The following is a 60,948-nucleotide window of genomic DNA, read 5'->3' as shown; positions in this document are numbered from 1 at the left end:
TCCTGTCCTCCTATAATTGTCCCTAGCTAAGCTCAAGGGGGTGATGCATCCTATACTGACAGGGTCATTGTTGGCGTCCAGCGACTGCGAGAGACGGCAATCTCAAAGTGTTTTAGACTTCTGATTTCCATTGAGAAATGGCAACTTCCACAAGTTTCAGCTGACATTTAATTTTGATAATCATTTAGATGACAAACTTGTATGAAACTTAAACTCGTATAATTATTTTGATGAATGGAGAATGAAGAAAATGGTTTATTTATTTCTACTTAAAACGGTTCAAATATCAGGCAAATCCTAAAGCCTCAAGTGCAATCCGTAGGATCCTGCAGTTTGTTCTAATCTCAACAGACGAAAGATAGTTAAAACCAAAGAAAAATCCCCATGGGTACTCATTAGCTGGCTGTGTAGAAACCAAAGTTGCAATGAGAATGCTTCTGCAGAGCATATCTGAGCTGTAATTTGGAAGTTATGTGCTCAGCCGTTCTTGCCTGAAACTCTTCTTGTGCAGTCTTATCATCGCAAAAGCCTGTTCTTAGTGTTCATCAATGAAACAATGTAAGTTACTGGCTTAGTGCTTGTAGAATAGTCCTTTCACTTTGGCTAATGAAACAAAGTATCAGAAATAACTTGCTGGGCAAAAGAATCGAACCGCAGTTTGATCTCATATGGAGTTTAACATATGATTCGAAAAGGGTCAGTTGCACTCATTGGATTACGGAAGTGGACGGCATTGTCGAAATATACGGAAACGGTTTGTTCTTATACAATCGGATCGATCACGTAAGCGATGAAGTAAGTCTAACTAATAAGCTATTCATCAACGACGGTATGAGTAGCTTTGGGAGCAGTTCTGGTGCAACTTCGGTAGTCTGTACAGCTATTGGTTTTCTGGTTTGTGTTCCGCGGAACATCCGAATTAGCACACAAAAGAATCAGTAAAACGACCAGCAACAGCAACAACATCAACTAGAGGGACATAATATACACCACTTAGATAATTCCTTTCTATTGGTAGAATGACGAGGAAGGGCGACTAGGACTAGAGATTTCTTTGGGCCAGGTCTGAAATTTCTCCACCCGAGACATGCCGCATCTAGGTAACGCGACTCGAGCCTTCTAGAGGGTCTCTCGCGACATGAATGGAATGCATGAAGAGACAAGCAGCACCTTAATCACTAAGCCAATCATCTTGGTAGGGTTAAACGTCATAATATACTTTGGCATGCTTTAGACTAATCAGCATGGACCACGCCACAACTCAAAAGCATATAATAATAAAATCCATGTAGTTTCGTCTAAATCAAACCGCCTATCTCTTCACCTTTTTTCTTTAACTTGATGAATCATATACGAAAATAGCAATCATCCCATAAAGAAAGTCCATACAGATTTCATTATTATCATGTACAGAATGGGAGGACCAAGTGCTTGGAAGTTTTGTTATATAATATTTGATGGCACCGAGGTACATCAAGCGGATCCGTGGCGCAATGGTAGCGCGTCTGACTCCAGATCAGAAGGTTGCGTGTTCGATTCACGTCGGGTTCAAATCCCCCGAAACCGTTCGCTACCGCGGCGGATCGTTTTTTTTTTTATAATTATTTTTTAACGATTTTCTTTCCAATTTTCGTTCTCCTGAGGTGAAAAATGTGAAACATGGGCCTTCGGCTGAGCCCAGTAGAAGTTGTGTTTTTTTCTCGGCCCACATCTTCGGCCCAGTTCAAGTTATGGGTAGACTTTCCTTTTCGCAAGCGCTATTGGACACATTCTATTTACGCTACCCTTGTCTTGGCGCAATTGTAAAATGATTAAACACGTACGAAAACGGAGTTAGCCAGTCCACCCCAAAAATAAATAAATAGATAAATAAATAACAGAGTTGGCTAGGTCTTGCAAATGCAATCAACTATAGAAAATAAAAAATTGGACTAATGGCGGGATGGTCTCTAGGTCACTCATTTCTGAGACAAAAAGTTTGAAGATATATTTGGGACAAATGTAAAGTTGAAGGTTTTTGGAATGGCCTTCTATTACACTACCCTTGTCTTGGCGCAATTGTAAAATGATTAAACACGTACGAAAACGGAGTTAGCCAGTCCACCCAAAAATAAATAAATAGATAAATAAATAACAGAGTTGGCTAGGTCTTGCAAATGCAATCAACTATAGAAAATAAAAAATTGGACTAATGGCGGGATGGTCTCTAGGTCACTTATTTCTCGAGCGACTTATTTTGATCAAACTCTCATGTGAGATTTTTAAACACATACGGCACTCGTAATGCGCTTCACTTCATGCATTGCTCTGGAACGAGATATTGAACGGGACTCGACGAGGGCAAAGTAGAACTAAACCGAGATCCGATGCTCTCGATTTTCTTTCCTCACTTCAACCTACACGAGAACATGGATCCTAATCATATTAGAGCTGCATCATAGTTAGAATGCGCCGCGAAAAGGGTATTCGTACCCAAAACTGACGCGGGTGACCCGAGTTTCCTTCGGGTCCCGATTCCGATATGACCCCATGCCTCGTCAGCCCATACTGCTCCCGAAAGAATGCTACAATCGTCTTGTAAATCAGACACCATTTGGGGGAAATTCCTGCAGAAATGTTGCTGTCAATCGCAAGAACCTGGAACACATCAAACACGTGAGGGTTGTCCCCATCCTACCTTGATTGTGCTTAAAGGCCAACCCAAAGCTCTTGATGGCCTTCCACGGAAAGCACTGGAGGTTCTCACTTCGTAGTTGCACACGCAGAGTTATGGTGCAGTATGACCCTCTAATTTCACATCAACACTTAGACACATTTGTCCCCTAATCTGACTCAAACCAACCGAAATAACGCCTCTTAACGGTTCTCTTACATCCCTCTCGACATCATGTTATATCTCACGTCCTCTTCGTCACAACTGGACTAGTCTGCCCCATCCCGAGCTGTCTACTTCACTCTCGTCACTGTATATATACATGCAAGCAAGAGCTCTGGTCCCAGATAACGCAGAAACGACGGTGCAAGACATCGCAGAAAAGGCTTCAACTTGGAAGGAGTGTTCTACAGGTTTAGTGTATCTGCAGTTCTTCGATTTTGGTTGGATTGTTTAATCATATGCAGTAGCTCTTCGTTGATTATCATGTCGAGTTTGCTGCGCATTTCCAGATTCTTCTTCTCTGTCCGGCGTCATCCCGATGGAGCTCGTGAATCAGTCTCTGCGACTCGATGCGTCGCGTGGCTCGACGGTGAATATGGACCCATCTTTTCCCTTCACAGTTTCATATCACCTATTCAATGTTTGTAAATGCCGTGCAGACACCGGACATGACCGTATGTTGTTGTTAGGACGATCACGACACACAACATCATATATATTTATGAAAACTTTGTAATATTGTAAAGTTTAACAAGACGATGCACAGAAACTTGGAGCAATATACATTTCTGCGCAAATGTTAGGGAAGTCCAGGAAGAATGCGGGGGGCGTCCGAGTATATATATTTACTAAGTAGATGTTTGCACATTGAACTGCATTTTTGTTTTCTTCAGGTTGATCTCGACCGTGGCCCAAAGAAAGCATCTCTAGGAGCAGGATTATCATTATCGGATGAGGAATCCAGGATTCGCGGTCAACTTGAGCTCGACGTGGAGCGAGATTTGGAGGAGGAAATCAAGGATGGGATATATCGCCTATCTCTGCAACTCCACCGGCTTTACCAACACAAGAAGGAGAGAGTTTCGAGAGCGTCGCAATCCGTACAGAGTGCGACGAAAGATCGACAGCGAGTCGAGGAGAAATTGGTCTCGGAGGTGAATATAAGCATCAAAATGGAAGGAGGGACCAAGGTCGAGATTAGAGAAACCAAGAGAGAGGCCAAGAGAGATAAACCTCGGCCTTGCATGGCCTCGGCAATGCCAAATTCAAACTGTCATGCTAATAATAGTAAGCACGGAACAATTGTTCGGAGAGGGAAGAAGTTCGACTGGGCGACATCTCTTCGATCGGGAGGAGGCGAGAGCGTCGTCGATGAGAAAGGACACGCTGATGATTCAGGGAAACCGAGGATACATCCCCGCGACCGCTGCCTTTCCCGTTCAAACCTCCGAAGCGAGGGTTGCAGAAGCAGCGTCGTCGTCGGGGACTCGGCGAGGCACAAAGTGAATCGGCGCGTTGATCACAAGTTGCTCAACATGGAAATGGGTTGGAAAAGCTGATGGATGGAGCTTTTAGTTTACTCTGGCTGTCTAAATAAGAGGTGGTTTGTGTTAGGTAATGCATGCATGGAATAAATGTTCAACGTTGGTTGCGTACGTTGAATTGCGATTTAACCCACCTGAAGATTGAGATTAAAGTTTAAGAATTACGATGGAATAATAAAATTTTTTATATTTATAACTGTTTTGTACTTATATAGTTGTTATAATGTAATTTTCTAATAAATTTTTTGGTAAATTACTAACCTAATCATCTTATTGCTAATTACTTTGATAAGACTGTCTTGTCACGTAGACGATAAGACACTCCACTCATTGATCGTCACGTGTCCGAATGGGATCTATTTTTCCAATTTTGTCTCTTCATCTCTCTCCCTCTCGCCTCCACCTCCGCCTTCACCCATCCATATCGTCCTTCTTCTCCTTTGCACAGGCAACGTCTTCTTCCATATCGATTACGGCTTCGCCACCTACTCCACCGACACTTTCGATACCACCTGACTGTCCAATCGCTTCTTCACCGGCAGCTCATCCTCCGTCGTCACTTCACTCCTTGATTTTTCGTCCTCGCCCTCGCAAAATCGACGAGGGTGGAGCCTGTTGGCCAAGCCGGTCGCCGAACGGCCGAGTACCAGCCACAGACCAAAGAGAAAGACAGGAAGAAAAGAACAAAAGAAAGAAACAGTGAAGAAGGAGAGAAATTCAAGGAGCAGATGAGAGACAAAAGAGACTGACTAGTGGAGCCCACCTGAACATGTGTCGAGCGTTGAATAGGGTGTCTTACTACTTACTTACGTGGCAAAACCGACCTTTCTAATGTTTTCTCAATTATTTTTAAAGTTATAAATCGCGTCGCCGCCACGTCAGCATCTCTTTGGTGGATGGGCCTAAGCATTTCTTTCGCCGAACAATGAAGGGTTTAAGCATAAGCCTCTTTCCCGGAACACCGTACACCTTTGAAAACCTCCGCCGACTTGACCCCGCGCGCAGCTGAGCTCAGCCGAGAAAATGGATGCGGCGGAGAGCGGCGGCTCTGCGGCGGCGGCGGACGCCGTCGTCGACTCGCTGTCCGACAGCTTCAGACGGGTGCCTCCGGCGGCTGTCCCGCCTCTGCTCGATTGCATCCTGGCGTCGACCGGGACGCCTTCTTCGTCGCTGCTCAACTCGCTTCTCGATTCTTTTGATGATCTCACCAAGGTATCACCAAATCTCTCTATACGGAAATAGACTTCTTAGCGGGGTTCGTGAGGTTTTGTGGGACCAGGGTTTGAATGCGTCTTTGTTAGCGGAGTCGGAAGTTTCTGCTTCGTCTGGCGGAGTAGCTGCAACTGTTTGGTTGCTGATTTTAACTGTCTTCTATGTGCGTTTTTGGTTAAATGCTTGAGCTTTGAGGTGGTTGTTAGCCGTCTCGCGCGAGCTTGGAGTTGCCCGTCTAGCTTGTGTCTTTGCCCGAAACCATTGGAGTAGCTGGTTGATTTTGTTGTCTGTGATTAATTTTGTTAGGATGTTATCAAGGACGGTGAAAATCTGGACTCCGAGGCCCGCAATTATGTTGCGTCTCTGGTGTGTGCACTGTGTCATCTCCTTAAGAAGCGCGGTGAGTTCGGTCCTGACTTCCATTTCCAGATGCTGTATGCATTTGTCCGATGAAGGAAACATTGCGTGATGTTCTCGCTTGTTGTTGGCTCTTTTAATCCTTCGACACCACGTGAATCATTTTGACTTTGTTTAGTGTTCTTGAAGTTGTCATGACATCTGTCAGCGCAAGGCAAATGTCATTCGCTACCTATTAGCGTCTGTTTTTGCATAAATCTTGTTGACGGGGCTGCTACCCGTAACCTTACTTGTATTCGTTCACTTGGAAATGAAGTGGGGCTAGACTTGCTTTCCTGTCAATCTTCTGCATTTCATGCTCCATAATTACAATGGATCCTTGAAATCCTGATGAATTTGCAAAGTGACCTGAATAAGCACTCTTATAATGTTGGCTAGGTGCTGTTACAATCTGTGTAAGTAAAATATATTATTAAAAAATCTGTTCACCTTGCTTCTTCAGCTTCTCTGATATTGTATACCCGGCATATACTGATATACCATTCCATATTATTAATCGGAGCTCCAGTTAGCTCAACATGGCATTGGAAGGCATGTTTAGATCCTTTGTCAATGAGGTGAATTTAGGTTGTGATGGAAAGGATAAGGAATGAGTCAAAATGATGGGCCGCTCAGCATAATGGACTAAGTATTTGCACTCCTCCATTCAACGTCGATGAAGGGATAATGTGGGAAGAAATGTGTCAAAGAATTCCAACCGAGAATTGACCTATTATTTGAGGCAGGTTTATGCATATAAGGTCAAGATAGTATCATAAGCAAGATATGGGGGATAGCTCTAACTCTCTCTCACATGCAGTTTTGATGATGAAAGGCATGTAGAGTTGAAGAACTGGGTAAGATGAACAAGAATCTGCACATAGAATAAAAAATAAATTGAGTATATCAAATTGAATTTTACCTTTGATGCAATGTCAACAATTTGAAATCCAAAATCTTAATATTTTTGGTTGGTATCCTTTAAAAACAAAGTTACAACATGGATTGGCCTTGAACTTTGGATTAAGATGGAAGGGATGTCAAGCAATGAAAAAGTACATTTTGAGCAAAGAATGGAAGGGGGTAAATTAATTTAAACTTTTCACTGAGTGAAGGAAAAGGATGGATGGCCGAGAATGCCACTTGTTCTTCGTCCTTTATAAAAGTCAGGTAAAAGTAATAGATAGGAAGAAAGCGTGAGATTGGCTTGCTGACTTTATTTGTTCTACAGGGGTTACTCATGATGTTCTGCGGTCTTATGTATGGAGAGTTTTCATTCCTCTCATGAAGACGGTGCACGCTTTCGACTGTGAAATTCAGAATCAGGTAGGAACAGTACATACTAGTCTTGATTTTACTCTCTTCTCTAGTGTATCTCTTCATTTGACTGAGTGGTGCTATTTTGTTTGCTTTGCATACTGTCATAAAGATTGGGGATTCGTTCTTTGAAGTTGTGACCGAGACAAACGCATGGAGAGTTGTTGAGGTCACGTTGGTACCTTTTCTTCTAAGATCCATTGGCCTCTCCATAGGGATGTCTCAGAAACCCGGGTCACATGGTGTTGAATGGAGAACCTGCTCAATCCATGATGATTACAATGTAACAAACTCAGTAATTGAGGATGAAAAGAAGCTTTCCTGCTTTGGGTCTCTTACGTTAACCTTATCGTGTCACATTCTTGCTCAACTATTGAATGCTGCTCTACAAAATGAACAAGCATCTGTAAAGTCAGAAATGAAGTTGGAAAACGAGTATTATGAAGAGAAGTTTACTGGTGCTTTGCTTTACGATCTTTGCAATGTGGCTGAGCAATTGCTTCTGCTAAGCTCAGAACATCGGTCTTGTGCGATTCTACTCTTGCTCCCCATAATTTTCAAAGCATTTTTGACTTGCAGCTGCTTGAAGATCACAGTTCATGGGGATATATGTGTACTTTCCAGGTGCTGATGTCTTACTGCTTTATCTTATTGCATGATTTTGCAATATGATTTTTCTGCACTCGCTTTTCATTTCCAGTTTTAACATTTTGGTTGTTCGTCATCCAGGAGGCTTTTCTCTGAAAAAATTTGGAAGTGTTGCAGAACACTGTTTTTTCTTGGATATTTAGAGAGAAGAGATGCCTACCGTGTTCTCTCTCTTTATGTGTCTTTTTCTGCATGTACAGAGAAAAGTGGTCATGGTGACACCAAACATGGAGACAAAGAATTTGATATCAGGGGTGAAAAAGAATTTTGGGATGAAATGAAAAGAGGCTTGGTACTAGCTATACTTTTGTTCCATTTCTGAACATGTTTATGGTGCAGTAGCATCATTCTTTTCCCTATCGTTCTCATTTACTTTTGTTCTGGTTAGGTTGATAAGGAAGGTTTTCTGAGGAAACAGTCATTACATATATTGAAGATTGCTCTAGGCACGAATAAGGAGGACCGGAATTGCTTTGGTGGTTTAGATAAAAAATCATGTGATAAGCAGTCCGATACACGATCTCTGACAAAGCGGGAGCAATGGGCTGTTAAGGAAGCCAGGTCACTAGGCGTAGGGAAAGAGTGCAATTTGTCTGAATCCCTACCTGACAGTAGGTGGAAGTGGGAGGCATTCTTGCTGCTTTATGAGATGCTCGAAGAATACGGCACTCACTTGGTTGAAGCAGCTTGGAATCACCAGGTCAGTTGGTTCTTAATGCTTTCTACTTGGATACAGTTCTACAATTGGTGGTTCTATCTCTCTACACCTTCTATCAAGACTCTGTCTGTCTCTGGTGTATCCCCCATTTATTGGGTGACACCACTTTGTTTTAGTAATTCTCAAGAATTATGCACATAACTGACCTAACAAGCGAAGCCATTGACTTTTATCGTCCTTTTTGCTGTTACCTCCTCTCCTGGTTTCCTTAATATATCTATCCCAGTAAATTTGTCTTCCTCTGGTGATTGAATTTCCAGTGAAGTTGCTCTTTCATGTCTGCAATAAACTTGACTTTGCCTATGCTAATTTTATACCTTTGTTGCTGTTTTCTATCACTTTTGGCTTGCATCAGACTAGTTTGCTGTTTGGTAATCAGTGCTGATTTATAGGTTTTTTGCAGGTATCCTCGTTGCTTCATTTTTGTGGCTCACATTACAATTCTGGAAACTCTGGCAATGAAGCTACTGGTTGTAATGTTGTTTCCGGCGAATTTTCTAACTGGTTGTCAGTCTTGTGGGAAAGGGGTTTCTCTCATGATAATCCTCAAGGTAGTAGCTTTATGTGATATGCAGGTTTAGTGAATGTAATAGATGAAGTTGTTTGCTAATTATCTGTCAGAATATCATGTGTGGTGATGATTTATTTAATGAAGTGGATTATTTTTATTTCCAGTTAGAGTACAGCTTATTAATAATTAGTGTGCAGTGGCTTATCTCTTTTCCCCGTGTCTTCGATGGTTTGACAGTTAGATGCCTGATAATGGAGTCATTTCTGGGCATCGAATGGGAGAACTACGGAAGCTGTGCTAAAGCTCTACCTGAGTCTTTTGTTCTTGGTCCATTTATGCAAGGGTTGAATGACCCTGTGCACCACAAGAATTTTGGTTAGTGTTTTTTTTACTGCACTTGAGGGCTTTGCTTTTGGGAAAACACATTTCTCTCACTTACTTATTATCGGGAAGAGAAGGGAAAGAGAGAGAGAAGGGGGGGGGGGGGGGGTTTGCAGGTGTGTGCATGTGCTTTGGTGCACCAGTGTTAGTGTAAATGGCATACGCCTGCTATCGCATGTGCGAGTTGGTTCCCACGTGCTTATGCGTGCATATTTGCTCATTTTGCTAGCAACCTTACATGTGAATATACACTGTTAAAGCTAAGTGAAACCTTTTTCTTTCTCCCTAATTATAGGCTTAAAAGGAGCTTATTCTTCAGTTGCAATCGAAGGTGCTGCAAAGTTTCTATACCAATATACTGGTCACCTGAATGTAAGGTATGTTATACTGGAAAGGTGCTTTTTCATAAAGATATTTTATTTCATTTATTTTTTGGCCAGCCAGAAATTATTTTATCTGGAAATGAGTAACCACAGTTGTTTGGGAGTTTTTTAAACCTTGCAACTTTAACCATTTTCTGACTTTACGTGTGATAAATTTCTGATACACATGGCCTATGTAGCACCGACACCGAAACGCGACACGTCATTTCTCAAAAAATAGAGAATTCCGACACGTTGTATATTAAATATATATTTTTATCTATACATGATAAATTATTATTTTTAAATTTGATTTAAATCCACAAATAAAATAAATAATAAAGAGCCTAGAATTTACTTCGTGTCTTAGAAAAATAAATAATAAAAAAAATGGTGCGCGCTGGGAGGGAGAGGAGGTGGAGCCGTTTGCTGGAGGAGTTCTTGGTCCACGAAACGGAGGAGGGTGGTAATGGGTTCAGGGTCTGAGGGTGGGGATTCGGGGGTTTGGAGCTTGGAGGATGCGAAGGAAGTATATGAGAAATGGTGAGGAAATAGACGCAATCGGTGTTCCTCTTCAAGGCCTCCTCCTCGGCGGACGTCGTTGGTTCGAGCAAAGAAGAGAAATCGCGAATCGAGAGGAGGGAGTACAAAGCACGAGTGAAGGCACGGTGAAGATGAGAACAGAAGACTAGGGTTTTCTTTCACCCTTTTCTTTCTTTTTCTTTTTTTTATAAATTTACATTTTGACCCCTAATTTTTTGAAAATTTATAAAATTGACCCCGTGCGTGTCGGAATCGCGTGTCAGGATTCCAGACTCGTGTATCGGCAGCGTGTCCGGCGCGTTGACCGCGTGTCGGAACATGTCGGAGCGTGTCGGACACTGACACGTTGGCCTCCTGAACGTGTCCGTGCTACATAGCATATGGAAGGACACTGACATTATGCTAGGTAAATAAATTTGAAATAATAAATTATAAGGTTTCCTCAATAGTTCATCAACATATATAGTATTTAGTTAATATGCAACCCAACCTTACAATTTGTTAGAAAGTCCAGCCCAAAAGCTTAAGCCATTAGCTAGAGGGAACTGCGTATCAGGCTTATGTGAACTCCATAAGCAAGCAATGTGAGATACTTTAAGACCCTCTTTCACGTGCAAATTGAACAGAATATGATACGTGGAATAGGTATCTCACTCCTGAAATAAAGCTCGGGTGGAATGTGGCTCTAACCCAAAAGCTTAAGCTATTAGGTGGAAGAAGACATGCATATAAGACTTATATAAACCTATAAACAAGCAATGTGGGATATTTTAAGATTGCTTTTACCATGTTTGCCTTGTTATGTGTAACTGTTCGTAACAGCATGCTTTTGGCTGGACACCACACAGGATACTAACAAATGAAATTGGACAAAATGATGTCTAAGGTTTTCTTTGTAGTTTTTTTGCGTACATTGTATTTTGGGTTAGTTTGATGTAAATTCAAGGTGTTTTCCTTGTACGGATAGGACATTTGAATTGATCATTTTGTATTATGGCGTTAACCCTAAAAATAGCTCTAGAAAATTTAGCAGTTTCGCTAAATGATTGTTTTTCATGTGCTCATGCATTTATGTACTCACTTACCCAAACAAAAAATAGTATATGAAGCTGCACTGCCCGATGATCATGACTTTGCTATTTCTCGCTTTCAAAGTTCTACAAGTGAGGAAGTATGATTTGACTTCTACCTCTATTTTCAAGAATGCTTTTGAACTTAGTTGGTATTTTTCGGTTACTTGAGTTTAGCTTCGGGAACTAGAAGTAGTTCAAATGCTTAACTCATCCATAAGGCGGTTGCAGGACACAGGTGGAATTTCTGAGGAATGTATCTTCTCTTGCTAAGCAACAATCTTTTGGTAGAGCTGGATTGATGGCCCTTTCTGAATGCATTGCTTCAGTGGCTCGTAGAATTGTGGTGGGTGATAGGTGCAAGTCAGAGTGTCCTGAAAATGGTTCCCTTGACAAGTATCAAGCGGAACACTCTGAAGAGGATTTGCCTCATTCCGATGGAGCAGACATTCTGGATGTTCTGAAATATGTTGTTGAAAGCTGCAAACAACATTTTAATCCAAATTATCGTCTTCAAGGTCCGTATTTGTTCAAAGTAATTATAGTATGTTGAATAGTTTTTTCAACTATAGTACTCTAATGAAGTAAGTTTTGTTAACTCAGTTTGTGGGAAGATACTCGAAGCTGCTGCCTCAGTGGTGTGTTCTGGTGCTGTGCCTCTTGAGATGCTTCTGCACTTTGTTTCTACGTTGCCTCGGGAATTCATTGATATTGGTGGTAAGTTGTATTGCACAAGCTATATTCTTCCCTTACTACACGTTGCTTTAGTCTAATGTTTCCACCAGTGGCTGGAACACATCAATGTTTGGTTTGATCTGAAAATAGTATTTATATATATAGCGTTGTTAGATACTTTGTCGTCATCAAGTTGCCTTATCCAATGAGTTGGATATAAATCAGTGGCAAATGGCTCTCCAGACAAAAACTGGGATATAAATATATAGTAAATGGCTCCGGGGTAGTGAACATTGAAACAATAATAATTACTTTTAGTGTGGATAATTTAGTAGCTTTAGAGAGCATATTGAGACAATAAGACATGGCCTTCTGAGAAAGAAATTATAAGTAGTTAGTTGATGATCCATGCGGAATTAACAGTTATTTTATTTTCTGCAAGTGAATTGTCTAAGAAACAGAAGTAGAGATACGAGTTGTTTGCGTATAATGCATACATGTAGATGCGTATATTGTGTAGATACATGTTCAAATTATGCGGGAAGTACTAAGTAGTTTTTCGTAATATTCAATCATTCATGCCCAACATAGATGTGCATAACTCTCTCTCTCTCTCTCTCTCTCAGGTCCCTTGCACATGAAAATAAAAGAATGGCTATTGGGTTCTCCTAGGACGGAGATTTTAGATATTCTTCTAGACTTCCCTAGAAGATTCATAAATTCTTGTCATCCTCTTGGTACTATGTTTACTTGTGATGATGAGGAACTCGCTGCCTGGGAATATGAAGCAAGACGGTGGGCTATGGTGCTTTTTCTTGTTGCAAATGATGAAAATCAGTTAGAGCCAGTATTGATGGTATGCCATATATTGCTGCTACTATTGGATTCTAATGCTCTTTTTTGGTAATTTTTATCATTACCCATGCGATTGCAATATGTCACTTTTGCTAGCTACTATCACATTCTTATCGACTCAGTCCCTGATTGAATGGTGTCCGCCATATGTTATCTTCTGCAGAATAGATGGGTTTTCACTGAGATGCGCTTGTGAGCTGATTGTTTAAATTATTTTGTAGATATACTCAAAGACAATATTCAGACGAGGCTTTACATTTATACGTAATGATATTGTAGTTTCGATATATATTATAAACTATTCTAATGCCAGTCTGTTTACTGTTTTTGATCATTTTGCAAAACAAGCTCCTAATATTTGCTTTCTTTTGGTTTTGCAGTTCATCAAAACTCATGGCATTGACATATGTAACCAAAGCAATAATTCCAACTGGCTAGCTCTGAAGTATCTCATCCTTCTATTAAGCTTGGTTCTGGAGCTTCAGGAGTTGCTGGGAAAAACTGATGAATTTTGCAGCAATTTTGGAAAAAAATCTACACCTGTCCCTCTTGATACAGTGGGTGTATTGAATAATAGATACACTTTTGAGGAAAATAGAAAGTTTCTCTGCCTTTTCCTTTCTATTCTGGTACTATTTCTGATTAAGATTTGATAAATGTTAGTTGATTAAATAACTCATTATAGTTCTATGATTCAAAGTATCAGTTTCTATTTGATCCCTCTAAATTCCATATTTGAAGTTGCGATGGGATTTATTTATTAAAAAGAATCGATTCCATACATTTCTTATGTACCCATAGGTGCTATAGTGGATTTGAATAAGATTTTGGATTCATCTATATTGATTAACTGCGTCCATTATGTTGTTACTGGCAAATACCACTATTTGTGGTTTTGGATCTTTCAAATAGGAGATTCGGACCCATTTTGGTCTGATCCGTCGATAAAAAGATTCATTCTCTTAATAAAAAAGGGGAGGTAGAAGCAACAAAGATTTTTTTTTTTTTCGATTCACTCCTAGAGTTAAATACCTCATTCAAGAACTGTTGTTGATTCAATATGTCAGAGTCCATAGAAAAAGTAAATTCCTTATGATACGCCAGATTTGGCTTACTTATTGATAGAGTGAATAGATTGTCATTTCTTGAAATTTCTGTTCTGATTCAAAATCGTGATGTAATGTGTATCCCCCCTGTTCTGGTCTCGTATTATGAGGCAATGGCACAATACTTTTTTTTGTTTCTTCACCTTTGTGATAGATTTATAAATGATGTTGCTATAACTGAGACATTTTCTTTTTGTCTTGCAGGAGGATTTGGTTGCATATGCTAAGATGTCTTGTTCAATATTCTGGTCTAGCTGTGAGGTAGCGGACATGGACCTGCCTGGTTCTGTGCGGGGAAAGCTCGGAGGCCCTAGTCAGCGCCGCTTGTCGTCTTCCATCACTACTTTAGTGCTGCAGGCTGTAAAATCCTTTGCTCTCTTGAGTAACATTTGTTCTACAGCCAAACTAACGCTAGTAATCCATGCGCTATTACTTATATACGTGGAGAATTAACTCTTCAATGAGATCTAACTATGACTGTTATGGTACATGAGAACATTTCCATAGTTTTAACTTCAAAACTGGTGTACCTTTTTACTAAAAAAGCACTCTTTGTCCTAATAGTTTGAGAGTTTTAAGAACGTGCCTTTCTTACATTTTCTGTTTTGTGTCTTTTCTTGTTTCACAGATAACATCTGTCAAGGCTGTTGCTTCTATCTCTTTGTGGTGTGCACAGATGAGGACTGAAGCTTCACTGAATATTTGTTTTGACTTTCTGTGGGATTTTTTGCGGAAAACTTTATCAGCTTCAGCTTGTAATTCAAAGGTATTAATTAAATTACTTGGTTTCTTTTGCTTTTTAAGTGTGCTATCCACAATAATCTACTTCTATATCTGTCTGTACCCGCTTCAACTTTACTTATACCATTGCCCCAGAATAGACTGGGGCAGAACTCTATATTGCAGCTTGTGAAGCCTTATCTTCTGCCCTCAGAACATTGGTGTCGGCTTTCTCTCCCCTTATTCTGAATATAATCTGGAGAAAGGATTTAACTCATGCACCGCTTTCTGAAGAGGAACAGCTTTTAGATTCCTTGGTTATTACTTTTCTACACAAGATAAATACTGTTCTTGCTCTGGGATTTCTGACACGAACACGACGGGCAGTTTTGATTAATTGGAAGGTGAAGTTTTATCATCAATGAAGTGTCATTTTCTTGTTAGCATTTAGAGTTTATTTCTAAAGATGGACAAAAAGATGTAGATTGCACGTAAGAGTAGCTTAAAATGGCCACACCATGCCTTTTTTTTTTTTGCAGACTTGCACATAATATTACATCCAAGTGAAAATGGTGATAAGTAGTGAAACATTTTAATATTTGTTTCTCGCCTTATTAGTCTATGTAGTCAGACAGCTCTTTGCTGATGCATTTCCTTAATTTTGGTTCTACTGCTACATTTTTAGGATTTTACATGATCCCAAGGGTTAACAAGCATTTGATGTTCTGTAATTGCTGACAATTTCAAAGTGAAAGTTTAATACGTCTACCAAAAAAAGAGTTTAATACTGATGGATTTCTAACTGATTTAGTGGCGATGCCTAGAATCTACGTTGTCAATGCCTTATCATGCTTGTAAGGATGGAGTTCAAGTAAGAGGACATGAATTTTTCTTCTCAGATGATGCACTCGGCCAGATTCTTGTTGACCTTGTTGAAAGGTAACTATCCAGAGTTTCTTGGCTATTGCTATAATGAGCTTTAAGCATAGGTATATGTGTTGCTTTGATTCTGTGAACACACATATCATAAGAAAATTGAAGTAGACTGGGCATATCTGAAGCTAATTCTGATATGGTAAATTGAGAAAGGGAAAAGGAAATGAAATTTTTCATGGTTTAATTGGTTCCTCTCTTTATCCTCCTATGTTTTCCCAGACATCCTGGCCTTGGACTAGGCAGGCTTGGAGGAAAGTCTTACGATTTACATTTTCTTTCCCTAAAATTTCACGTTTTTCTTTCTATTATCCCACTGTTAACATATAATATCAACACATGTTAATGCCAAAGCAAGTTGTTGGTTGAGAATTTCTTTATAGTGGAGCGTGATCCACAGCTCCTCACCAGTAAGACCTTTTGATTGATTGACATGAACCCAGACCTGTGGATACTGGCTATTGCAACTCAAAATGAGATGGTTATGTCCCTTTTTCCATTGTTTGTAACTCCAAGACAGAAATTATATAATGAATCTTTTCTGAATTTTATTTTTCCTTTTCATTTGTTGAACCCTCTAAATGATCTTGCAGTCTTGAAAATGCTGCTGAAGATTCTGTTCTACCTATGCTAAGGTCACTCAGATTGGTTTTGGGGTTGTGTGCTTCCAGTAGATTGGATTCAGTTTTTTCCCCATCTGTTGGTGTGGATACCCAGGTTCCAGTTCCTTAACTTTTGCAGTGAGTTTTGGCGTTGTTATCTAGCTACAGTTATATTTTTGGTTTGAGTTATCGTGTTTGGTCATTTAGAGTTATTTTCCCTAATTTACACGAAAGTTTTTCTTAAGTCCTATTGTGTTGTTGAAGTAGAACTACTTTTGGCCTTTTTTTTCTCAACTGAAAAACACATTACCTGCTGTTATGCCTTCTGTTAGATCAAAACTGGAGAAACCCAAACTCTCATGAGCAATTTTTCTAGTATTAATATTATTTTATTTTGGTGATTGCTGAGTGTAAGCAATTGCAGTTAATGGTCAAATCGCAACAGATAGTAACGATCTTTGAGTTCTAGAAGGAATAAGAAAAGATGAAACTGAAATCTATTCTATCTAGAGACCTTTTTGTTTGCAAGCAGTTTATTGTTCATACTGATGGGCAGATTAAACTGGGGAGCTCTTAGCCTACTACCATACTTTGGGTTTGCCTGAGTGCACAGTCTCTCTCTCTCTCTCTCTCTCTGCGCGTGTGACTCTGTGTGTGTGTGTTGGAGAGAGGAAGGGAAAGAGGGTGGGAGGGAGGGGGGGGGGGGGGGTGGATCAAGCATCAATGAATATTCCTGATTTATTCATTCATTCACGTCCCTCTCTTATTGTGCAGATGATGTGGCAGTTGGTTCGTTCTTCATGGTTGTTGCATGTCAGCTGCAACAAGAGAAGGGTTGCAGCTATTTCTGCACTTTTATCATCTGTTCTGCATCCTTCTTTGTTCAACGATGAGAGCATGCATGTGACGGAGAGTGGATGCGGGCCTCTCAAATGGGTCTGCTCTCGGTCTCTCTCTCTCCCGCACGGTGTGCTTTTCTTGCTGCCGATTAATGGTTTGCTACTATCCTTTCATTTTACCAGTTTGTGGAAATGGTTCTTGAGGAAGGCACGAAAAGTCCGCGGACAATTCGTCTAGCAGCATTGCATTTAACAGGAGTTTGGCTTTCAAATCCTACAACCTTAAAGTATTACATGAAGGAACTGAAGCTTCTATCGCTCCATGGTTCTGGTTTGTTAATCTCTCATGAAGTCTAAGTCCTTTTTTTCTTGGGACGCATTCATGAATTATAAATCTGCTAAAAGTAGCCCTTTGTTTGTTTGTATGTGGGGCCAGATATCCTTTTTGACATATGGTTCGTTTTCTTTTTCCCCAGTCGCATTTGATGAGGATTTTGAATCTGAAATGACTGACAATAATGATGCCAAGCTTGAAGTGTCCTTGTTGGCAAAGAGTCCTGACGCTGAGTTGACTGAAGTAAGTTATACACTTTTTGGTGCGGATGAAGAGAGGAGTTAGACCCCTGTTTCTTCCATTTCATTCAAAAATCTAGCAAAGGGACAAGCCGATTTTTGGTCCTCTAACTTATAGTGTTTGTGTTTTTGGTCCTACAACCTCTCCTTTTGCAATCAAGTCCTTAATTTGCAGGATTTTTACAATAAAGTCCTTCCACTACGGATGCTGTTAATATGCTACAGTGGCTGGCTGGCTGCTAGCATGATAATTTTGTTGAAAGAAACTAGAATTTGATTGGCTAGGTGGCTGCTAACATGAAGATTTATCAAAAGAAATTACGTTTGACTTCAAAATCTGGTTATGCTTTAAGTGGTCGAATTGTATAAAATTGGCAATCCAAACTCCAGAAAGTATAATGGAATGGATGGTGAAGGCGTCATTCGTTTTCCTTGCCATGCCAGGTATGAACACTTATCTGGCAAATATGGTTGTCTTTTTAGGCTTTTATAAATACAGAATTGTATGCTCGTGTTTCTGTTGCTGTCCTCTTCTGCAAACTCGCTGACTTGGCCGAAAAGGTTGGATCTACTGAGGAGAATGCCGATTGTCATGCTGCTCTTGATGCTGGCAAATTATTTCTGCTAGAGCTCCTTGATGCAGTGGTATTAGTTACTTTTTAAGCCTCCTAAATTGTTGCTTTGCGTGTGTTATATTTTATCGGACAGCATGTGCCCGGATTGGTTCTCAATAAAGTTTGAACTGTAGCTTTTTCAACCATTTCATCCCCATCAGTTATTATTTCCATTGGCTGGTGGATTCATAATTTCACGATGACTGTTCAACTTGGCAATGCAATATCTCACACTTCATTTAAGCAATCCATTGTTCTTTTCCAATTCTGCTATTTACTGCCAGTAGGTTACAGGTCGTGGATCTTTAGTCATTTTACTTTGGTTCCGTTGGTAGAAAATGTCTAGCTCATGTAAGCTCTTTTAATAGTTTTTTTCTTTACCAAGATATGATACTTCTTATCTCTATCAAACAGTAATACCGGTGTTCCCTTTCTCTTTAAACTTGTCAGAGTAGCATGTACATCGAATACTCCTGGTACATGGTGTGCGTGTCTGCATGGGTGATGAGTGCACACACTAGTGGATGTGTGTACATGTGCGTCTAGATATAGATACCCGCAGGTCTATATATACAGTTCTCTACTATTATGCTCATGTGGTGTAGAAATTAGCTCTAGATTGATAAATTTAGGTTTAGATAGATTGAGACGTAGATATCACTACTGTGCACACTCTCTATAGAGATAGACAGTTTGTTGGATGGATAGATGGAAATACAAACACATATAAAATAAAACATGTACATGTACATGTGAGAATTCGGCTAGTACCTTGGTTAGGTGCTTATTAACGCAGAGATCACTTTCCAATCCCATAACAATTTAATTCTCAGATCAGTGTACTGTTCTTCCCATTCAGGATTTATGTGGTAGCTGCAACTATGGAATCATAGTAATCGTGGGAAATTCTCTTTGGTTTGTTCTCCACAAGCATTTGTAGACTTTGAACTTCATACCGTTCAAGAATACCTGCTTTGGGAAGGAGTATTAACTAAGTATAGCTTATGTATTATTGTGGTCTTTTGGTCCTGACTATCGACAGTAGTCTTTATTCCTCATGCAATTTAGACATTCTTTTACTTATATATTACTTTCCAAAATCTTGCATTCATTTTGCTGCTTTCTGTTATAGGTTAACGAGAAGGATCTTGCAAAGGAGCTGTATAAGAAGTACAGTGCGGTGTGCTTTGCTATCCCTTTCTCTTGTTTCAGAAAAAAACAATAGCTGTGGAAATCTGCAGATTTATGATTCTTAAGTTAATAGCCTTTTAAAATTTTGATTAGAAAATTTGACTTTTTCTACTGGATTACTATTGCTGCTTTCATTGATGAGATACTTATGTTGCAAGTCAGAAACATATTTAAAAGGTTTCCTTTATAATCTTGCTCAACTACCTTTTCATTATTGTCAAGAACTACTTTTGAATAGTTATTCTCCTTTTGCATCTAGTGGCGAATGAAAGACTTGCATACCGTGTGATCTAATGTGTTGATAATTGAATATTCGATGGGGCCAACATTTCATCCTTTTTTCTGCCTTGGATCATGTTGATTAATGAGGATATTTATTTTGTTTTTCCCCTTATTTTGACCCCTGGTTATTTTTTAGCAGATTCATAGGCGCAAAATACGTGCTTGGCAGATGATATGTGTCTTGACTAGATTTGTCAGTCAAGATATAGTGGGGCAAGTTACAGGAAGTTTACACATATGCCTATATGTAAGTTTATGACCATGTAGTGGTCATGTTTGAAAGTCTGATATGCATGTCTCATAGCATTTGGCCCATTTTGTTGACATAAAACCCTTTTTATCATTATTCCCATCCTATGTGTTGGTGCCAGAAAGTAGTGGCAAGCCAAATAGAAGCAACCCAAATCACTATACTCAATCTCTTCATTGGTTTGATTCAAGCATGTGCTTTAACAATACATTTTGTATGCTTATTCACCTGCTCAACTCATCCGCACAAGTTCGGTGTATTAGTTATATCAGTACTTGGGTACTAGTCGATGAATCACTTGACGACTACTGAACTATGGCACCCAAGTCTTCTTCCACAAAATGTATTGGTTAGGTGGTTTTTTCTTTAGTAAAGTGCACTTGCTTCTCTGTTTGAGTGCCAATTAAGCATGCGAAACAGCTTCATTTTCTTGTGTATGGATGGATACTTTCCTTTAAGTGTCCGCTTTGTTTTACTTTCGCACATAAGATAATATTTATTAAAAAGAATCTGTTTTAGTACATTAGTACCAAAATATTAATGAGTCCTCTTTGCTGAACTCTCTGCATATTATCTGTTGGCTAGAACATGAGTAGGTCGACCTGCCTGCCTAATACTTGAGCCAAATACTGCGGCTTGTCTCCTTATTCTTCAGCAGTCAATAACCCTTTAGAAACAGATTTCTTAACTTCCGGGAGGATAAATAAACAGCAACTAATGATCGGACAATTTTGGTGTCCGACTTGTTCAACCTGTCTCTGTCTGATATCAAGTCCATTTCCATCTGCATCTGTACTGTGTCTCTTACACTTATCCTTGTCGATGTTCCAGAGTTCAAGAGTGATCTATTCTTATTTCTTGCAGCGTAACAATCTACCTGCAGTTCGCCAGTACCTAGAAACATTTGCCATTAATGTTTACCTAAAGTTCCCATCCCTGGTGAGGACCTTTTACTGGTTTTAAATAAAATTTATCCATGAATTTCACATGTAAGGTGATATGTCTTTCTGAGTGAAAAACATTTTGTTTCATGATAGTGATATTGGATATTGTTTGCTATATACTTCAGCTCAGATGCTGAAAATTTTTCTTCTCAATTGAATGTCTTTAATAATATAATTTCACCAGGGGGGGTTGTTTGAATTTGAAGACGACCTTGACTTTATTGTTGAGAGAAATATTGTCTAATAACATGACCACCTTGTTATGCTATTTTGGTGTTGCTTGTTGGCCTCTTACTCTTTTTTGCTCCATGTCTTTCCATTAATTATCAAAAAGTAAACCAATGGCCATAGGATTACACATTTATATAGAAATTTCCCAAGACGTGGTACTGTGCTACTGGCTTTGTGTATACCAACTTGTGCATAAAATAAGTGATAAAGAAATTATGTGCTCTGTGAACGTTCAACTGCATTTCATTGAGAAATAAGAGATATGCATGTGTTGAAGATAAATATCTTGGAAAGTCATATGTGCATTTGATCCTCTAGTGGTTCTTTTCTTTCTGTGGGCTTGCTTTTAGGCCAAAGATAAAAAAAAACTCTATTGATAGTGGCATGGGAAGTCAATTAAATGAACCATTAGTTTGTGTTCTGGAGGCGCATTGGAGACTGGTTTGAGCTTTGATGTCAGAAGTTAAAGATTGATGTGGCTATTGATAAGTTGACTGGGAGTATTCCTGTAAATTGATCATTGAATCCTAGTACAAAGTCCAGTTTGCAACATTTTGTATCGCCACAACTTTTCTCTTGCATTTTAGTTTAGGAGCCTCCAGCGGCTACAATGCTCTTTGTTTTTACACACACTAGTCAGTTCTATTAACACAGAGGTATCCTTAAAATTGGTACTTGTACCTAATTACAGGTGAGGGAGCAATTGGTTCCTATTTTACGAGACCACAATGCGAGGCCTCAGGTAAATGATGTGATATGATGTTTTCTAGGGAAAATATGACGACATCAATTGACAAACACACTAGTTTCATTGTCACAGAAGCAACTCACTTATCTTTAACCTTTGGTGGCTTCATATTAAATAAAGTCAGCTGAAATAGTTTCTTTAGAACTTTCTTCTCTCAGCGTATCGCGGTTTTATTAAGTTTGTGTTCTAGTACTTTGTGTTGTATTTACTTATCTATATGTCTGAAAGTGATCCACCCTTCTTAGTAATGCTACATTTTGGTATTTCCTTTTGCTCCCCTCATTGTTTTTATAAAAATAACAAATAGCAATGCATGTTCTGTGGTACATCTTTCATCTAATAACATCCCTTTTATTTCAACCTCATAATCAGAAGAAATCACTGCCACTTGCAGTGAAAATTTTATTGAGATGGATATTTGGATAATATTACTAACATAAGGTTGAGGAAATTGCTTGTTGATATCCATAAAGCTAGCAAAGGTTGCAGATTACTTTTAAGAATATGCAGAAGTCGAGCACTTGATAGAAGATAAAGCTACAGTGGGGCAAAGCAAACGCTGATAGAGTTCTTTTGAGGAAATTAGCTTTTGTCCATAGAATTAGATTATTCAATCTCGGAGTGGAATATCAAATTAACTCCAAGCAACAAGGCTTTAGTACTTTGATACAACAATCAAGTGGCTTATTTGTCAGCACAAGGGAAACTACTGACATAAGCAGAGCATCCATTCACTATCTGGATCAGGCTTTCCTTTAGTGGAATCACTCGAATTTGACCAATGTGTCCCTCTTTCATATGCATATCATAGGATGCATCGGAGCTGTTATTTTCTTTATCAGTAAAAATCTTAATATGTAAAAATCTTTCATATGCATATCATAACCTCCTTTTTGTCTGTAACTATCAAATAGAACCATATCATCAACTAGAACCTCGACTTCTGAGGACAATTGTCCCATTACACAAAAATCTTTGCGGATATCGCCCCAAGGATAAAAAACGGGAAGAAGACGGGAGAAATACTAGGATGATCCCGTGTAGGCTTTTCATGAGGCAGGGGATGCATAGGGTGAAAGATAGCACTTGTTTGATTTCTTTTAGTAGTCAAAAGTAGGCTTTTGATACTTTCATTGCCATAACAGCATGAAATGATTCTTTTCTTTTTCCTGGAAAAGGCTTGGGTCTGTCTGCTTCACGGGAAATGAATGATTTGGAAAATATTTTCCTAAAATAGATTGTTTCTTTTGCTTAGAAAAATTAGTCAATGGAAAATGTTTTCATTATCAACAACAATCTATGCCTAAACATTTTCATCATCAATGAAAATGTTTTGCATTCATTCATTTCTGTAAACAATATAGGTGATATTTGTAGGAAAATGTTTTACAAAGCGGTGATTTTGTGCGAAACAAGTGCACTAAGTTTATGAACCTTTTTCTGTCAAAAAAAAATTTATGAACCTTTTTCACAGCTCTCCATATCAGATGGGATGTGTTTATGGGTACCAATCCTTGCTGCACATCTCTTTGGATATGAACAGGTCCAAGCATACATTAATCAATTAATGCCATCTCCTCTATTGCAGGCACTCTCTTCATATGTATTTATAGCAGCTAATATCCTTCTACACACATCTAATGATGTTCGATTTAGGCATTTGGAAGATTTACTTCCTCTTATAATTCCATTGTTGACCTCACATCATCACAGTTTACGCGGATTTACACAGGTGAAGCAGATAAAGTTTTCTTTTATGTTTACTTCTATTTACATAAAGTGCATGATTGACTTGTTGGAAATCTCACACAGTTGTTGGTGTATAAAGTTCTACAAAAGTTGTTTCCTCCTGCTGGTCATGGAGCCTCTGAGTACGTCCCTCTGGAGAAAAAATGCTTAGAAGATTTGCAAGAGTACCTGACTAACAATCATGATTGTGCACGGTATGACATTGCTTTGTGTTAGTGTATATTTTTTATTTTGAAAATTCAGCAATGAATTTCCTCTTGTGATGTTTCTGAAGTTGACACAAAAATCTGTCAGTATGAGTACATGGATTCCATGCTATGATGAACTCAGTCATATAATATGTTGAGAAGGATAATTTATTTTCAAATGTGTAATATATGTGACAAAAGCTCTCAAATGTAATATTGTATTATTCCTTCTTCAGTTTACGATCATCAATGGAAGGATATCTTGATGCCTATGATCCCAAAGTTTCAGCTACTCCTTCTGGAATTTTCGTCAATCGGGTTGAGGTAAGTCTCTCTTTCTTGAAATTCATCAATAGAAGCTTTCAGAGGGTTTCTGGCATAATTAATTGATTCAAATGTATGATAAATGAGTAAAACTTTGTGGCACGTGTTTAACTGTAAGCCATAAGTGATTTTACGAAAAGTTAAGGTTTATTGCTTTGTTTATTGATATAGTTATGATTGTTGCAGGAACTCGAATTTGAATGTGTTCCTACGTCCCTCATGGAGCAAGTGCTCGGTTTTTTAAATGTACGTGCCTATTTTAGCTTTTCTAAAAGGAAAATCAGGATACTGCTTTACCTGTGTCCCGTCCGGCAACTCTAGTCATGATATATATATATGCAGGACGTCCGGGGAGATCTGAGATGTTCCATGGCAAAAGATTTGGTTGCCATAAAAAACGAGAGCTTACGTATTGATGAAGATAGCAACCATCAGGAAGTTTCATCTAGCACCAACAATGAACTTTTTCTTGGCCAGCCACCTGGAGATGTTTTGACGAACTTCCAGAAAAAATTTACGCTTGCCAAACATGAGAAAGGAGACCCTTTAGTGAGCTCGTTCTTGGGCCTTGATGAGATGAACAAACTTCTTTCAGGTAAAGTCTCGATGTAAAGGGCTGATACTTAAACTCTTGTCATAATGCAACAGTATCAAGATGTTGGTAATATTTAAGATATTGCTCTTTGGCAAATTATCCTGCATTTGAACATGGAGTCCTAAAGTTTCTTGGTTCATTTGTACTTGAGAAGGGGTGTTAAAGTATCCCATTTTACTCACTGATGCAATTTTCTGTGTCTTATATTCATATTACTGCCCTCCATCATATAGGTTAAACTTTTGGCTCGAAATTTCTAACAACGTCGTCATGCTTAATATGCATCAAGTCTTCTAAAAGAGCAAAGGACTTCATATCTTTTGTTATTGTCCTATACTGTGTCTTTTTTGTGTCCCTGTTCCTTTGAACCTGAGTTTCCATTCTATAATCCCTCTTCTCAATGGACCATCCCAAAAAGAATGCGATGAAAAGTACCAATTGGAAAATTGTGGGACCTTCAGTTACTTCCACTTGAAAGTGACACTTATGATGTTACTTTTCTTCTAACCAGCATCATTATTATGTGAGTCTGTTTGTTGCCTTGCTGACAAAACATGTCAACTTTTGCTGTGGATTGTATGGTTCCATTTCGTCTATCGATTATTGGAACTTCAGTAACTTGTTCCGTATCCAGCAGAAATGGAGCAAGAGGATCACCTTGTCAATCATATGTTCCGCACACGCATTGAGACCATGGACAAAATCAGAGCTAGCAGACAAAATATCATCCTTGTAGCATCTTTGCTTGATCGCATACCAAATCTTGCTGGGTTGGCACGGACATGTGAGGTTAGTTATACATGCCGGTGATATAATATCTTCATTATATTGAATACAGAGCATTTCATATGTTGTGGTCATTTTGGAGAAGTTTTTTTTTGGTAAGGGTCATTTTGCAGAAGTTAATTTCTCCTTATTTGATAAATTTTTTTGTTCAGGTGTTTAAGGCTTCTGGATTGGCCATTGCAGATGCTAATATCATACGTGATAAGCAGTTCCAACTCATCAGGTTTTGACTGTAGTTTGCTACTATCTATATCACAATTCCGCGTGGTAGAATTTTAAGTCACGTTTGATTGTTTCTTAACGCCTTTTGATTATTAGACAAAAGTGAAATGGCACTAGCCGTCCTCCACTTTTGCCGAAAGTTCAAAACCATCCCTCTACTTTTTTGGTTTCAGAATGGTCTCTGTACTTTCTAGAATTTGCTACTGTTCGTCCTTGCACCTTTCCGGCGGCATATTTTGCTGATATGCATTAATGCTGTTAAAATTGCTAACATAGACTTTTTATAGGGAAAAAAAAGCTGACCTGGTTTTTATGGTTTTCTAATATTTCTGCATTTTGCAAAATTCTCCCTCTCTCACTCTCTCTAACCTTGCCCACAAAAATATTAAGGAACAGGCGCTGTGTCCTTGCTGACGCCAACAGCGCTGCTGCCATTGGCGTCACCTGCCACCACCGTGATGGAGTTGCCTGAGCACCATCACAGTGGTGGTGCCATATTTTGAGCTCTGCCCTTTGTTTTCTACGTCTTCCTCCAGCCTCAGATTTGACACCACCATTGCTGGTGGCCGCCTCGGCAATGAGATCGATTAGCTCTTTCTCTGTCACAGTGGTCTCAATCGACCACCACGATAGACGCGACCACCACCACGATAGACACGACCACCACCACGACACGTGACCACGATGGTGTTGGTCGTCTGAGTGGGCAGGACCCTAGTGGTCCATCGTGGCGGCGGGGTCCAGCAACTGTCTACTTTTTTTTACTCTTTTATTTTTGTAACACAAACTTTTTTTAATTTTCTTCTTGTTTTCATGACCACATCAGCAACAAAGGTACCGATACCAATAATAATGTTACATGTGTCCTCAGATTGCCACCTTAACTTTCTTGCTGCCAACTCAGCACTCTGACAGCCAAATTTAACCGAAGCACTACCGGTGACACATTTTAAAGAGCACTGGGTCCAATTTGGACAAAAACCTAGATAAACACTCACAATGCATTATGGAAAACCAGCATTCCTAGTTTACACTTGACCCATTAATAAGAGAGCATTTATGTTCACTAAATATAATCAAATCTGTCCCATTTTCTTTTCATTGTTGAGCTTTACACTGAGTATTAGCTCAATGTGCTTGTACATTGTCAGACCTCTAGGATCTCCAAGCTGTAGCATGTTTAACTGGTCCTTTAATAAGCGTAGTTTGCAATGTGGCTTTTGATCAGTGTTAATCTTCTTATTGTCCTCCACCCCTCACCTTTTAGTACGTGTTATGCTACTCAAATTGATAGAACTTTTCTGACCAAAAAAAATAAAATTTTTTGATAGAACTTTTGGCAGAAGAAAAAAAGCTCTGCACTGAATCAGAAATGGGTTCGTATTTTCCCCGAAAGATGCTTATAAATAATGCTATATATACTATGTGCTCCCCAACTTATCTAGTTCCGACTTAAGTCTTTTGTACATCACTAGTCCTAGTGCAGTGCTACCTTTGCCTTTATGTGCCCATAGAGCATAAGAGAAAGGGGTCATCATGCATAGGAAGCCTCAATAGTCATATCAAAATTGGAATGTCACTGTGCCATGAAGAGTTAAATGAACCTGTCCTTTTTCCATCCATGGAAGGTAGTCCTGAGATAAAAGTCCAAGAGACTTATGTGACCATGGTCTAAACTGTGATTTGGATTTTGGTGCTTGACACAGTTATATACAAGCTTGATGTACACGCTTTTGGAGCATCTGTAAAAATGTTTTCTGTAAATCCTTTTCACTATGTGATCATTGTCTTTTCTTTTCAGTGTCACTGCAGAGAAGTGGGTACCTACCATAGAAGTCCCTGTAAGAAGTTTGACAGGTTTCTTGGACAAGAAAAAGCGAGAAGGCTTCTCCATCTTGGGACTAGAACAAACGGCAAATAGTGTCCCTCTCGATCAGTATGCTTTCCCCACAAACACGGTAAGTTGAAACTGAGGGATTCACTTAAAATTTTCTAAGAAACTAAGAAGCTATACAAAGGAAGGAGAAAGCCATTGAATCTTTTTTATTAGAAGTCACGAAACTATATCTCTCTTTAAATCCTGTCACATTGCATACTGAAGAAACTTCTCAGGAAGGGAAAAAAAATAAGAAATGAAGGGAACAAAGATTTGATATTGTCACTTGTAGAAGATAGATGAAGTCTTTTTTCTCAGTGAAATGAAGATTTTTTTTTTCTTTTTTTTTTTACCTTTTGCACTGTTAAGCCAGTTTATGTTCTGTAAAGAGATTTTCAGTTTCGGAATGCTTATTTGATTATTTCCAGGTCCTTGTCCTTGGACGTGAAAAAGAGGGCATACCAGTGGATATTATTCATATTCTGGACGCTTGCATTGAAATTCCCCAGTTGGGAGTCGTTAGATCGCTTAATGTTCACGTCAGTGGTGCCATCGCCCTTTGGGAGTACACTAGACAGCAGAGATCTAAATAGCTCCAACGAATGTATGTGTGTGTGATGTCTCCCACAGTGCACGAAGGTTCTGGACTAGTGCCAGTTCTGGTTCAATGTAATGCATGGAGTTTTGCAAATTAGACAACCCAAATTCGTTGTCGAGATTTTGTTGTAATTCGATTTGATATCCCGCGTACTTTGGGTTAAAAGAGGAGAGTTGAGTCATGTACACCATTCCAGGAATATTGGCAATGTAAAGGATGGAAGAAATGGCCAAAAGGCCAACATTCTTTATGTAGTAACAATTGATTCAAGCCTGGTTGTTTCTTCTGCGTTTAAGAGAGTGATGGAGATTTCTAAAAGGACAAATTTTCTATTTCCTTCCCCTTCAAACATACTTTTGCATGCTCATACAGGGAGGGAGGGAGAATTTCACACGGATTGTTTTTGGTACGGCTTGTGTCTTTGCTTCAGATAGTTCCTTGTCAGGTATCTTATGTTTAACATTCCTATTCAAGTCTATAAGTTCTTTTGTGAGTATCAGTCTCCTGAGTGTTTCAGCATTCTACCTTGTCCCTTTTGGTTATCTTATTTCCCTCATTTTGCACTACGGAACTGCTCATCGTAACCCAAGTAATTCTCGCAACCAACCATAGTATCCCTATTGTTATGTTCCCCGGAAATTGCGTTGTGTAGGGTACCTTTGTGGTCATAAGACACAATCACGGAAATTGCGTTGTGTAGGGTACCTTTGTGGTCATAAGACAATCACGGGCTCGGACGTCTTTAATAGGCTTATACATGGTCGTTGGTTCTCTCGAATAATCCTCACTTCATTTCACAGGTCATCATTCTTCTGCTCCGATTCATAGTAGTGCTACCTGCCGTAGATGCTTGATGCCTTCTGCAGCAGACCAAACTTGTCGAATTGTAAATGAAGTCGATGATCAATAGATGCAAGACTGAGCAATCTATACAAGACAGTTTTTACCACGAGGAAAAGGATATGCTATTTGGTCATGGTGTTTGTGATTTAAAAACAGCTGTCAAAAAAAAAACTAGAAGTTGCAACTAAAGCTTGTCACACTTTCATCCCCTGAAAACTTTTATCAGTTCACAATGTTATACTGCAACATATTCAAACACGCAACAGAAGGTAAAAACATTCTACTGCAAAAATGCTGAGTGATCTTGAAACGCTCTCTTTTGGTAACAACCATGGATTTTTCACTAGCCATTCTTTGAACTGCCAGAGTTATCATCCTGCCATGACGCTTGCCATTGCTTGTCATAGAAGGTCGATTCCTCAATAAGCTTCTTTATGGTCTCGATGTCCTCATTCTTTCTTATTACCAGAACTCCTACTACAGCTACGAACAAGAGCGTCTTACAAAAGAAGTTTCCCATTTGGTCAACAAGACCGACTCCGGTCAAGCTATCCACCAAATAAGCCATAAAGAATCCTATCATTGCTGCCCGACCTGCACAAAGGATTAGCAATGAATGAATGAGCTTGTTTAGCATAAGCAGACGGAATCCATATAGTGCATTTCTTAAGAGATCAGGAACATGCCATTGAGTAGTTCAGCCTCAGGGAGATGGAACCTCTTCATCCAAGCCCACCATGGAATGATAGAGGTGTCGAAAACTACAGGGTCGTCATTATTGGATGATTCGGGGTTGTCTTCAAGCCATTTTCTCCTCCTAACCTCTGAAAGTATACACAACAACCATTCAGAAAATAACTATGAACAACTGGATTAAGTGATATATTCTACAAAGCTTGGTCAGATGGGCACCGAACATCACAGAGTCCTAGCGAATAGAAATGACAAGTACGATGCGTGAAACAGCTTCATCTCCATGGAGCACTGAAGTGCTAGGTCAAAATAACAAGTCTACTGTACTGGGGAATCATACGGAACAAAGCTTGTTTAATAGACAGGAAGCTCTAGCTTGCCTCCATGACCAGTCACCACAAAAAACAGTGCAGACGGTGGTCTCTTTTGGCCTCCATCTTAACCTGAGGGATTACAAAAGAGCTACTACATTAATTGCCGAGGAACAAAGTTTTGTGGTTTAAGGTATTTTTTGGAAGATAATCCTCGTGGATACCACAAGTGTGCGTCCTTGCCAGTAATCTTTGTTCATAATACTGAATAAAACACGCTGGCTAGTTTTTCATAATGAACTGCAGTTGGAACAAGTTTGTTCTCTCTTTGACATGAGTAATTGACTAGTTCCTCAACCCATATCTAAGTGCATCGGCAAATAAGAAAGTTTCTACAGTCTCAAAGGAAGATAAAGATGCTGAGCATTGTCCACGCTGTTACTCTATTAAAATAGGGGCTCTAGCAAGAAATATGATGTAGCAATGTTTCCATGGGCCACGTTAACAAGAGTATGATAAAAAAGCACCCATTAGAATGTGCAAAGTTCACATTATCTGCCACTAATCAGGGAAGAGTTAAAGCTCTCATGATTCAAAATGTCCTGGATTAGCAAATACGAAGCCTTCAACTTTAGCCTGCTTTGCTATTTCATAAACTTCAAGATAACATAAAAAACTTATTACACAGAAAGAGGTAACCGCCGTTAATTGACAGTCATAAATTTGAAGAACAAAGTCTAGCATCACTGAATTTCAAGACCACCATTTCCTACAGCTGCAACTTAGAATGGCAAAGCCATTTTTTCCCCTAAAATCTCAAGCTCATGAAATAGAATAATAAAGCAACATTCCAGTGCTGTAAACAAAACAGAAAAGAAGAAGAATCAGAATCAACAGCGACAAATTTCGGGGGCGGCATATAATTTGATTTATAATTCCTCTAAACAAACTTCATAGAGAGGCACCATGCATATCTGAGTTATCACTTACTTCTTGAGACTAAGCATTAACCTTAAAAACCAACCCACTTGCTCAATCACTAACTCAACTTAACCACATTTCACTCCCTCCAAGTAACACAAACCTTTTGAGCTAATTGAACTAGTGGGTCCACTCGCTCAAAATACTCCAGACACCAACTCGACAGACTCAGCATAATCATATGGAAAACTGAAGAGCAGACACGCTCAAACCAGATAAATCAAAGCAGATACAGCCACAAAAAAAAAAGGATCGATCAACTCACCAGCATCAATGACAGCATCCCAATCAGTCGCACCATCTTTCTGAAACTGCTTCAAGTCCCAAGTCCCACTAACCCATCTTGAATCCTTGAATTTGGTGATTACCACGGCTTCCTCGCCAGAAGCAGAGGACACAGACCCATTAGACCCAGCACCTTCCTTCTCTCTCTCCGGCTCCTTCACCTGCTCCACGGCCACCTTGGGCTCCTCCTCCACAGCCACAGCCGACGACGGGACAGCCCCAGACCCATTATCGGAGGAAGCATGAATGGTGATAAAGGTGGCTCTTTTGGGCCCGAGAAAGAGAGAGGGTTTGTGGGTGAGGCGGGGTTTGGAGAGGGAGCGAGGGGAGAGGGTCCTGAGGTTGGGCGCCGGGGGAGAGAACAAGGCCATGGAAATGGACATCTGGGTGTTGCTCTTCTTCCGGTGGCTGCTGTTTTCCTTATGGTTCTCGCGAATGACGAGAGAGGCAGAGCATGAGAAGGGGAAGAGTGAGAGAGCACACTGGTATGGGAAGTGTGCGATGAGTTTGTGAGCCGCGAGCCAATCCTCAGCCTCTCGTTGAACGATGCTCTTCCACTGTGGTTTTTGTAAGCTAGCTTGGAATGGAGCGGGCTCACGTGTAGGAGTGTACATAATCATTTACTCAAGAACTCAAGCAAGCTGATATTGTGGTCTCTTCTCGGTTTTGGTGAAATGTACATGTCACTTTTTTTTTTTAGTTTTGGCAAACTACATTGCTTGGTCATACTTGGCATTTGTTGCATATCAAATGTTATTATTGGACCGAGTCGTTTGAATAGGTCACGGCTCTTTCGTGTTTATCGATTTCGCGTGCTCTTTTCGGGTGATGAAATAAAGGGCTAATTACTACGGCAAAAGATAAGTAATTGATGTGTTGCTTTTGAGTGTCTTTTCGTTGTGGTAGAGTAATCTATCAATTATGCATTTTATTTAGGGTTAATACCACGAAAAACCTCAAAATGATATACCGGTGACAAATATACTCAAAACTAATTTTTTAACCACAAAAAATTCCAAACTGGTACACTTGCGACAAGTTTATCATCTATTAATTTCCGTTAAATTTGATTAATATAACGAAAAAACCACAAATCGATACGCCTATAACAAACGAAGGGTAAAACCCCAAATTGGTACACCCGTTAATTGTCACGTGTCATCTAGCTTAGCAATTTGACCGTAAAATTTAGCGAAAACTAACAGAGAGTCAACTGTCACATTTATACCAGTTTGACGTTTTTGGTGATCAGAAAATTAATTTGGGGTAAATTTATCACATGTGTACTAATTTGTAGCTTTTCATGATATTAACCCTTTTATCTAGCAATCAAGTTACTTTGCCTTAACATAGTTCAATCAGTGGGAAAAAATGAAGAATTGCATTAACAGGTTCTTTTCCAGAAATTTTAAAAAGCCTCTTGAAAAATCAATTTAACCCCCAAATGAGAAGAAAAGATAATTAATTGATTTCAAAGAATCCCACGAAGAAAATTGGTGGGCCTCGTTCTCCCTCGCTATCTCCTACTAAAAGGCCTTACCCGGCCCAAAACCCATCCGATTCGGGTCGAATCATGACCCGAATAGCGGACTTCGGGGCTCCGAATCGCCCATATCTTCTCCCTCTCTCTCTCTCTCTCTCTCTCTCTCTCGGGCGTTGTCACTTCGGAAGAAAAGCGCTCTGCAATGGAAGTAGCCACCGCATCTTCGAGCTTCGCGCTCCACCGGCGAATGGTAGCGCCGACGGCTTCCTCCACTTCGTTAAGAACCTGTAAGGCCTCGATTTCTCCCGCCAGAGTTTCTCTCTCCACCGGCTTCGTCCCCTCCTCCTCCGCCGCTGCTGGCGGCAGCGTCTCCGGCGAGTTCTCCGGCGTCAAAATCCGGCCCAAGTCCCTCTCTCCGGCTTCCGTTTCCAGGTCCAAAGGAAAACGGGGCATCGTCACCATGGTACTCCTCCAACACGCATTTGCGTCTTCGATTGGATGATTGTTTTTCAGATAGTGCCGCGAGATTCGTTTAGATGCTTATTTGACGTTTCTGCTCCGGCTCGATTGTGAAAGTTTAGGAGATAAAAGCTTTGTTTCTGTGCGTAGTTGTGAAATGTGAGTTCTGCTGATCTTTTAATGCGCTCCAGGAAGTTATTTAGTAAAGTGAAAGATGATATTTTTCTAGTTAATTTTGGTCAGAATGGCTTCTGCGGATTATAAAAATAGTTCCTTTAGTGATCTTATGGTTTAATATAGGTTGTGCAGATTAAAAATTGCATAATAACTTCTGTCATAGGAAATCGATCATCGCCGCATCTTGGGCTCTGAATGTGGGCTAGGGTTAGATTCAAGAACTCCAAGTTATTACTACATAGACGTTTTAGTTCTTCTCTTAAGAGTCACTGACTTGTGATAGTGAAATTTTCTCTATCTAATCTTTGGGTGGGCAATAAGATTGTACCATCTCAATGTAAGTTGCTTGCGTTATTCATTGCCTTTGAGGTTAAGAAAGTGTGCCCTGAGTTATCAGTGTACACAAGGTTATGTAACAATGTTCCTCCTGGTGCAAGATATTTTGTTTTTTGTCTTTCGAAGGGATGTTCTATTGGATTACAGATTTCATTTAAAGAGGCTGACCATTTTCCACATGTTTGATGTAATTTAAAATTTCAGTGTTTAACTCTATGTATCCCAATTAGTGTGATATGGGCTTGCTGATGGCTTGTTGGTGTTTAACTTTAGATGCTTGTCCTTTCATTCCTATCTCTTACTCCATGAAGGACATTTTAGTTGTTTATTCCTCATTTGTGTTCAGGTTATTCCTTTCTCCAGGGGAAGTGCGTGGGAGCAACCTCCTCCAGACTTGGCATCTTACCTGTACAAGAACCGGATAGTTTATTTGGGCATGTCTCTTGTTCCCTCTGTGACAGAGTTGATACTTGCAGAATTTCTTTATCTTCAATATGAAGATGCCGAAAAGCCTATCTACCTGTACATAAACTCCACTGGCACGACAAAGGTCAAATATACTTTATCTTGTTAAGTTTGTATGGGTTGTGTCTTCTCTCAAACAATTAGATGCTTGATGTACATAATATTTTAATCCTGAAATCCTCTCCTGGAGTTTCTAAAGGAGTTAACTTCAATAATTTATATGAAGCGGTAGCTCTTCATGTGGACAAGAAGGAAATATGGCTGCCATGCTTATACTTGCCGTGATTAATGTACTAGTATCAAAAAAAGGAGCTATGCATGACTTTTGCAACTGCTAGATTTCTCCCTTCTCAAGGAATCAATTTTTTTGTGGATTTCTTTCTATATACCCTGGTTATTAGAAGGTCCTTGACTCTTGTACCATCCCTTTTCATTTAGAATGAAAATATATATCTATACTTCTTTTCCTTTCTTTATAATAATTCTGCATCTAATGAAACTTATTGCCTTTTCCAGGGTGGTGAGAAGCTGGGTTATGAGACCGAGGCTTTTGCTATTTATGATGTCATGAGGTAAACATTTTTTTCAATTTTGGCTTCATTTCTTGAATTTCTAAGTTTCTGATATTGTTAACAAGGATAAGTTATTAGGCTTTTGCTAGTTTTCTTGATGTAAATTTATTCAACCACTGGCATTTATAAAAAATTTAGTGGTGCTGCTTTGGACTTTTCATTTATGTGGAAGCCTATCAGATTAAAAAACGCTTTTGTAGGTATAAATTATATTCATCATCTTAATTATTTGATGCAAAATAAATTTCTATAATCTTATGGATGTAGGCATTCGATGGGAATTGTTCCCTATATATGCAAATATCTTATTAGCTTAAGCTCGCAGCTCTCTATGTTCCACAATCTGCTCTCCAAATGTCATCGCTGTGTTATTCTTTCATGAGATAGTGGTTATCCATCGCAGGTATGTCAAGCCACCGATTTTTACTCTGTGTGTTGGTAATGCATGGGGAGAAGCTGCCTTACTTTTAGCAGCTGGTGCACAGGGGAACCGTTCTGCTTTGCCATCTTCGACAATCATGATGAAGCAGGTTTTTCCTGCACCTTTGAAGTTCCTAAGTTATTTATACCTTTTAATTCGTAGCCTTTTCAAAGTCTACACCCTGTCAGGGATTAGCTTAGGCAGCTTGCCTGAATTCTAATAATTCTTGTGTGTCTTCTGTCTGTGAATTGCTAGCCAATTGCAAGATTTCAAGGTCAGGCAACAGATATCGATCTTGCCAGGAAAGAAGTGAAGAATGTCAAGGCAGAGTTGGTAAGATAAATCACTGTGTTGGTTTGAGATATTTGTGGGAAATTTGTCTTCTATAGGCTTGAGATTACTATTCTGGTGGATGACATGATCTAACCAAGGCACTTGAATAAAAAATTGGAGTGAGACGAGCTCACATAAGCAAAGCAAATCAGGGCCATTTGCTCTTTGAAGCTTTCATGTCCATCAGTTTTAAGTTAATCAAAGCAAGAGGTCCTTTGGACTGGATTTACCCCCTCAACCTTAGGTGATGTCCTGCAAAGTCAAGACTACTACTATAAAGAAATTAAAGGAGTGCTTAAATTGATTGAACTGGCTTGCTGCTCAATGGTAGTTGATTACTGCTTGCTGATGAGCTCTGCCCTCTATGTGAGCCCACAACTAAAGCATATAGTTTACTCATCTTAAATAATAGCAGCCTATTTATTACCAGAAAGTGATGAACTTTTGCTTTATCTAGTGGATAAGTAGAGGTCATGTTACTTCTGTCTGAAGTTCTTCTACTTATAGAATATCGTAGACCACCTACTTCGTGCCACATTAAGTCCAAAGTTCAAGTTAGTTCCAAAGTTACTAAATAGAAAATGATCTGCAAAGCTCCAGAGAAAATCTTCCAGTGTTTGTTTAACAAATTGAAAACTTTACAGATCAAGAGAATATTGTTACTCATTTCTTTGTCATCCTGGCTCTTTAGGTTTGCCTCTTTGCTTCATCATGTTAACTGAAATGTGGTACTAGTAGAGTGTCGGTTCTTCGCAGGGTTATACAAGTGTGTTTAGTGTTGTTCTTGTTGGGTCATTTTATTGGAATGATGTTCTCAATGACTTCCAATTCCAATACAGATTGGAGAGCCTGTTTTAATTACTATCCGCAGGGTAGTACCGCTATCTTGTAGAAATTGGCAACTATGTACATATAAAGGAATGAACAAAGTGAATCAAGCAAACAGAAGAATTTAGTTTTTGAGTCTTGTGATGCATCTTCAAGACACTGAAGTGGTAACTACTTCCTATTAACAATTTGTGAAGGTTAAACTCTATGCGAAGCATATCGGGAAAACACCAGAGCAAATCGAAGCTGACATCCGACGACCTAAATATTTTAGTCCTAGTGAAGCGGTTGAGTATGGTATCATAGATAAGGTATGCCACTATGTCGTCTACTTGATTGTGCTTTCTTTCATGGTGTGCTTAGTATGGTTACCTGACAGGTGCTATACAATGAGAGGAGCAGTGAAGATCATGGAGTTGTATCTGACCTGAAAAAAGCACAGCTTATATGATAATGATGCTGGAGAATGAAATTGCTATTTATACAACGGATTCAGGTAAAGAAAGAGTAAAATATTCTCCATCATGTAAATTTTTCCATCAAAACTTTTATGTATACCCACTTTGTTTATTCAGCAGGGTGCACAACTAATTCGCTGTTAGAGAGTATGCTTGTTATAATAAGAATGGAAAGAAAATGTGCAATACAAAATTAAGACAGCAGCTGGCGAGAATTGGGAGTGAACAAAGCTTCAACTTTGGGATCATATGCTTCTATTGAACATTTTCAAGTATTCTTTTTCTGTTATCCAAATTTTGTTAATGGGTTGTTCCTCTTAGTTCAGTGTCAAGGAGGTTCTAGCAAGGGAGAAGGATATGCTAATCTTTTCATGGACAACCACCTTAGTGTTGCCCCATTTTCACTCTTTTGTTTTTGCAAAACTCTAGCTACTTGACATCTGGAAAGAGTGGTGGCACAACCTCTTGGTCCGACAGTGACATTGCTTCTCTCATCTGATTTTGCTGTCATGATTGTTCTTCCTGAAATTAGAGAGGCTGGGGAAAGGTCTTGCTGGTTAGTAGATTTTGCATCTAGGCTGATGGCGCATTATCAGTGCCCCCTGTTACATTTTGAAGTGCTGAGGACCCATCTAAGAGTGGTTTCTTTTGGGATATTATGATTGGCATAACGCATCCAATGTTTTTCGGTAGATATTTGCATTAGCAAGTAAATATAAATCGAAATGAAACAACTCAAAAGAATTGGATTTTTAGCTCAGAAGTCGCCTACAAAATCCGCTGAGCTTTTGTTGAGCTTATACACATGATCGGTTGAAAACATGCAGGTGACACTGTCAATTACGGTTCCAACGAGCAGTCCCGGTCAACATCAGAAAGCCTAGGTGTCAGCTAAGAAGTGGGAATGAGACTCCTAAAGCTCACGGTATTGGATTTGTTGCCGGAATGCCATTATACATTTAGTGTCACATCTGTAAGGTCTATCTCGTGTAGTGAAATAGGCAGCATCGTTGTTTTTAACATTTTGATTTATAACAGTTGAAACAATAAGTAGGAAGAGCTTGTTAATGTACTATTTGAATAATAATGTGGTTTTTTGTCAGTTGATGCTTCCCTTCCGTGTCTATAACCACGTTTCCAATTAGCCGATCCGAATTCACGGTCGCGTGTTGACTCAGTTCCAATGTAAAAAGTTAGCCTACATTTAGCATGACTTTTCACATGGTTTTGGCCTATCCTAAGCTATCAATTACTCAAATCTCAGTATGCTCCAAATTGGTTTTGTGAATCAATTTTATGCCTCCAAATAATAAACACAGCAAATCTGACGAAAATGAAAAGTGAAGCGGAATAGTAGTTCCAACTCTCTCTCAAGAACAATGTGGAAGGAGGGAGAACCATCTAATGTTATATATTCCTGAACGTATGAACTTGGAGCAGGACATGTCCATAGTACGGCATATCTCAGGTTCCATTAATGTCACTTTTTCTATGCCTTGCCTTCGAAAGTTCGTTTTCAGTGCTATATCATGCTTGAATTTATTATGGGAAGAAATGATCAGTGCCCCCCTAATGGTGGTATTCTCTCTCTCACAAGTAGATTTAGCCGAGAGCATTGTATACCTAATTGCAGTGAGGTTGTGTTGACACCTATAATTAATTAGGTTGTCGACAACAAAAATAAATGGAAATAAACTCGTAAAGGACGTCAAGAGATGACGTAGTCCATAGAGAATTGCCCATGTAAGCAAACAGTTGGCAAGCATTGAAATATCCTGGCAGGAAATTTAAAAATTTGAAATTGGAAAACTGGAATCGTAGAGGAAGCAAGCGTCACTTGAGATCTCGTACCAAAAGCCATCGATGAAAGTTACCATATGGAACTCAAGTCACCGAAGCTGTCGACGAGAAAAGGAGGAAGAACAGGTGTCAAGATGTAAAGAGCTTGACGACAGTTATTGCCTCGGAAAGGATAGGTGTCAAGATGTAAAGAGCTCGATGCTGGTTATTACCTTAGGGAAGGCAAGTGTCAAGATGTAAAGAGCTCAAAGACGGTTATTAACTCGGGAAGGACAAGTGTCAAGATGTAAAGAGCTCGATGACGGTTATTACCTCGTGGAGGACAGGTGTTAAGATGAAAAGAACTCGACGACGGTTATTACCTTGGGAAGAACAGATGTCAAGACGGAAAGAGCACGACGACGGTTATTTTCTCGGGAAGGACAGGTGTCAAGATGGAAAGAGCTCGACGACGATTATTGTCTCGAAAAGGATAGGTGTCAAGACGGAAAGAGCTCAACAATGGTTATTGCCTCGGGAAGGACAGGTGTCACAACAAAAAGATAAGATCGGTGGCAATTAATGGACATATGTCATTAGATGAACGGTGAAGATGAGATCAACGGTGGTTATTGGACATGGTCTCAGAAGGTGGTTATCAGGCTCACATTATAAATAGTACCCGACAGCCAGAAAAAAGCCTCCCGCGAATAGACATCATTTTGATGACTTTTATCGACAAAAAAAAAAATCTTTATTTTCTAGTACCGCACCTTTAGTTTTCATAGCTATAGTTGTTTACTCTCTAAGCCAGTAGCCTTGTAATGTTGCATCGATGAAATTCGGATACCGCCAGTCAGCAACTGGACGGATTTGTCTGAATCGTTTATAAATATAAGTCGAATTTCGTTACTGTACGAAACTTGTGTTGTTGATCAAGACAATCAAACTGTTAGTTCACGCCTAGATATCTCCTATCCGGAAATGGTCAAAGAACCCAGTCTCCTCTAATTAACAATCGAAGAATGACTTTTGATAAATTATATTTCGTCGCGAGAACATTTCCGACGAAACAGGTTGCTACATGGGCCGCAAAGATCCGGAGTCACCCACCCCATTCTATACCTCAATCGTGTCTCCACATCATGCTCCTCTAAATTTTCTACCTTTTTCGTGCTTATTGCGTCACTACAGCATGTAAAATGCTGCTCAAAACAGGCAAAGCTCGTTAAAGTATTCAAAACCATTTTGGCATGAAATCCCCAATAATGTACTTAGTTGTAACCAACCACCGGGCAACTTCCATCTATCTCCATGTTCAATGAAGCTGGCTTCCCTCCTTTAAATTATGTTGAAAGTTCTCAGCTTTCTTTTCCTGCTACTGAGGAATTTACTGACCCACAGCGACGATACCTTCATGCTCCAAAAATTCCTTCTCCCACTGATGTTGATGAACGTGGAAGGCCAAAAAGAACGCCTGCTGCTGAGGCTGTTCTAAATTGGCAATCGGAAACTCTTCTGGCACAAAATTAGGCTTTCAAGACGCTTGACTCCAAAATTGTTGATGTGCAACAAGATATCCGAAGATACGATGAGTCCATAAAAAAGATGCTTGTGGATTTCCAGAAAAGACTTCATGCTCTGGAATCAGGCCAGCATCTTGGCTACCATTATCTTGAAAGTCCGAAAAATGATATAGAGAAACTCAAAAGGCAAATCAGTCTCCTTGAAGAAGGAAAATTTAAGCCTACTGATGTTTTCTCTATTTCAAGAATCGGATACTCTCTTCCACTATCGCAAAACTCCCCAGTTTTTGCTGCAGCTGCTCTTGCAGCCGAAACTTCTACCCAACGAGATAGAAGTGATATGACAGAGATGCGCAATCGCATTCGGGAAATGGAAAAGCTCCGAAAGGAAAGAATGAAAGAAAAAGCAAAACGTGTTGCTGAGTCCTCTGGAGAACCTGAAAAGAGTTCTGACCAGCAGATGATGATCGCAAATCCTTTGGAATCCTTTCTGAGGGATTTAAGCAAAGATCAACAACAAAATTCAAAAGCTGATTCAGACCAACATCTACCAGAGTGCACTTCTCAAGTAGCAAAGGTATCAAATTTGCTAAATTCAGATTCGAAATCTGACTCTTCATCCTCTTCCTCTTCGTCTACTTTTCCAATTCCTTCCATTGAATCTTTCCACGTACCACCTACTACTCCTCCAATTTTCATGGCTAATCCGCCAGAACAAGACATGGAACCAAATCCATCTGAACCAGAGGTTATTCAAATTAATAACCCCTCTCATATTTCTGTTTCCTCATCCAAATAGTTTTTCACTCTTGATGACACTCCTTATTCCAAATGGCCAGAAAATTGGATGAATTCCATGCTTGGTTGAACACCAGAGCTCTTGTTGTTGAACGCAAATATGATGTTCTTTTAGAGTTTGCTATAAGGTTTACTGGAAGCCTTAAACACTGGTGGCAATCCACTTCTGAAACAGATCAAATGACTTTTCTTCTTCTTCAAGACTTTTCCCAAGCCATTGGAATCATTTACCTATATTTCATAGGAAAACCTGCTGATCTTCTTGAACTCAAAAGAAGAGAATACTTTGAAAGAAAATGTTGTTCTCTCCAAAAAAGGCACCTAGATCGCCATTACAGAGAAATGCTTAAACACTTTTATGGCCTAGGAGTTGATCCGAATTTGAAACAAGTCTTCTTAGCTTCCATTCCTAAAGAACTCTCCCAACAAGTTGAGAGATATTTTCTCAACAAGCAAAGAAGACTTGTTGATATCCCCTTTGGAGAACTACAACAAGAAATTCATCTTTGTCTTGATGAACTTTGCCTTCGAAGACAGATGATGAAAAACTACATCAGAGACAATTGTGAACTTGATGGTGCTTGCTCCAAACAATATTTGAAGATCAAATGTTCAAAGAAAGATTGTGACGGTTCCTGCGGAGAATATTCAAAGAAAAACAAGCACTTCAAGAAGTATCGAGTGAAAAGATCTAAGCACTTCAGAAGAAGGAAGAAATGGCGATTCCTGCGGAAATGAAGAAACTTCACAGGATGCAAGAAACCCAATCGTTGCTTCATTTGCAACAAGAAAGGCCACTTTGCCAAAAATTGTCCTCAGACAAAAAAAGGTCAGAATCATCTCATTCATAATATTGAACTAGAGACAGGAATCTCTCTTGACAATGACGATATCGAATCCCTGTTCTCTGTCGATGAAAATCCCATTGACCAAACACTTTGCATCATTCCTTATTATCTCACCCCCAGTGAAACAGACTCTGATTCAGAACCTGAAGAACTTTTCCATCTATCATCACAGCTTGAAAATCTGGACCCTAGTATACATTCCAGTCAACTTCACTGTCCCCACTTCCCAGTCAAAATCTATCTCTCAAAGTTTGCCAAACCAATTTCAGTCATTGCCCTCATAGATACTGGTGCTAGTGCTTCAATCTTAGACACTAAAGTTCTTCCTGAAGAATACTAGACTTCCTGTGTTCGGTATTTCAACTTTGCTTCAGGAGACACTTTTTCTACAAATATTCGCACCACACCTGTGTCTATTCAGTTTTTCCCTCAGTGTTCCATTACCACCAGAATTCTTGGATCTAGTCTTCCCAATAAAGACTTGATTATTGGGTGGGATATCATGACTCAACTTCCGGACTTGAGAATTGTTCCTGGAAAAGGACTTAGGTATAAAGACCAATTCTCTGAATTTGTCAATATCCAAAGACTCTTTTCCATTCAAATGAGCCTGTTAGATCCAATCATGCAGAAAATGTTGGAATCATGCTCAGAAAATCATTTCGAATTCTCCCAGAAATTTTATCATCCTTTGTGGAAAAACCCAGAATTCTATGTTCGACTCCCCTTCAAGAAAAATGAGAATATAAATCCTACTAAGGCAAGTCACTCGGGAATGAATCCAGAGCATTTGGCTCTTGCTAAAAAAGAATGCTTAGAATTGTTACAACAAGGACTTATTGAAACTTCAAATTCTCAATGGGCTCGTGAAGCTTTCTATGTCAATAAATGTGCTGAGCAAAATAGAGGTAAGATGAGATTGGTTATCAACTACTAGCCTCTTAATCTTTTCCTCCAAGATGACAAATTCCCTTTGCCTTCTCGAAATTCCCTTTTTGCGGGAATCACTAAAGCCCATATTTATTCAAAGTTTGATCTTAAAGCCGGATTTTGGCAATTGGGCATTCATCCCGATGACATACCAAAAACGGGATTCTATATTCCCAACCAACACTTTCAATGGCGAGTTCTTCCATTTGGTCTCAAGGTTGCTCCTTCCTTATTTCAAAAGGCTATGTGTCGCATATTCCAGCCGATCTTATCCAGTGTAGCTGTCTATATTGACGACATATTGCTTTACAACCCAGACGAAGAATCTCACTGTCGACTTCTTGAGCAATTTGCAGAAATTGTGAAGAAATATGGCATCATGCTTTCTCAGAAAAAGATGAACATTGCCCAAACAGAAGTTGAATTCCTCGGCATGCACCTTAACAAAGGTACATATTATCCAGGACCGCATATCGCCAGGGAATTACTAAAATTTCCTGAAAAGAATTTTACAACCCAGCAAGTTCAACAATTTCTCGGGATAATCAATTATCTTAGAGATTTTGTCCTGAATATTGCAAGGTTGTTAATTCCTTTGCAACTGATGTTAAAAAAGCATCCAGTGCTATGGGGAAAGGCACAAACCAAAGCAGTTGCGGAACTCAAAGAAATTATGCAAGATCTTCCCCCTCTGCAAATTCCATCCACAGGGAAGAGGGTTTTGCAAACTGATGCCAGTGATGAATATTGGGCGGCCGTATTGTTCGAAGAACTTCATGGTAAGCGACATCTTTGCGCTTACAAAAGTGGCAAGTTTTCCCAAGCAGAAATGCATTATCATTCTACCTTAAAGGAAATTTTGGCAGTAAAGAATGGAATAAAAAAGTTCGAATTCCATCTTATTGGCCACCATTTTCTGGTAGAACTGTATATGGCTTCTTTTCTCAAAATGACCAAATTCAAGCAGAAGCAGATCCTTCATCCTCAGCTACTCAGATGGGCTGAATGGTTTTCGAAATACTCCTTCGAAACCAAACATATTGCAGGAAAGAAAAATGTGCTTGCAGATTTTCTCTCTAGACCAAAAGCATCGGCATAAATCAACATGTATATTCTCAGGCATTCCTTCCTGTTCCGGCCAGACAAGTACAAAATTGAACGATTCCGAGATTGGCCAAGCTTGGAATATCCTCAAGAAATAATTGAGCAAATTCAAAAAGATAAGCTCACTGAAAATCTTGACAACCTCATGTGGCAATGCCACACAGACCTTTTTCGCCACCATAGAGGATCTATTCTTGACTCTTCTGGATTACACTCGAGGTACCCTTTCATTCACCCATTACTTTGGAGAAAAAATGATTTTCCTGAAAAACTTAAATGGCTATTATGGTATCTAACCAATAAGTACGTAATAGCTATTGAGTTTCCCACCAGAAAATTTATTCTCCAATTAACCAACTTGCTTATGGCTGATTACATCGGGCTCAATGAACACGAGAAAAACCTTTTAACTGTGCTCAAATGATTTTACCCTCCTGTTTATTGGAAATGACTCTTTCTCGAAGAGGTGAAAAAAGTCTGAGATGATCCGGAAACACACATTGTTGTACTCCTCCACCGTCCTTGGACTTTTGTGCACAATAATGGTACCATTTCCGATACTCCTGCCGCAGTAGGTACTACTACCTACAAGCCCCAGTCACAACTCCAAGTTGCACGTGTCTATAAATCATTCCTCAGTCGCATTGGTTCTGTTGAATATAATTATAGGGAACTCCAAAGGATCCTATGCCAAGAAAATTGTATTATCCCAGAAGAAGCATGGGATTACTTCACACCCGTTTCATGCGATCACGAAGGATCTTTATCTGTAACAAGACAAGCACTCAGAGAATACGAACACGAACAGGCACAACCACAGCTCGGATTATCACAAGATCACGAAATGTCAGACATAGGAGATCCAGCACAGTCATCTCAAGAACCAGCACAATCCTCTCAGGATCCATGGGGTGGACCACTCTCTCAAGACCCCTATGACTATGGACCATTGTCCTTATCCGTTGGACTTAACTCTAGCTCTGCCTCTCACTACTCACAGCTAGGAAGCTAGGAAATTGGCCCCAGCCAGTTTTGCCTCAGCCAGTCTTACCTAAACAAAATCCATAGCCAAACCTTGGCATTAGAATGTGGAATGAACTCCTGTTACCACAAAACACTCATAATACAACTCTTCTAGACCTTTTGACACATGCATCCTCTTCCTCGAACCCAACGCCAGATAATTTCGAACACATTCTGACATGGAGATAGATAGCAGAATATGAATGTGCAAACAGTTCAGACAGCTCGGATTATGACTATAACTCTGGATGGAGATAAGCTTGTACTGTTTCACCTAACCGGTACTGTTTGTTCTAGCATATCATAGCCGGGTCCTGTTTCACCTATGAATAGGCTTTAAGTGTTCTACGAGTGTGTTTTAGGTGTGCCCAATAATGTACTTAGTTTTAGGTAAGTTTTGTCTTATGTGGACAGAAGTCCAATAATGTACCCTATTTAGGTGTGTTTTGTTTTATCTGGATCTTCGTCCAGCAATGTATTCCCCAACGCCTATATAAGGCCATGTAATCCTTCGGTTTGGAATAAGAGGGGAAAGTTGTGAAATTTCAGAGTTCTCACTTTCCATGCCTCTCTAAAAATCCTTTTCTTCAAAGCCTGGCATGATCCTCTAAGAAATGCAGCTCGGCCAGTTAGGCATAACATCATCCTGGTCACTCTGAGCGTTTCTATGCTCTGAGCTAAATCTCTGGGTAGTTTTGCAGCTAAAAGGTAGTTCCTGAAGGGCTTGAACAAGAGGTTCACCGTGCGGGATAGCATACCTGCTGTAAACTGACCTGGTTTTCCCTGGCTCTGAGCATAGATCCCTTCATTGGTATTTCAAAAACCATTCATATTGCAGGAAAGAAAAATGTGCTTGCGGATTTTCACTCCAGACCAAAAGCATCGGCAGAAATCAACATGTATATTCTCAGGCATTCCTTCCCGTTCCGGCCAGACAAGTACAAAATTGAACGATTCCGAGATTGGCCAAGCCTGGAATATCCTTAAGAAATAATTGAGCAAATTCAAAAAGATAAACTCACTGAAAATCTTGACAACCTCATGTGGCAATGCCACACAGACCTTTTTCGCCACCATAGAGGATCTATTCTTGACTCTTCTGGATTACACTCGAGGTACCCTTTTATTCACCCATTACTTTGGAGAAAAAATGATTTTCCTGAAAAACTTAAATGGCTATTATGGTATCTAACCAATAAGTACGTAATAGCTATTGAGTTTCCCACCAGAAAATTTATTCTCCAATTAACCAACTTGCTTATGGCTGATTACATCGGGCTCAATGAACACGAGAAAAACCTTTTAACTGTGCTCAAATGGTTTTACCCTCCTGTTTTTTGGAAACGACTCTTTCTCGAAGAGGTGAAAAAAGTCCGAGATGATCCGGAAACACACACTGTTGTACTCCTCCACCGTCCTTGGACTTTTGTGCACAACAATGGTACCATTTCCGATACTCCTGCCGCAGTAGGTACTACTACCTACAAGCCCCAGTCACAACTCCAAGTTGCACATATCTATAAATCGTTCCCCAGTCGCATTGGTTCTGTTGAATATAATTATAGGGAACTCCAAAGGATCCTATGCCAAAAAAATCGTATTATCCCAGAAGAAGCATGGGATTACTTCACACGCGTTTCATGGGATCACGAAGGATCTTCATCTGTAACAAGACAAGCACTCAGAGAATACGAACACGAACATGCACAACCACAGCTCGGATTATCACAAGATCATGAAATGTCAGACATAGGAGATCCAGCATAGTCATCTCAAGAACCAGCACAATCTTTCTTTGAACATTTGATCTTCAATTATTGTTTGGAGCAAGCACCATCAAGTTCACGATTGTCTCTGATGTAGTTTTTCATCATCTATCTTCGAAGGCAAAGTTCATCAAGACAAAGATGAATTTCTTGTTGCAGTTCTCCAAAGGGGATATCAACAAGTCTTCTTTGCTTGTTGAGAAAAGATCTCTCAACTTGTTGGGAGAGTTCTTTAGGAATGGAAGCTAAGAAGACTTGTTTCAAATTCGGATCAGCTCCTAGGCCATAAAAGAGTTTAAGCATTTCTCTGTAATGGCGATCTAGGTGCCTTTTTTTTGGAGAGAACAACATTTTCTTTCAAAGTATTCTCTTCTTTTGAGTTCAAGAAGATCAGCAGGTTTTCCTATGAAATATAGGTAAATGATTCCAATGGCTTGGGAAAAGTCTTGAAGAAGAAGAAAAGTCATTTGATCTGTTTCAGAAGTGGATTGCCACCAGTGTTTAAGGCTTCCAGTAAACCTTGTGGTAAACTCTAAAAGAACATCATATTTGCGTTCAACAACAAGAGCTCTGGTGTTCAACCAAGCATGGAATTCATCCAATTTTTCTGGCCATTTGGAATAAGGAGTGTCATCAAGAGTGAAAAACTGTTTGGATGAGGAAACAGAAATATGAGAGGGGTTATTAATTTGAATAACCTCTGGTTCAGATGGATTTGGTTCCATGTCTTGTTCTGGCGGATCAGCCATGAAAATTGGAGGAGTAGTAGGTGGTACGTGGAAAGATTCAATGGAAGGAATTGGAAAAGTAGACGAAGAGGAAGAGGATGAAGAGTCAGATTCCGAATCTGAATTTAGCAAATTTGATACCTTTGCTACTTGAGAAGTGCACTCTGGTAGATGTTGGTCTGAATCAGCTTTTGGATTTTGTTGTTGATCTTTGCTTAAATCCCTCAGAAAGGATTCCAAAGGATTTGAGATCATCATCTGTTGGTCAGAACTCTTTTCAGGTTCTCCAGAGGACTCAGCAACACGTTTTGCTTTTTCTTTCATTCTTTCCTTTCGGAGCTTTTCCATTTCCCGAATGCGATTGCGCATCTCTGTCATATCACTTATGTCTCGTTGGGTAGAAGTTTCGGCTGCAAGAGCAGCTGCAGCAAAAACTGGGGAGTTTTGCGGTGGTGGAAGAGAGTATCCGATTCTTGGAATAGAGAAAAAATCAGTAGGCTTAAATTTTCCTTCTTCAAGGAGACTGATTTGCCTTTTGAGTTTCTCTATATCATTTTTCGGACTTTCAAGATAATGGTAGCCAAGATGCTGGCCTGATTCCAGAGCATGAAGTCTTTTCTGGAAATCCACAAGCATCTTTTTGATGGACTCATCGTATCTTCGGATATCTTGTTGCATATCAACAATTTTGGAGTCAAGCGTCTTGAAAGCCTGATTTTGTGCCAGAAGAGTTTTCGATTGCCAATTTAGAACAGCCTCAGCAACAGGCGTTCTTTTTGGCCTTCCACGTTCATCAACATCAGTGGGAGAAGGAATTTTTGGAGTATGAAGGTATCGTTGCTGTGGGTTAGTAAATTCCTCAGTAGCAGGAAAAGAAAGCTGAGAACTTTCAACAGGATTTAAAGGAGGGAAGTCAGCTTCATTGAACATGGAGATAGATGGAAGTTGCCCGGTGGTTGGGTTTTCAGGAAAGACTGGGATTTCAAGTGGATAAGAGTTTTTCTTTACCCACTTATAGATGGGTTTGTAGAAAGGGGAAACAAAAGATTTTTTATATGGGGGTGAAACTGGAGGTGATGGTGGTGATGGTGGAGATGATGGAAATGATGGGGGTGATGGAGTTGATGGGGATGATGAAGGTGATGGTGAACCAAATGAAACCATAAACTGGTATCCGCTATTTTCTCCAAGGGTATCTATGGTTGGATCTTCATCCAAATATCTTTGGTAGAAGCTGTCCTTGGCCTTCCTAGCTTTTCGCTTAGGCCTGATAGCTGGATCTACTTCATCTGGGGAATTTGTACATGAAGAACACTGGCAAAAAGGATCCCAAAAACAATGACCATAAGGGTCTTTGTAGTGATGGACAGGATGTTCATCACTTTTGAAGTATTGAACCAACTTTTTTGGGTCTAGTTCCTCAGGAACTGGATTAGGAACATAGGGTTTTATCATAAAGATAGTAGGAAAGATAGAAGGAGTTTCTTCTTTCTCTTTGCGGAATTTGATGGTTACAGTACCATATCTTTGTCTGACAAATTCAGAGTCTAAAGACTGGAGATGTTGGCTAATTTGGTGGAGCTTTTCATAATTTGTTATCCAAAATTCAGGAAAAAGCTTGGCTAACTTTTCTTTTGGAATCTGCCGAGGAACATGGATGCAAGAGGCCTGATCATTTTGCATGGAGATGAAAGTGCATCTTCATTTCCATGTTGGAAATTCAGATCTAGGGCATGATTTTGAACTCTATACACCATTTGATAATGGAGAGTTGCGGCAATGGAATCGGCAGTTTGAGGTGCTCCAGTAAGCTGAAGTTGCACTTTCAAGAAAGAAAGTAGCTGGGGATCGAAAAGGGCAATATTAAAATTTGGATAAAGGGTTACAAAGACTGTTCCAGCATTTAAGGTGGTTTGGACAGTACCAATACAAGCATGCTGGTATTCTAGGAACCTAGTATCCAAAAGAGCCATTCTTGCTACAACAGGCAAACCTTTTCGCCCGTGGAAGGTAAGAGCAAGACGGACTGCTCCATAATGAATATGCGAATACCCTTGTTGGATCCACTGTTTGGGAAATTCAGGAGGAATTTGAAGAGTAACAAAGTACTCCTTTTCAGTGGCAGGAATTGGGTGTTGATCAAATTTGGAAGACTGGACGTATTCTTTGACCTCTTTCGGAGTATGACGGATGAGATGTCGTATAGACCTGATGGGGGAAAAAGATGAAGCAGGTTTGGCAAAGGCTGAGTATGGATTCATGAGAGGAAGTTGCGTTTCGGAAATCTTGGTTTCATCACTAAGAGAGACTTCATAGAGATAGTTTATCTTAGAAGCATGTGAAGTACGAAACTCGGTTAAAGATGAAGAAGAAGATGATGGAGTGAGAGAAGAAGTGAGAGCGATTGGAGTTGTATTTGGATCGGTCATGATGAAGAGAAATGATTCTTTGCAGCACTGGACAATCACCAACTAAGCGCATAGAACGAACCAAGCTAGACATAAAACCACGCTCTGATACCAATGAGGGGATCTATGCTCAGAGCCAGGGAAAACCAGGTCAGTTTACAGCAGGTATGCTATCCCGCACGGGCAAACCTCTTGTTCAAGCCCTTCAGGGACTGCCTTTTAGCTGCAAAACTACCCGGAGATTTAGCTCAGAGCATAGAGACGCTCAGAGTGACCAGGATGATGTTATGCCTAACTGGCCGAGCTGCATTTCTTAGAGGATCATGCCAGGCTTTGAAGAAAAGGATTTTTAGAGAGGCATGGAAAGTGAGATCGAAAGTGAGAGCTCTGAAATTTCACAACTTTCCCCTCTTATTCCAAACCGAAGGATTACATGGCCTTATATAGGCGTCAGGGAATACATTGCTGGATGAAGGTCTAGATAAAACAAAACACACCTAAACGGGGTACATTATTGGACTTCTGTCCACATAAGACAAAACTCACCTAAAACTAAGTACATTATTGGGCACACCTAAAATACACTTGTAGAACACTTAAAGCCTATTCATAGGTGAAACAAGACCCGGCTATGATATGCTAGAACAAACAGTGCCGGTTAGGTGAAACAGTACAAGCTTATCTCCATCCAGAGTTATAGTCATAATCCGAGCTGTCTGAACTGTTTGCACATTCATATTCTACTATCTGTCTCTGTGTCAGAATGTGTTCGAAATTATCTGGCGTTGGGTTCGAGGAAGAGGATGCATGTGTCGAAAGGTCTGGAAGAGTTGTATTCTCAGTGTTTTGTGGTAACAGGAGTTCATTCCACATTCTGATGCCAAGGTTTGGCTATAGATTTTGTTCAGGTAAGACTAGCTGAGGCAAAACTGGCTGGGGCCAATTTTCTAGCTGTGAGTAGTGAGAGGCAGAGCTAGAGTTAAGTCCAACGGATAAGGACAATGGTCCATAATCATAGGGGTCTTGAGAGAGTGGTCCACCCCATGGATCCTGAGAGGATTGTGCGGGTTCTTGAGATGATAGCTTCTAGACTTTTTAAGTGCGCTACAACCAAATGGTCACTTGGTGGTTATATCCACCTGTTGATGGTTCATAGCTTTGATTTGACTTCAGCAAATCAATTCAAGTTTAAGTAGCAGAAGGGTACTCGTAAATGGTATAAAGCTAACCAAGTGGGTTTTTACTGCTGTGAGTGCTTCTAGCTATTGGGTTTTGATTCAATTGAGATGTCTGGAGAATGTTTTGTAGTCGCACGGTGCTCAAGTCTCAGCATTGTTACTGTTTGTGATTTACTCGGCTGAATTTCTTGGATACTTCCAATAGCAATTCCGCCCCGATAAACATTGTTACCGCAAAGACGACTGTGAACTTACTGCTCAATATGTAATCGTATGAGATCAAAGAATTATGAAAGAATTCCCTGTTCTGATAATAGCTTCATACTCACACGGGAAGCAAATCATTGCATGACGAAGAGAAGTATTTCAAGCTAATGAAAAGAGATTAAAATCTTTCCTGAGATGCAGAGACAGCGAAATGCTTGTACCTTGCATAAGTTCAGGATTTCTTCATTTAACTAGAAGCTCAATTTTCTGCAAATGTGAGTGTGCAATGGCATGTGAGTCCTAGTACGCCAGAACTGATTGCAGGTGCAGTGAGACGATCAAATGCGAAAAGAGAAGCAAAAAAGTTATTAATATAATAAGCCTTGCAATTATAGTTAAGTAATGATGAGATATCTTAGTGAAAGGGTCCACGGAAGGTCCAAACGTCCTCATCCATAGTATTCTAATTCTACGACCTCAAGTCTTCATTGGGTTCTAGACTGTGCTCACAAGTGGAGGGAAAAATAGCGGGTAGTTCCTCAAGAACTTGACCCTCAAGATCTCAGCTATAAATATGGGATCTTGGCTTTGAACGTTGCTCATCCCAAAACCTTCTGGTGCATTTCTCTCTCTATCTAGTCTAGTCCTCTAGGTTTGAGTTTACTCGTCTTGTATTAGTATCTGCAATGAACTATAGTTGTCTTCTTTGTGTCCTGGTGCTCTTGCCAGCACTTTGTCACTGTCAAGATTCATTTACACCCTCAAGAGCTACTTTCTATGGCAGTCCTGACTGCTATGGGACTTCAAGTATGTGCACGCTCCGTCTCGTGTTAGAAACAAAGCATGCATCAGCCCCAGCACACCACATGAGCGCCGCACATAAATTAGGTTCCCACGTTAGTATGGAGCTACTAGAGCACTACTAGCTATAATAGTATCATGTCAGATAAGTACACAAATTAACATTTCTTTTCTTCTAAGAAACTTTTTAAACTATGTTTATGGTCATGTGGCATGCTCTGTTACATCATGAATAACTTTTTGAGGGTATCCGCTCTTTCCCTTAATACTCAGTAGAGCGCAAAAAGACACGAGAGGATCTGTGTAGTGGCATATCTCACTCGGTACTTGAAGGCTTGGTTGTTCACATGCACTCTTTGAATCGCTCCATTTCATCATGCACAAACCAAACACTCGAAACAGAACAATTTTTGCTCGAGAAGATCTAATGAGTGCAATGTTTATGGCAGCTGGAGCTTGTGGATTCGGCGAGTATGGAAGGACCGTGAATGATGGCTATGTGACTGGAGTTTCGAGGCTTTACAGAAATGGATCTGGCTGTGGTGCTTGCTATCAGGTTGAACTTCATATAGACTAGACATTAATAGATGATGACTCTTTTTGACTTTTTTATACAGTCAATTTTTTTTTGAAGTATAGGTGAGGTGCACGAAACCGCAGTGCACAGGCGACGGAGCAAACGTGGTGGTGACGGACTATGGAGAAGGAGACAGGACGGACTTCATCCTGAGACCTAGAGCTTATGCGAAGATGGCTCAACCGGACGATTACCAAACCAAGCAGCTGTTTGCCTACGGAGTGGTTGACGTCGAATTCAGAAGGGTTCCGTGCCGATACTCCGGCTACAACCTCATGTTCAAGGTCCATGAACGCAGCAGAAACCCATATTATTTAGCTATCATCATATTATACGTTGGCGGCACAAATGACATCACAGCTATGGAGTATTGCCAGGTATTCAGCCATCCATATTCCCATGAGTTTGCTTCAATTTTGTTTCAAGTAGAATCGAATTGAGCCAGAAGTCAACATAAACACGAACTAGAGACCATGAGTCGATAATGACTTTGCTTCTCGAGACTTCGATGCAGGAGGACTGCCAAAAGTGGAAGCCGATGCGCAGAGTGTACGGAGCAGTGTTCGACACGCAAACTCCGCCGAGTGGTTGCGTTAACCTGCGGTTCCAAGTGAGTGGGAGCCACGGAGCGACTTGGGTGCAACCAAAGAATCCCCTCCCTGGTGACTGGAAGGCTGGTGCTGCTTATGACTCCCAAATCCAGCTAGACTAGAAAAAGCTAAAACCAGTCCCTTTCTATTCTGTCGATTGGGAAGTGCTGCTTGCCTTTTTCATTACTGCTAGGTACGTATAGCTCAGATATGGCCAATGCTATTGGTGGCATTACTGTTGCTGAAATAAACAGGCTTAGCTAAGCTAGATAAGGCTTTCTGCCTGCCTTGACTAAATAAAGGAGGTCTCTGTAGCATTTCATCAGGGGGTTGTGGGATTGATGTCTTCTCTTTTTGTTAGCATGATTAGCTATATAATAAATGAGATTGGTGTCCCATTAGGAGGATAAAGGTACATTTCGCCGACTAAAGGTACATCCAGCACTGAGGTTCTTCAGAAGAACTTCACTATTGAATGACAACATTCCCACCAGAATATAATTGTCCTTACCTAATTACCAACTATAGGTACAGTCAAATTACAATAAATTCAAAGGGTTCATGACACAAATAATTCATGAATTTTAGTCTAATATAAAATATGGTCCATAAACTTTTAATTTATTCAATACAGTATCTGAAAAGTTCATGGACTACTAATGTCATTTTCCCTTCAAGGAAATTACGGCCCACAAAAAAAACTTACCAACCAAATAAGCAAAACATGCTACTTTCAAAGCAAATTACTTCAAATTTGGTAGATTGCTACTTTTGGAAAAATCATTTGCCTTGGAAGACATGTTACCAATTGTCATCTTCAAGAACATATGGGGAAAATTACCATTGCAATTGTTGATAATAAATACGACAATTTGGGATTAGTTACTAGGTCGTAGCTTTTTAGGGTTACAAAATCTTTGGCCAAATAATTATTTGTTAAAAAATAGGTATCCAGGTAGATTTTGACCCGTCAAGGTAAATTAATTACCCCATGAAACAGAACGTACTACTTTACAGGAAAATTATTTCGTAAGAGGTAAATTACTACTTTGAGAAAAATTAATTCCGCCATGACCCCGATCACTAGTGATGTTTAGAAGAACTTATGGAAAAATTATCATCTTTGAGGATAGTTCTGTTGACACCTAAATTTCGGCGCATCATTTAGTGGTTAATTGCATAGAAAATTAGGGATTAAATTTTAACCCCTGAACAAAAATATTACAAATCGCATAGCATAAAGTTTAGGTTTATATAGATTAACTGCATTTCACATCGGATCGACGGTGGTAAGCGAGCTTAAAATTCATCACGTAAATCGAGCTCGGGCACCGAACGAGACTCGGCTCACTCGGAAAGCATGGGCCGAAAATCACACGCAAAAGGGCTTAGTTGTCTTAATTTGAGCTTGAATTAGCCCATTATGCTTAATTAAAGAAAAGCCCAAATTAATTCAGCCCACTTAGAATTAAATTAAAGCCTAAACCTAAGCCCATTAGGACTATAAAGCCTGGCTAATTGACCTAGGTTTACATTATAAATATATGTTTATGTCTCATAATCAAAGGGGGGGACTCTCACAATTTCGGAAAGGAGGAAGCCACACAATTGACATTCACGGCCATAGAGAGACAGCCACCGTTGAGAGAGAAAAAGTGAGAAAAAGCTACAAGGAGGAGACCTCTCTTTCACGATCGTCCCTGATGAACGTGGCTGTGCTGCTCTGCCTCTTACCTTGCCGCTGCGCCTCCCAATTCCCAGCGAAGTGGACAAGCTTGGCCAAAATTCAGCAAGCATCCGAGTCATTACGGTTCTTTGCTCCCCGTTGCCGCTTCCGGTGCGATCGACGAAGCCACGTGATCTGCTTGCTCTCGGCCTAATCCACCCGATCTTGTTGCTGTCTTGCCGCGACGACTTGGTCCCGACGTCTTTACACGACCAGACTGTTTTTGCCATTGAGCTATCTTCCTCACGGTGGGCTGCAATAACACCAGTTTTTCTTTAGACGATTCCCTCGAGGTTTGTTGCGAACTTTCAGCTCGATACACACGGAGTGCCCCAACGCTAGCCGCTCCTCTGGTCGCCGTTCCGTGCCAGGCCAACCCCGACGCCGGCTGTTCCTCTGGTTGCGTTCCGTGCGAGGCCTGCCCCACCACAACGCCAACATCCTCCGAAGTTGCTGCCATCCTCGACGTTCGTCGCCCTCCTGTGGTGAGCTGCTGCTGTTCCGCGACTTCCGAAGACTGCTCGTCGCTGCTATCGTCTACCACCGCAAGCCGCCGCCACTCCCGACGTCGCGCCGCCGTTCCCGACGCACCACCGGTCACCATCCCGATCCGCAATCCCGATCCGCTGCAAATTCAAATTTGGAAAGAAATCTGCAAATCAGGTAATTATCTTATCCTGATTTGATTTGAATATTTTGTAGCCTAATTCGTGCTTATTGATATCTAACTTTGCATATTTGGATAATAAGCATTATTCCAATTAGAATTTTATTTCCTTTTTTTGAAATCTTGGATATCTATTACTTTTCAAATTTGGATAGAATTTAGAATTTTCAAAATCTTTTGAATATATCCAAGATATTTAAGATATCTAAATTTTTTTCAAGATGTGATCGATTAGGAAAATTTCCTAATCCGCAATCGCACATGTGAAAATAAATCTATCTATCAGGCTTTAGATAGAGTTATTCCCATAGCGGGTATTTCGAATTTTAGGATCGATCTGTCAGTCTTTAGATCGAAACTTAATTCGAAAGATTTAGCGGTTATATATATATTTACTTGATTTTAATTTCGAATTTTGATAAAAAAAATGCAAAAAATATTACTCTAGAGTAGGTTAATTTCTTTAGTTTAAAATTGCATGTTTAGATAATTGGCATTTTTAATTCCGAATTTCATTAAAGAAAAAAAATACAAAAAAATAATATGCCTGTCATTAGAAATAGGTCACATAGTCGCATGACATATAGTTTGCATGTTGGGTTGCATTAATCGCATGTCAATTTTTTGCACGCCATTACATATAGGTTAGCTTTCATTTAAATAAATAAAAAAATCAAAAAAGAAAATTTCTGCACCTTTGAACTCTAAGTCAGGATTTATCAAAATTGTCAAATTGAGTATTTTTCTTGAAATTGGTACCGAAAGGGCGTTAGGGAATCTAGCGTAACCAAGTCTCCGAATCTATAATTTCTGGTTCGCAGAAATAAAATAGTACTCCCGCTATTTTATTTAGGTTTCTAATCAACCTACCTTAAATGATTAGTGGCGACTCCTATTGAAAATATTTGCATGTTCACGATTGGACCTAAGTTGCGATTTGGTAGAGTTTGGGAGAACTCGAGCTAGGTTAGTTAATTTAATTGATCTAGTAATCCATTAACCTAAAATGAAAAACACGATTTTTTTTAGGTCACGACATCTTGGCGACTCCGCTGGGGATATTAACTTGAATTTTTTTTAAAAAAAAAAAATTTAAGGAGGACTTAGTCCAAAAAATTTTTATGGAAAAATCACTCGATTAGACAAAATTTGATTGAATTCTCATTCTTAGGTGTTAAATGGTTTTGCAGGATGGGAGTTATAATGGGAGTAGTGATTGGCTAACCCTTTGTTTTGCAGGCTTGGTGGAGTGGAATTATGATTTAATTTTTGTACTATTGAAGTGGTGTTTGCATATAATTGTTGTGCATGATTTACAGTATTTTCACTACACCACACACAACCTGTGACCGGACCTGGGTCACACCCATAGTTTTAAGATGGTATTTAGGTGGTTCTTTAACCTTGGCGGTAAGGCTTCGCTAAAGGTTATCCCATTTGGATCCCGAAAATTTTTCCAAAAAAATGGCTCAAGGGTCGTCCCCATGCACGTGAGGCTACAACGCATGGAGGTTGCCCTTGTCGACCGAACCAAGCCGAAGTGATTGGACCCGACTAGCATGACTATGGTATGCGAGGCTGCGACTAGTCATGATGATTGTACGCGAGGCTGCGACGTGTCGTTCCGTTCATCATTTCACTTTGCAAAAGCCATTAGGATAGATAGATTAAGATTTAAACTCACTATTCATGTGCATGTCTCTGTGATTGACATTTTTTCCCCAAGACGGTAATTTCTCGAGCTTTATCTTTGGTTTTCTGTATCTTATTTTGAGTCGGTCCATGGTTTAGGTTGAGTCTTTTGGCACATGGTCTATATAAGAATGGGTTGCCTCGATATCCGTTTCGTGCCTACTCCGAAGCTAGAGCTCAAGAAGTTATGGAGCCATTTGAAGCCAGATAGTTAGCAGTACGTTCTCAAGCGTATTGGATTCATGCTGCCAATCCTAGACATAGATGTTCAGAGCGGGATCATGCAAGCACTAGCTCATTTTTGGTGCCCCGAGACGACCACTTTTGTGTTGGGAGGTAAGTTTGAGCTCACACTGACTCTGGAAGAATACAGTATTGCCAATGGGAAATCGATTGAGTTGGATATAGTTGAACTACCCATTAAGGTAGATTCTGTGGTAGTGCTTGCTGAATTTTTGAATTTGACTAAAAAGGAAATTGAAAAAGTGCTAAAGGGTAATTGTCAAGCATGCCCATTATCTTTTCTTATTGAAGTTTCGAAAATAACTCCGTCCTCATGAGATCTAAAATTTTTATCTTAGTTTTTTTTGGACTCATCGTTTTTCCATTCCGTTAAAATGCTATTGATCCGGTGATAGCTAGGACGGTAAAACAAATATGTGGTGGAGTTAGTTTTATAAACACAATTCTGGCAGAAACTTTCATGTCTCTGACACGATTTAAGAAAGGAAAAGATAGAGCTTTTCGAGCCCCAATTGAGCTTTTACAAATCTGGCTTTTCTCACACCTTTCTCAATTTGGGGAAAATATGACTGTATTTGAAATGGACATGACTGATAACCCTATTTTAAGGTTCAAACAAATACAAGATCAAACTAAGAGCTTGCACTATACACAATGGGTCCATCTGTTCAAGGATCCAAGCTCTAAGATTTTCCTTTGGCAAGCTGTGTGATTTCGGGAGGTTGAGGCTCGATTATACCATGGCGATCAGAAGCCCGTACCTTTGATGTGCATTTATGGGGCAACCTGCTATCAGCCCCTTCGAGTTACACGTCAATTCCGAGTTCTGCAGGATGTCCCACCTCCACTCAGGCCCAATGAATTTCAAGTCCAGTTCGAGAAGGATGAGTCCTACAGAGTCGAGCTTAGGCGTCATTCTGAGGCTTGGCAGAATTGTTCCACTCAGAAGCTGATTTGGCTCGCGGATGAGCCCACCGGAAGGATGAGAAGTCACTTTGCCACAGCTCGGTATATTCAGCATCATACCATCCCTGCTGAGATACTCCCAAAGATCCTGGTCGTGACAGTACGGCATACCCTTCATATTCAAATCAAAATCAGCGAAGAAAAGGCGACGAAGGCCCAGGATAAGGCAGATGCTCTGGCTGAAGAGAATGCACGATTACGGCGCGCCTTGAAGGCCCATTCGTCTATAGATCACGTACTCTCTAAAAAGAGGAAGACTATCTGATTTCTAGTTTGGTTTAGGGAGTTTTTTTTTCTTTTTAGGATGGAATGTTAGCTTACATTTGTACTTCATGCTATTGATGTTTTTTGGTAATAAATGTTGCTGAACGATTTTTATAAGAATTCTTTTGAGACATTTTCCATTTTGAGCAATTCAATGAAAAACGTTGAGGTATAATTTGTAAATTTTGGAATCAGTCCAGGTTTTTATTGAATAAAGCAATTTGGAATTTCGGGATTTACTGGACGAATCGGTCGTTCGAAAGAATTTTCATCTTGACGGTCTAGAGGATGTCATGGACCGACTCGTTATTCTTACTTGTCATATTTATTCCACTGTTGCTTTTTGCAGGTAATTTGCCACGGCTCCCCCTCATCCTCATAATACTCGATCGGTGACAAAAAGAAGGATGGCCAATCAAGCCGAGATTGCAGCCATGATTGACGAAAAGCTGAAAGAACACATGAATACAATCAATGAGCAGATCACAGCTGCCATGTCCAAAATGATGAGTGATCTCATGGCCAAGCAGCAGCAGATCAATGTTGCCTCCAAATCGGAGATTCCACCTCCAACCCATCAAGGCCTCCGCCTTGACAAATCTCCTGCAGTAAACACTAATCCAACCCTTCAACTGGATGATGCCATTTTGATCGACACTAGTGCTTCTCCGTCGGTCCCTGTTCCTCATTCACCCCCCAACGATGAGAATGCCAAGTTGTTGGCCAAGCTCGACCAGAGGTTACGTGAAGTGGAGGGAACTCAAAGTGTTCCGCCTGTTGATTTGTCCATTTTTACCCGGGTCCAAGTGCCCGATAAGTTCAAGATGCCAGCCTTTTAGAAGTACGACGGCACCTCGAACCCAATTCAGCACATCGATATGTACCAGGGGCTCATGAATAGATATGTGTCTAATGGACCCCTAATGATCCAAACCTTCCAAGCAAGCTTGAAGGATGCTGCAATGAGGTGGTATACCAACCACCAGATCAACCGGAAAGGCTCGTGGGAAGAGGTGGCAAACCTTTTCGTCAAGCACTTCAAGTTCAATCTCGATGTCACTATTACAAGAGAAGACCTGGAGAGAGCTGAGCAGAAAAAGGGTGAGACTCTGAAGGAGTATGCTACTCGTTGGAGGAACATGGCAGGATAGATCATGCCTGAACCCTTAGAACGTGACTTAATGAAGTTGTTCGTGTCCACTCTACCGCAGCCGGTTCGTTCACGAATGTTAGTAACAGCCGCCCAATCTTTTGGCCAGCTGATAGCCATGGGTGAGGAGATTGAGATCGGGCTCAAGAAAGGATGGTACAGTGAGTCAGGTTCATCAAGCAAGAGATTTACTAGTAAGAAGGACAAAGAGCATGTCCCCGAAGTCAACATGACCTATGTGCAGAAGACGCCAGCTCAGGCCCCGAAGCTACAATTTAGCATCCAGCAGACGACCTCTTATGGACGGCAAGGCCAGCAAGACCCACGCCAACAGCGCAAATCTCGCCAGTTTACTCCACTTCCCGGGACGTTATCTCAGGTGCTGGCGGTGTTAAGGAAGAAGAACTTCCTGAATTCAGAGCCACAAAGATCTAACGCTGCCGGCTATGCAAAATATGATCCGTCGAAGAAATGCGATTACCATAGAGGTGAGGTTGGGCATTCGACAGATGATTGCCAAGTGCTTAAACATCGAGTGTAGGATCTACTCGAGACTGGAGCGTTTGCACTACAGCCAGCCAGTAAGCCCAATGTGCAGAACAATTCACTCCCTGATCATTCGAGCAGTACAAATGTTGTCCTTGGCCCGGGAGTCAAGTAGGTTCGAGGCTTCAGGGTCCTTCTCGAAGATATGTTCGATGCTTTAGTCCGAGCTGGTTATGTTTTGACCGGTGAGGTGGTGTCACTCGGTGACATAAAAAAGAAAGTGGATGAGTTGGTGAGAGAGGGGATGATTGGGACAGCAGATGAATTCGGGGTAGTGGCCGCTATATCCCAAGTCATCATTGATTGGAATGAAGAACTCGCAAGGATGACCGATGAACAAGTGAAGTTGGATCCTGACATGCCCGCTCTCGAGGACGCCTCTGACGATGACCTCGGGATCATTATACCCGACACTCCGGAAGTATTGATCCTGGCATCACCTCAGCCCTACGCTTATGAGAGTGACAAGATGGTCCTATGGTCGTACGACGTTGATATGATAACGAGGTCAGGGCGAACTTATCCTG

At 40.1% G+C, this 60,948-nt stretch overlaps 5 protein-coding genes and 1 non-coding gene across 14 annotated transcripts; 5 read left to right on the top strand and 1 right to left on the bottom strand.

Annotated features, from left to right (window-relative positions):
- The first annotated feature begins 1,479 nt into the window (after positions 1–1,479).
- TRNAW-CCA (transfer RNA tryptophan (anticodon CCA)) lies at positions 1,480–1,551 on the top strand. Its single transcript has one exon. It is a non-coding gene; the product is annotated as a tRNA-Trp (tRNA).
- A 1,424-nt stretch (positions 1,552–2,975) lies between these two features.
- LOC115685390 (uncharacterized) lies at positions 2,976–4,401 on the top strand. The gene is made up of 3 exons (XM_056304370.1): positions 2,976–3,066; positions 3,166–3,245; positions 3,550–4,401. Exons 1-3 carry the CDS (start codon positions 2,976–2,978, stop codon positions 4,213–4,215), a joined length of 837 nt encoding a protein of 278 aa, XP_056160345.1. The 3' UTR covers positions 4,216–4,401.
- Positions 4,402–5,154: 753 nt separating this feature from the next.
- Positions 5,155–28,529, top strand: LOC115685417 (uncharacterized). Of its 7 annotated transcripts, none has more exons than XM_056304458.1 (35): positions 5,159–5,412; positions 5,719–5,812; positions 7,040–7,134; positions 7,238–7,749; positions 7,855–8,065; positions 8,162–8,473; positions 8,895–9,042; positions 9,240–9,377; positions 9,679–9,760; positions 11,590–11,876; positions 11,962–12,075; positions 12,660–12,889; positions 13,269–13,517; positions 14,199–14,354; positions 14,623–14,760; positions 14,876–15,118; positions 15,526–15,653; positions 16,241–16,364; positions 17,024–17,185; positions 17,272–17,419; positions 17,565–17,665; positions 18,145–18,306; positions 19,408–19,455; positions 19,888–19,995; positions 20,863–20,937; positions 21,865–21,915; positions 23,510–23,653; positions 23,734–23,864; positions 24,095–24,182; positions 24,369–24,428; positions 24,525–24,777; positions 25,412–25,566; positions 25,716–25,786; positions 27,587–27,743; positions 28,090–28,529. In XM_056304458.1, the coding sequence occupies exons 1-35, from the start codon at positions 5,224–5,226 to the stop codon at positions 28,252–28,254; spliced, it is 5,529 nt and encodes a 1,842-aa protein (XP_056160433.1). In that variant the 5' UTR covers positions 5,159–5,223; the 3' UTR covers positions 28,255–28,529. The 7 variants fall into 7 exon arrangements, with proteins under 7 accessions (XP_056160438.1, XP_056160434.1, XP_056160433.1 ...); XM_030610493.2 differs by having other exon boundaries at positions 5,161–5,412; positions 25,415–25,566; XM_056304459.1 differs by lacking the exon at positions 20,863–20,937 and having other exon boundaries at positions 5,158–5,412.
- Positions 28,530–29,280: 751 nt separating this feature from the next.
- Positions 29,281–32,021, bottom strand: LOC115685456 (light-harvesting complex-like protein 3 isotype 2, chloroplastic). The gene is made up of 3 exons (XM_030610538.2): positions 31,353–32,021; positions 29,789–29,926; positions 29,281–29,696 (listed from the first exon to the last, which is right to left on the bottom strand). Exons 1-3 carry the CDS (start codon positions 31,990–31,992, stop codon positions 29,446–29,448), a joined length of 1,029 nt encoding a protein of 342 aa, XP_030466398.2. The 5' UTR covers positions 31,993–32,021; the 3' UTR covers positions 29,281–29,445.
- A 993-nt stretch (positions 32,022–33,014) lies between these two features.
- On the top strand, positions 33,015–38,001 carry LOC115685442 (ATP-dependent Clp protease proteolytic subunit-related protein 4, chloroplastic). Of its 3 annotated transcripts, none has more exons than XM_030610519.2 (8): positions 33,015–33,318; positions 34,174–34,377; positions 34,809–34,864; positions 35,268–35,394; positions 35,541–35,618; positions 36,644–36,757; positions 36,826–36,942; positions 37,732–38,001. In XM_030610519.2, exons 1-7 carry the CDS (start codon positions 33,058–33,060, stop codon positions 36,895–36,897), a joined length of 912 nt encoding a protein of 303 aa, XP_030466379.2. In that variant the 5' UTR covers positions 33,015–33,057; the 3' UTR covers positions 36,898–36,942; positions 37,732–38,001. The 3 variants fall into 3 exon arrangements, with proteins under 3 accessions (XP_030466379.2, XP_056160644.1, XP_056160643.1); XM_056304669.1 differs by lacking the exon at positions 37,732–38,001 and adding an exon at positions 37,025–37,380; XM_056304668.1 differs by lacking the exon at positions 37,732–38,001 and adding an exon at positions 37,022–37,380.
- A 13,787-nt stretch (positions 38,002–51,788) lies between these two features.
- On the top strand, positions 51,789–53,649 carry LOC130135417 (expansin-like B1). The gene is made up of 4 exons (XM_056304608.1): positions 51,789–52,006; positions 52,450–52,556; positions 52,640–52,954; positions 53,092–53,649. Exons 1-4 carry the CDS (start codon positions 51,886–51,888, stop codon positions 53,287–53,289), a joined length of 741 nt encoding a protein of 246 aa, XP_056160583.1. The 5' UTR covers positions 51,789–51,885; the 3' UTR covers positions 53,290–53,649.
- The last annotated feature ends 7,299 nt before the right edge of the window (positions 53,650–60,948 follow it).

Source organism: Syzygium oleosum, unplaced genomic scaffold (assembly GCF_021117445.2).
Source record: "Syzygium oleosum isolate NSW1041296 unplaced genomic scaffold, Sole_v2.1 Sole_v2.32, whole genome shotgun sequence".
Lineage (NCBI taxonomy): Eukaryota > Viridiplantae > Streptophyta > Magnoliopsida > Myrtales > Myrtaceae > Syzygium > Syzygium oleosum.
The sequence above is the reverse complement of the archived record's forward strand: the minus strand, read 5'-3'. Positions and strand labels throughout refer to the sequence as shown.

Bases quoted from the DNA above. Each gene is read 5' to 3' on its own strand.
- LOC115685390 (XM_056304370.1), top strand. From the start codon at position 2,976: ATGCAAGCAAGAGCTCTGGTCCCAGATAACGCAGAAACGACGGTGCAA. The intron at 3,067-3,165 runs GTTTAGTGTATC...GCGCATTTCCAG, and splicing joins TTGGAAGGAGTGTTCTACAG to ATTCTTCTTCTCTGTCCGGC. The intron at 3,246-3,549 runs GTGAATATGGAC...TGTTTTCTTCAG, and splicing joins ATGCGTCGCGTGGCTCGACG to GTTGATCTCGACCGTGGCCC.
- LOC115685417 (XM_056304458.1), top strand. From the start codon at position 5,224: ATGGATGCGGCGGAGAGCGGCGGCTCTGCGGCGGCGGCGGACGCCGTC. The intron at 9,043-9,239 runs GTAGTAGCTTTA...ATGGTTTGACAG, and splicing joins CTCTCATGATAATCCTCAAG to TTAGATGCCTGATAATGGAG. The intron at 16,365-17,023 runs GTTCCAGTTCCT...CTTATTGTGCAG, and splicing joins CTGTTGGTGTGGATACCCAG to ATGATGTGGCAGTTGGTTCG.
- LOC115685456 (XM_030610538.2), bottom strand. From the start codon at position 31,992: ATGATTATGTACACTCCTACACGTGAGCCCGCTCCATTCCAAGCTAGC. The intron at 29,927-31,352 runs GTGAGTTGATCG...GTATACTTTCAG, and splicing joins GGATGCTGTCATTGATGCTG to AGGTTAGGAGGAGAAAATGG. The intron at 29,697-29,788 runs GCATGTTCCTGA...TCCTTTGTGCAG, and splicing joins TGAGGCTGAACTACTCAATG to GTCGGGCAGCAATGATAGGA.
- LOC115685442 (XM_030610519.2), top strand. From the start codon at position 33,058: ATGGAAGTAGCCACCGCATCTTCGAGCTTCGCGCTCCACCGGCGAATG. The intron at 34,378-34,808 runs GTCAAATATACT...TGCCTTTTCCAG, and splicing joins ACTCCACTGGCACGACAAAG to GGTGGTGAGAAGCTGGGTTA. The intron at 35,619-36,643 runs GTAAGATAAATC...CAATTTGTGAAG, and splicing joins AGAATGTCAAGGCAGAGTTG to GTTAAACTCTATGCGAAGCA.
- LOC130135417 (XM_056304608.1), top strand. From the start codon at position 51,886: ATGAACTATAGTTGTCTTCTTTGTGTCCTGGTGCTCTTGCCAGCACTT. The intron at 52,007-52,449 runs GTATGTGCACGC...TGTTTATGGCAG, and splicing joins TGACTGCTATGGGACTTCAA to CTGGAGCTTGTGGATTCGGC. The intron at 52,557-52,639 runs GTTGAACTTCAT...TTTGAAGTATAG, and splicing joins GCTGTGGTGCTTGCTATCAG to GTGAGGTGCACGAAACCGCA.